This window comes from Fundulus heteroclitus, chromosome 19 (assembly GCF_011125445.2).
Source record: "Fundulus heteroclitus isolate FHET01 chromosome 19, MU-UCD_Fhet_4.1, whole genome shotgun sequence".
In the NCBI taxonomy this organism is placed as follows: Eukaryota; Metazoa; Chordata; class Actinopteri; order Cyprinodontiformes; family Fundulidae; genus Fundulus; species Fundulus heteroclitus.
Window position 1 is genome coordinate 33,646,587 of NC_046379.1, and position 72,089 is coordinate 33,718,675.

General features: G+C 41.1%; 1 protein-coding gene and 1 long non-coding RNA gene across 2 annotated transcripts; both read left to right on the top strand.

Moving 5' to 3' along the window:
- Positions 1 to 2,292: 2,292 nt before the first annotated feature.
- On the top strand, positions 2,293 to 14,820 carry egln3 (egl-9 family hypoxia-inducible factor 3). Its single transcript, XM_012857141.3, has 5 exons — positions 2,293 to 2,854; positions 12,613 to 12,732; positions 12,947 to 13,083; positions 13,296 to 13,369; positions 14,285 to 14,820. The coding sequence occupies exons 1-5, from the start codon at positions 2,495 to 2,497 to the stop codon at positions 14,317 to 14,319; spliced, it is 726 nt and encodes a 241-aa protein (XP_012712595.1). The 5' UTR covers positions 2,293 to 2,494; the 3' UTR covers positions 14,320 to 14,820.
- Positions 14,821 to 32,242: 17,422 nt separating this feature from the next.
- LOC110367447 lies at positions 32,243 to 32,761 on the top strand. Its single transcript, XR_002427469.2, has 2 exons — positions 32,243 to 32,355; positions 32,425 to 32,761. It is a non-coding gene; the product is annotated as an uncharacterized LOC110367447 (long non-coding RNA).
- The last annotated feature ends 39,328 nt before the right edge of the window (positions 32,762 to 72,089 follow it).

Genomic DNA, 72,089 nt, shown 5'->3' on the forward strand with positions numbered 1-72,089 from the left:
TGACTCAGTTTTGCAGAACTATGTATTTACGTGGTGCGCTATAATTTGGTTACAACACATGATTCAACACATCCACCCATAAGTAGTTAGACGAGAGTGGACTAAAACTACATGAATAATTTATTTTTAGACCAGTTACCTGCTCATGTCTCTCCATGTGTTCTCTCTCCCTCTATTTTGTCTCTCTCCAACTGCTGCACTTCCGTCTCTCTCTCTCTTTCTCTCTCTCTCTCTCTCTCTGTCTCAGCACACTGGCCCTCTGTTATGTTATCATATTCTTCATACAAACAGCTCAGTTCATTTTGAAATGTTTCACACAAAACACTTGGAAAGCATTGTGTAAAAACACTTGGTAAAGATCCAAGTAGCAGGGCCGAGTGTCAGGATGCTATCCATGTACTTCAGCTCAGCATTCAACACCCACTTCCAGACATGCTGGCTCTGAAGCTCCACAACCTGGGATCATCTGCACCGCTCTGTTCCTGTATAACTGACTCCCTCACCAACAGGCCCCAGGTGGCGAGGATAGGAAAACTCAAAAATCGGACCCACTGATCCTCAACACCGGAATGCCACAGGATTGTGTCCTCAGCCCTGTTCTCTTCACCCACGACTGCTCTGCCATCCATCCCACAAACATGGAGGTGAAGTTTGCGGACAACACCACTGTTGTAGTTCCCTGGTCTTCACTTATGTTCTCTAACAATCCTCTGAGAGATTTACAGAACAGCTGGATTTCTACTGAGATGAAGTTACAAAGTGGACACTTTAATTAGGGATTGCATTTCATTTGTAATTGTTTAAATGCATGTTTCCTTCCACTTCATTTCACAACTGTTCTTTACGTTGTGCTGGTCTTTAACAACAAAATCCCAATGAAATATGACAAAGTGTGCAGGTGCAATAAGCTAGCAAAATGTATGAAACGTTTGTAAGCAAATATAGTTGGTAAGTGACTGGTGGAGCTGTGTTTCTTCCACGGTCCCTGCTTACCATCTTTAAAATGAAAGAACTTGAGGCAACTTCTGGGTGTTGGATGGTTCTGATGTTTTGATCTGGCTGGTTATTAACGCACCAGTTAGAAGTTAATAAAGTGCCCATGTTTAATACCACTACTACTAAATCTGCTGCCTTGCATTATTCAGTTGTGGCAACAGCTAGTTCCCCTGCGCGTGGAGAGAAACACGTCCACTGTTTATTTCCTCCCGGGTGTGTGGGAGCGCGAGGGCTACATGTCCTCCACGTTGTGCTCAATGGCGCCGGGTACGCTCAGCGCGCGAGCACGTAGAACACAGCTGGTCTTTAACCCTGAGCCGCATTTTGTCTAGGAAACGTGCTCAGTGTCGACATGCTGAGAACCCACAATCTCCACCATGCCGTGATTCTGACTTTTCATTAAAACCACCTAATCCAAAAACATTTCAATAAGAAACCCCGTGGTGACGTCACATGGTGTCATTGAAGGCAGGGACCCCCATCCCCTCCCTTCCTGCCTCCGTTCCTCAACTGCTCTGTTGGGCTCAGGGCGAACATCACATTCAGCACGTCTCACACTGCTCTCATCAGCCCCGCTGGAAAGCAGGGAGAGCAACACCGTAAAATGTGGAGCTGATTTTCAAAATAAAGCCCGAGTCTTGCCGTTGAGATTTGTTTAGTTTGAGTTCGAGGATCAAGAATTTTTACTGTAATTTTGTGATACCGGCTTAGAATGCACATAGGACATAAGACGCACACACACCAAGACACAATGTTTTTTGATCGCACCAACAACAACACTTCCTGACAAGCTTAACGTGCTAACATAGCATTTGCATTCCATAAAATCCATGTTTAAGTCAAAAGACAAGTAACAGTTCTTACAGACACGTTTTAGTTGTCATTAAATTAGCCCAATAAACAGTCTTCACGGCTGAAGCCGGCCAAATGTGCGATTACTGGCAGATTCTGAAATCTAATAAGCTTTTTTTTTAAATCCGTCTGATTTAAAAGCAGAAATACTATTGATCAGTTTGTCAGTTTGTGGACATTCTCTTTTCTTTTATGCAGCATTTGTAAAGGTGCTTGTGTAGTATTCTAATATGCTGATGGAATTAACTAAATTACTATTCTAATAATTATTATATTGTTCTCTATTGATTGTTAGGTAATCAGTTTTGAACCAGTATTTTGTAAACTGTAGATTTAGCAGCATGCGAAAATTGAAGTTGTGATTACTACGATCATATTCTTTTAAGTAATCTTTTATTATGAAGTCGTACCGGAAGCAGCATGCTGGCAGAATCATTCCCTGTGTGGGTTTCGAGCTGAATAAAAGTCGCGGCAATGGTAAGAATCGTCTGAACTCCTCACAGAGAACGTTCTGCGCCAGTTTGTTGTTTCTCTTAGTTTGATCGAAGTCTCCGACAACTGCCGTCTGCACACACATTCCTCTCGCTGTTCTCATAGTTGTTGGAACTTTTTCAACACAGCTTTCAGTCCAGTGAAGCCTGTCAAAATGCCATTTATTGAGCACACATCATACAGGGACTTGGAGCGGCTGGCTCTGGAGCGGCTCGTCCCGGCCCTACTCTCCCACGGCTTCTGCTACGTGGACGGACTCCTCGGGGAGCTGGCCGGAAGTGCCGTGCTGGACCAGGTGACGGAGATGCACCGGTCCGGACAGCTGCAGGACGGCCGGCTGGCCGGCTCTATCCCGGGTGTCAGCCAGAGGAGCATCCGCGGGGATAAGATCGCCTGGGTGAGCGGCGTGGAGCGCGGCTGCGAAGCGATCAGCTTCCTGCTCAATCTGATCGACCGGCTCATCTCCGTGTGCGCCAGCCGCCTGGGAGACATGGCGATCCGGGAGAGGTCTAAGGTAAGGATGAAATGTTCTACAGTGCTGTTATAGAAATGTAGGCAGAGACACGATTGTGTGAAAATACGTATTATTCTTTAATGATCTGAAAGGAGGGAAAGTAAAAAACAAAGAAAGAAGAGTGACAACTGCTGATTACCGTGAGAGGACGTGCTTTTCCATAAGGACTTCAAATAGCAATAATCCCATCAATGTCCTTCTTTAGCAGGAAGCAGGCGAGCTTTAAAGAAGGAAGCTTTAACATTGACATTTGGAATTTGCTTGTCTACAAGTTTATGTTTGTGTTTTGCTCTACTTAGAAGATCCCTCAGTATCTCAGTCAGAAACACAGCACCCCACAGAGAGTCAGACTCAGCAGTTGTAACTACCAGCATAGGGAGCATTGATCGATGGTGTTTAGCATTACTGCTTTGAATGTTAGCCCATGTCAGCAATGATGGTGCTAACATCAGTCTACCACCCAGAAACTACACCCATCCTGTTCTCCACTGCCTCAGCAACGCTAGCTTTAGGCATCGCTGAGTCAGCGCCTTGACCCAGCAGCTCTAACTGATAAGGTCTGCCCTGCTGGGTTCCACAGCATCCCTCATCCTCTGGTGACAAGGTTTAAAAATCCTTCACCTCAAAAGACTGATCTGTGGCAGAACCACCAGATGTCGCCCTGGTCCCTCTACGTTTCAACATGTTGCTGTCCCTCGTCCTGACCACAGCCCTGAGCCCCGCTTCAGAATCAGAATCATGTTTATTGCCAAGTGGATTTGCACTTATAAGGAATTTGACTTGGTGTTGTTTGTGCAGACAAAATAGGTATATATACAGAATCCATAGCTATACACAGTGGACTGCGCGTTAATGTAACGCTTAACCCTGGGCTCACATTGAATGTAGTCCAGTTACGGTTGTGGCGCCGCAAGTAAAGCCGGGCGTACACTGTACGAGTTTTTCAGTCGTGGTACTTATATACATCTCAAACTGTGCGACGGAACCGCGGGGTTTAAAAAGTTCACCGCTCACGATCTGTGCGGCGCGACGCTCGGACGAGACCGGACTGCTCACACTGTACGTCGTGTCCTCTCTGGGACCGCTCGCTGTGGGGACAGAGGCAGGCGAGCGACGGTAGGTGACAGGGACCCAGAGCAGGGGGTCGAGCCCAGCTCTGGCGAGGCCCGCAGGGGGCACCGGGCGTCGGGGGAACGGAGGGGAGAGAGAGGAGAGACGAGACGCATCGGCGGCCGCGCGGCACGGCAGGTCGCCTGGCCCGGACCAGCAAGCGGAGGAGTGCCGAAACAGGCGGCCAGCGCGTTGCGCGGACCGGACGGCTCGCCCTCCCCAACACCGGCCGGAGGTTGCTTCAGGGACGCCCGCTTCCCTCCCTCCACTGGCGGGGACGGAGAGGAGGGGAGGGCGCCCCCTCGTAGCTCTGCTTGAACAGCAGGATGCGCTCACGAAAACCTCACGACAGCCGACTGAATTTCAAACATGTTTGATTTTCACCGATCGTCCGATTCCTGATCGGGAGGTAGTCGTGAGAAGCTAGTCCCCCCTCCTCCCCCCCCTACGACCAAGCTGAAATTCGGCCCAATTCAAAAAATGCTCGCACGACTGAAGAATCGGCCCGAAAAGGGGAAAAACTCGTACAGTGTACGCCTGGCTTAACACAGATCATTAAAAATCAGTGTATCAACTCACATCAGTTGCATGCAGTTGCGAGGCTGTGCGGTGCTGCGAAAAAATTTCACAAGAAGCAAAATTGACAGGATGCTGCATCAGCATCCTGTCATCACCGGATCAAGCTCCTGAATTTCGCGAGCTAAACAGGGAACGTCAGCGCTGGACAGCGCCGGTGAATTTCAGAGTGGAATCACTGCATCAATAGGCCTGTCACGATAACAAATTTTGCTGGACAATAAATCTTCCTATAAATGGTCACGATAAATCATAATGTCATTTGGAAAACTTTTTCCATCGTCATTTGGCTCAAATCCTAAAAACTCCCACTCTGCAGTGGTCGTGTTCGGCTTTGGCACCAATTCCATTTTCTTTTAGAACTAGTGTTTCTCTGGCTCTCCCTCACGAGGTTCTCATGCTGAACTTTGAGCATGTGTCTACCTGACTCAAGATTTAACTCCTCCTACACTGAGGAAACGAGAAGGGAGGGGTGAGTAGACGTCGATGAACTGAAACCTTTTGTTATCCAGTCTCATTCTCGAGTCACGTTTCCATTGACCAAAAAATAGCGCAAATTGTAATTGTGAAAATAAATTTGTTTAATGGAAACACGGCAATTTCGAAAATACTCCTATTTTTCGATATTAAGGTTTTTGCACTAGGATGAGGTGGTTTTTCAGCCATATCGAAATTGGTATATTTCGCAAAACTGCAATGGAAACAGTTTTTTCACATCAGACAAGTCACATGATAAACAACCGCATGTTATTACTGGTGAAATAGAAGAAGAAGACGATGTTTTACATTTAATTCGTGACAGGAGTATTACCAACATGCTAGATTCAAAACAGCTAAGAAATGCGAGCATTTTCACAAGGGGTTTCACAAGCCGTGGCGTATCTTACGTTCAAAATAGAAAACTCTCAAACAGAAACACCCAGCGGAGAAGAGAAAGCTCGGCAAAAGTGGCATCGGTGGAAAGATAAAATTTGTCTAAAATACTTCTCCCTCATGGACAACATACTCGTGTGAATAAATGTATGATTTTAATTGCATTTCTTATTTAATGGAAAGACCACAATTGCGAAAATGTGTTTTATCGAAATTAGCAGAATATCGACAATCTTTTGCACACATTTGTAATGGAAAAGAAACTATAGAGAGGAGAGAGAAACACAAGGGAAAAAAGCAAGCATGCATACACAAATTATCAAGCTTATTTTAATTAATCATGTGATTAAAATTTATTGTGTGATTAATTGATTTATTGCTTATCGTGACAGCACTACACACCAATTTAGGTAGCTTGACTTGTGTAAACAAAATGGAGATACAGAAACATGAGGAAACAGAGGGGCTTTCTGAGGATGAAATAGGATATTTAAGCACATGCATAACGAGTTTTGCAGAAAAAAAATTAAAACCATGGCTGTTTTTTAAGAATTTATAGCAATAGAAAGGACCACTTTAACTTCTGTTGTTGCCAGTATTGTTTCCGCATCCGGAGCCTAAGCTGGCCTAGGAGCAGTGTGGAGTTGGAGTTTGTGGAAAACCTGAATAGGATCAGGACTGCAACCCGCACTGCATTCAATGTGAGCCCTGGGTTATTCCCACCGCTCATCCCAACACTTATCTGTGTCTCTTGGAACCGGTCACTCTGGTGGCAGTTTTCAAAAAGTGTCTGGGGGCGGAGTTATGCCATTGCAGTGGAGCAAGTTATAATTTAACAAAACACTTAATGTATGTCTTAGAAATCCATCCCTCCATCCATCCATCCATCCATTTTATTACTCGCTTTATCTCTCATGGGGTCGCGAGGGGTGCTTGTGCCTATGTCCAGGAGTTCAGTGGGCAAGAGGCGGGGTACACCCTGGAGAGGTCGTCAGCAGTCTTAAATATTACAAAGCTTTTTGCAGTTGCATTTATATGCAAGTCTGCAAGGTGTTACTAGAGTCCGACTGCAGAGGCTTGTCAAAGAAGGAACGAAATGTCCACGGATTGGTATGAATTGACCTATTGACTGTGTAAAGCTTCCCATGGCTAACGGCTCTTTTGCGTACCTGGAAGAGTCATTACGACAAACCACAATCAGCAGCACCTGTCAATAGATGTCTAGTGTCTGCATAGAGGGGCAGCCTGGGCTGCATCATGAGAAAGTGAACAAAAAAAAAACATAAAAGAGGAACAAGCCTGGGGCTTCAGCAGCGGGAGGTTCCCCTGTCCTGCTGGAGCTCTGCTATACCAGGAGCGGGAAAGACAAAAAAAATTCTAAGTGTTGAGCTACATTGAATTTGCCTAAGCTATTTTTTATCACTTTCCTTATAAAGCTGCTGTACCTACAATAGCGTCACAAAACAGTGCTCCACATTTCTCTTAGGGTGCCCGCTTGTGGCACAGCACACTAGTACATACACATGTAGACATGCACATCAGAGCTGATTGGAGGCTTCAGGAACGACTTCAGCTTGTTTGGATTTTAGGTTAGGTTTGTCTCAGGGAACTGATGCCTTCCGTCAGTAGAAATGTTGAAACCCTTGCATCCTGCAGTGTGTGTACCACTGGAATGTGGCGATAAAGCTCATCAAAGCACTGTCAGTGCTGCCGACTGCATCTTGTGTGAGGGCTTCTGTGGGATCAAGGACAGCTCTACTGTAAACCACTCGTCTGCGGGCTGTGGCAGGTGGTCTACAATAGGTGGTGATTGACGTTTCAGTAAATTATAGAATGTTACTATACAAAATATGTGTTTTTAGATTTTTCTGACTAATGGACAGCTGTTTCTTTTGGAAAAACGTTCCTCTTTAGTCAGAGTGTAGAAAGAGCAGGGTTGGGTTTGTCAGAAGGAACACAGTTCAATTCAATAAAATTTTTCATTTCAATTTTATTTATATGGCGCCAATTCATGAAACATGTCATCTCGAGGCACTTTACAAAGTCAAAATCAGTCAGATTATACAGATTGGTCAAAGATTTCCTATATAAGGGAACTAGTTGATTGCTTCATAGTCCCGACAAGCAGCTTTCACTCCTGAAGAAGCGTAGAGCTACAGGGAGAGTCGTCTGCATTGTCCATGGCTTTGCTGCAATCCCTCATACTGAGCAAGCATGAAGCGACAGTGGAAAGAAAAACCACCCATTAGCGGGAAGGAAAAACCTCCAGCAGAACCGGGCTCAGTATGAACGGTCATCTGCCTCGACCGACTGGGGGCTACAGAAGACAGCAGAGACACAACAAGACAGACAAAAAAGCACAGAAGCAAACATTGATCCAGGAATCTGTTCTACATTAGATGATAATAGCAGGTGATCTGTCTTCCCTAGATGATGTCACAGTTAAAAGTATACTATGCAACCGGGGTTGATTTTCCAGCGAGGCTCCCCCCAGAGGGCGAAAGTAAAAGTGCACTGTCGTAAATATGCTCAGCTGTTCTCCTGGTTTCTCTGTCAAGCCAGGCGCGGTTGTTTTGAGCTTAGCAGACAGGCGAACGCAACGAAAAGTCGAAAAAACGGCAGTACAAACAATGACTAACACAGGGAAAGTATGAACATGCACAGAGAGAGAGAGAAACCATTCCAATGTTACTTACAATCGCATCAGCAGAAACGCGAGGTCTGCGTCAGCCTTGCAGCCTTCTTTTTCTTTTAGCTCTCGCCATTCGGAAAAAGCTTGCCCGATGTTCACCCATGTACGACTCCTCTCTCTGTCCAGAGCCCTTTTCCTCTTTTTTGCCTGCTCCAACATGGGCTTTCGCTGTTTTCTCGCTGGTTCCGCCATGATAACTGCACAAATATCGCCACTGCGCTAGCAACGAGCATGCCTTTCACTGGGGGCGTGTAGCAGTTCTCGCCGTAAAGCAAGACCGACTCTCGCGATGCACAGACTTCTGAGCCTGTGGGTGCGGGCCGAGGGCTCCTGCAATTGCAAGTACGGTATTTCCCCTACAGACCACCAGGGCGGCCGAGAAAACCTTTGTTCGACCTGAAATGACTCATTTAATCATCCAAAACGGTATGGAACACATTAATTAACTGTTAAATGTTGCATAGTATTAACTGTTAAATGTTGCATAGTATGCCTTTTAACAGAACGTCAGACCAGGTGTGCCTACTATGAAGAAAAAAGAGAGAGAGCAAAAAGTCAAAAGCCGAAATGACGACAGTCATTTCAATGTAATGCAATGCAAAACTGGAGAGCAGTAGACTGGAGAACAGTAGAAATCAGTAGAGTGAATAAAATAGGCCCTGATGTCCTCCAGTAGCCTAAGCAGCACAACTATAGAGGTTGCTCAGGGTAACATGAGCCACTCTAACTATAAGCTTTGTCAAAAAGGAAAGTTTTAAGATTAGTCTTAAAAGTAGACAGGGTGTCTGCCTCACGGACCAAAACTGGGAGTTGGTTCCACAGGAGAGGAGCCTGATAGCTAAAGGATCTGTCTCCCATTCTACTTTTAGAGAATGCAGTCTGAGACCGAAGTGCTCTGTTAGGAATATACAGGGTAATCAGAGCTCTGATATATGATGGAGCTTGATTATTAAGGGCTTTATATGTTAGAAGAAGAATTTTAAATTCTATTCTTGATTTAACAGGAAGCCAATAAAGGGAAGCTAAAATTGGTGAAATATGATCCCTCTTGTTGATTTTCATCAGAACTCTTGCTGCAGCATTTTGGATCAGCTGAAGACTTTGAACTGCATTTTGTGGACTTCCTGATAGTAAAGAATTACAATAGTCCAGCCTTGAAGTAACAAATGCATGGACTAGTTTTTTAGCATCACCCCTGGACAGAATGTTTCTAATTTTGGCGATATTCCTGAGGTGAAAAGAGAAAACTCTGGAAACCTGTTGAATATGGGAAATGACATGTCTTGGGAACAACACCACAATTTTTAACTTTATTACCAGAGGCCAATTTAATGCCATCCAGATTAAGTGATTGATTAAGAAATTTATTTTTTGAAGACTCTGTTCTAAAGATTACAACTTCTGTCTTGTCAGAATTTAAATGCAGGAAATTTAAAGTCATCCAGCTTTTGATGTCAATAAGACATGACTGCAGTCGAAGTAACTGATTGGATTCATCAGGATTTATGGATAAATATAGCTGAGTGTCATCAGCATAACAGTGGAAATTAATCCCATGCTGTCTGATAATTAAGTAAGAAAGTAAACTTTATTTAAATAGAACCTTTCACAGGATAAAAAACCACAAAGTGCTTCACACTAAAAACAACAATAAAACAACACAAAATGAAAATATAAAAAACAAAAAAGATAAAACAGCATAAATGCAGCATCATAGCGTAAAACTAGTTAAAACCCAGCCGGAACAAGTGGGTGAAAAAATGTTCTCTGCTGACTTCAGAGACCCAAGCAGAAAAAGGACACCATGGTGAGCAACTTTGATGCAGCTCTCTTTTCCAGACCTGCTCACACACAGGTTTGTGTGTGAGTGTGCCAGCTACATTCGGTCAAAATGTTTCACGTTGACACGAGCAGAACATGAAACCTACAACTCTACATTTTTATCCTATAAACAGAACATCTAAGAAAGAGCAAATTTTTTATTTTTAGGATAATGGATCCTTTTTATGATTATTGTCTTCCTTATTGTAAAATTTAGGTTATTTTTTAGGTCCATTCAGGGTTATCTTGATTCTATACCATGGCCCAGCACCCTGTTAGCCTTTTCAAAGGTTTCTATTCTGCCAACAGTCTGTTTCTTAAGCTGGGATAATGTAGAAGCAGTGGAAACATTTGGGCTGCTCTGCAGACGGACTGCAACTTCCAGCGCCACATGTGGTCCTGTCATTGAACCATCAAAAGGCTGGACATCAGCCAAAATGCTGCTCAGAGCTTCCCAGGCTTTCTTTGCAAAACACAAAACATTAGTCATTTGGTTTTGAATCTCTTTGTTCAGCAGGGCTCCACTTCCTCTCCTCCCCGCTCCTCTGTGTTTGTAGAATTAATTTCACTCCATTTGTGTGGGGATGATGATAAAGGTTTTATAGTGTGGTGCACATAGTGTGGTGCACATGTGCATACGTGCTTCAGTGCGAGTGAGTAAACAAGCTTGCATGATCTTCCAGCTTCCGCTCAGCACAGGCAGGCCATGGAGTCAGATCCGTTCACCAGCTCTTTATCAGTGCTGGGGGTTTGTTGTCACCAGCAGCCCAGAGGAGCTGGCGTAAAGACAAACAGAGAACATTTCTGGAACCCCTGGGCCGGTGCCTTGGTAATTTAGGATATTTGGAATTGGTTGACCCTAGAGCTGCAAAATATAACGTCCCAATCGTCATTGCGATATCAGTGTGGACAGTACTGCTTTTGCAGACTGTTTGGATACAATATATAGCAAGATAGTCTATTTCAGTTGCTGTGCATGGTAATCCTGCATGTCAGTCATGTTTTGGCCTGTTGGATAGACTGGTGTTCTCACTGGGTCTATATTTTGGTGGTTGAGATAGGAAGGCTTGGAAGCAAAATGTGGCAACATTGCTATGGAGACAGGAAGAGGAAAGAAATGGAGATTTAATTTCAATCCATCAATTTTCTATACTCATGCAGGTGGGGCGGGGTACACCTCGGACAGGTTGCCAGTCTATCACAGGCTAACACAGAGACCAACACCATGTGCGTGCACGCCTAAGGATAATCCATGAACCTAACACTCATATTTTTGGACTGTGGGAGAAAGCTGTAGTACCTGGAGAGAACCCAAACATGCACAGGGAGAACATTCAAACCTGGGGTTTGAATCTAGGTCCTTCTTGCTGCATGGCAGCAGGGCTGCCAGCTACACCACTGTGCAGCACCTCTGATGTTTTAGCTTTTTGTGGCTTAAACGGCATTGACAAGCAGTGACGTCTATGATGGTTCATTTAGTTGCTGAAGTCAAACAAAATGTATCATCCGAGTCAGATGTTTGGGTTAATTTCAGAGACTTTTCTGTGTCTGAAGGTTTGAATATGCCTTGCCACCAGGGATTACAGTTTACGAAGTGCACTGGAATGGCAACAATCCTGGCAGAACACTAGGTTTTCAGGCAGACTGAGATTCCTCCGATAAGGCCACCATCTTCCATGCTTCCGCTTCCCATTTCTAGCCCAAATATGTCCATTGCTTGGAGCTGGGAGGCCCTCAAAGTCACCAGTGAGAGCATTGAAACAACCCCTGCCGTTGCGTGGTAGTTGTAGGCTGCCGAGGATCAGCCATGAACCTTCTGTTGCTTTCTGTTCAGGCGTAAAGATCGCAGAAGACCAAGACGAGCACACGGGGTAAACAATTTCATCCCATCATAAGCAAGCGTGAAACCTATTATTTTCAGCTTTGGTCCAACCAGAAGCATTTTCAGACTAAAGGCTAAATTGATATGAAATTGTCAGATTGTTGTAATAAATGTGAAAGACGTCTGAATCATGACTTCATTCTTACAAAAGATGCCAGCTATAGTGTCCATCGCTGCTCTGAGGTAGTTTATTTCTAAGCGGGTCTGTGAGGAAGATTAATGCATATGTGACCTGGGAGGAATGTAGCTCCAGGGTATGAGCCAGCGTTAACTCTCACATAACCAAGCTTCAATAGCTATCCTCATCACAGCACTGCTTTAGCTTAGATTTACTGTTTAAAGTCTAACCCTTAGGTTTGTCTTTTCTTAAGGACCAGTTCTAATATAAAAACACACCCACACACAGACCCAGGCGAGCAAATTTGAGCAAGCATGTGCACTATTTGTGTACGTGCAGCTGAAGTTGTAGGCACTCAGCTCCATGACACACCCCTGATGTCCACCAGAAATATTAGCAAATAGCTTGACACGCAGGTGGCTGCACAGGAAGCTTCTGTCATCTGCTACAGATATTCACCTGCTTTAGGTTCTTGCTGAAATAGTGAATTATCCTGAAAATATGTTGATATTGTTTTTGTGACCAAAAATCTAATTTGATGATGCATATGATTAGTTGCACATCTCTTATGGCCCAACCTTCTTTAATAAATGTTCTTAAACTCTAAATGCCCTTAGATAACTCTTGTCTTCCACTGTTTCAATACTTCCTATTTATATGAATTGCACCATTGTGCTTGTCTTTAGGCCATGGTAGCATGCTACCCAGGAAATGGGGCAGGTTATGTGAAGCATGTGGACAACCCAAACCATGACGGACGTCGTCTTACCTGCATCTACTACCTCAACAAGAACTGGAACCCCAAGGTACGGCTCTGTTTGACCCTTCACTACTTCCTTTTCCAGTGTCTCGGTTGTCTCTGACATTAAACAAAGACACTTAAACACAGCGTGTGTAATTCAAGGTGAAATAAAAACATCTAACATTGTCTTGATTTCAGTTTGTTGATCTGATGGACATCATCATTCAGTGACTGTGTTCACACAGCCATTTTAGTATAGCATGTGATTGTGTTGATAGGAGCATGGCGGTGTCCTAAGGATCTTTCCAGAAGGAAGACCCTACATGGCTGACATCAAGCCATTGTTCGACCGGCTGCTGGTCTTCTGGTCTGACCGCAGGAATCCACACGAGGTGCAGCCCTCCTACGCCACCAGGTAGCCCATTAGGGGAAAGAAAAAAAAAAGCTGTGTTTGACACAGCAATACCACACGATTACCTTGTAAAATCTCACATTGGTGGTTGTCACAGTAATCTGATGCAAAACTATCATCTTGATCTTTTCTACTAAGAAGTATTGGTTTTGCAGGTTTGTATTCCGAACCAAAGTCCTAAATGCCAACATTGAAGGTAGTGTTATATGTTTCAGGTACGCCATCACAGTTTGGTATTTTGACTCTGAGGAGCGAGCCCAGGCCAAGAAGCGCTTCAAAGACCTAACAGGTAACAAAATCAATGGTCAGCTACTCTGGTTGTAGTTGGAACCAAAAAAAACATAGTTTTATCTGTAAATATCCCCATTCGTCTGGAGATTCCTAAGTACAAGGATGAAGGGGAGTTTTTTAGACTGATTTACACAATAGTAAAGGTAACCAGAATATAAAGATCCATCCATCCATCTATCTATCCTCTTATGCTTATCCGGTGTTGGTCGCGGGTGTAGTAGCTTCAGTAGGGAGGCCCAGACTTCCCTTTCCCCAGCCACTTGGACCGCCGGGGGGCATCCCAAGGTGTTCCCAGGCCATCCGAGAAACATAGTCCCTCCAGTGTGTCTTGGGTCTCCCTTTGGGTCTGCCTGCTTGCCAATAAATTAGACATGTTATATGTGAATGAAACAAAATAGCCTAATTCAGCCAAATTTTTTCCATTCGTTGGCTGCAGATGGGGGCCACACAAAATTGTTCTGAGAGCAGTAAACAACCACCAGGCCCCACTTTGGACACCCCTGTCTTAAGGCAAAAAAATATATAGCTCATGAGTTGAAACATTAAAACATATATAGAAAACCAAGCACCACTACACTAAAAAATTATTTCATTTTTGCATCCAGAGGAGTAGGTTTATAGAAAGCATAGTAAGATATGACTGTTATATGGTTCCTCAGGAAAATATTGCTCAGCTCTGGCTTTTTTGTTGTTGTTTTTTATTTGGGAACTCTAATTTTACCATGGATGATTTATTCCAACAGACCTATTCTTTTCCGCAATTTACCTGAATGTATAACCACTAGAGTTATATGTTCAAGTTTAAATAGCAGTGGATTTGTGGACAATAGAAACAATATTGTTCTATATTTCTATATCTATATTAATTTTGGCTTATTCTGTGCGTGATTTTAAACTTTTCCTTTAATTTCAGCTTCCACAGGGCAGCAGGGTAACAGCTCTAGCTGATGAGGAAACACTGCCATCTAGTGTCTGTGTTTGGAGCAGCAGACTTTCACTGAGACAGCGGGAACAACACAGTGGAGGAAACATAGGAAGTCGAATTGTTTCCTGGGCTCAGGAGGCACATAGAGGCCCTGTAGTCTCCTGTTGTCCTAAATGGCAGAGCTGCCTGGAATGCAGCTGAACACCACAGGAGCTGTTCTGGACTTGTTCTGTGTTTTGAAATGCTCTGCAACCTCCTACTGAGTGCCCAGCTGAGACCCAAGCCCTCAGCTCACAGCTTCTGACTGAAAGAGTTGGCAGAAAGCCTCAGGAGTTTCAATGGACATGAATCGTTTGGACTTTATGTGACAAATGATGCATAACTTGTTTTTCCACCAGTCTTAAGAAGGTGGCACTGGCACACATACATGTTGCCTGTTTACAAATGGAGAAGACAACCATTACTTCCTTGTATGTAATGTTTGAGTATACGCTAACCAATAAAATAAAATGTTTTAAAATATCTCCTGCTGACTTTGCCTTTGAACTTTTTGAGATGAAAGAAGTTTCTTTTTTATTACAGATTGTATTATTATATTACAAATTTTACAACAACACAAATGGCATACCAGTGGCAAATTTAAGCAAGGGAAAAGTTGATTTGAGTAGTTTTTTTGAATATACATCTATAACATTTACTGTATATGTAGATTGTTTTCATAAATGCAATTTCACTGCAGGAAACTAAAATATACATTTGTTTACAAACTGTTGTGAGATAAAGATAGATGTGTAGATCAGTAAAATAGAGAAAATAAAAGTTCTGAAATATATTTGCTTCTTTGTGTACACTTGTTGTAATATGAACACTGCAAGTCATAAACTTCCAAAAAACACAGTTAATTAGAGATCACACATAGTCTACCAAGGTACAAATTTTACATTCTTCATTCAACTCATCTGTTTGTTTTTATAATGCCAATTTATGGTAAAAGTAAATCTAAAAGCAACATGATACAGTCATGAAATGCAAACGCAAATAGTTAATATAGTCTTTATCCCTGACTGTGCAGTCCCAACTTAAAGAGTTAAGGTAGTCCTCCGCCACCGCTGTGAAGGTTGCAGCACCTCAGTGCTACTCTAATCAGTGCTGTACATATGTGTACAGTATGTGCATGTTTTTTTTCTCGTTTTGAGTACATAACTTTGAGCAGTTTGACACATAACCATCAAGATGGATGAACAGAGGTTGCAGGTTGCTAACTACAACACCGTGAGGGATACTTCGGTAAAGTTACAAAGATATTCACAGATCTGACTTTTCTGGATCAATAACTCATTCTTCTACCAAACCGACACCTCTCTGCAAACACAGCAAGGCAAACAGTGAGCCACAATCGTAGTTTCCTCAAAACGAGCCCCCCACCGCGCTGGGAGAATTGGATTGGACTCTATGTAGAGCTTGCTGGTCCGCAAATGCTTAAAGACCGTCTGCAAATGGCAACACCAGAAGAATATTGGTAGAGGAATATTAAACAGCGTTACCAAGGAGAGGTTGATTATAATTAAATTATTTTATGTGTATCTGATCTCACGTCTTTCATACTATATTTCTTGGATTGGAAAATGATACTGAAATTTTCGTGGAATTTCACAAAGCCGAAGTGGGAAAAATATTCATTAAAGTCCCTTTTGCTAGGTGTAGGATGGAGAAGAAATCCATTAAAAATAACAGTTTGCTCTATAAATCAAATAGCTTTGGATAAGGAGCTCTTATTTAAATCAAGTTTTATCATTTAGATAAGTAATTCCTACATTCCAAATTTTTTATCATCATAATAAGTACACTATAAAACGTTGTTGTGTCAAACTAATAGCACACATAGATAACTCCATCTGGAGCATACTACAATTCTTACTTTGGGAAAATGTGCTTAAGTCTATTTTTTGAGAATTTTTTAAATCGTTATAATGGGTTTAAAATGAGCAAACCACAGTATACACATTGAAGTAGGGGTGGGCGATATGAAAAAAAACCTAATATCACGATTTTTTTGGGCTATATCATGATACACGATATATATAGTTGTGAAAATTTTTATTGATGTATGTAACTGATCATATCTTCTCTGGGTGCACCTGCATAACATTCCCGTGTGAAAGAAGCTCTCATGCTACAGATCCACTATTGTGTTTCCACATCCAAGGACACAGAGAGGAGTTAAATTAGATAAGAACTGGATCGTACCAGTGGGTGCACCCCGCCTTTCTTCGTTAACCCAGAATGTATAAAAGTTAGTGTTTTCTTTGATTCGTTTCCTGACTGTGTTAGGGGACAGAGACATTCAAACGCTCATGACTTTGAATTAAATAACTTAAAGACAAACGATGCATCATTTGTTTTCATGAGTGGTGTGCTTACTTATTTGATAATTATTAATATCCATTACAATATCACGAAATGTTCAAATAACCTTGAATAACAAATGTTTTTAGCCACATAGTGCCTAAAGTTGCATTGGTATATCTCATATTACACTGTCAATTTTCTTTGTTTGAAAAATTGATTGCAAAATAAAAATTAATTTAAAATGTTTTATTTTTATTTTATTTTAACCACAGCTGCACATAGAAGCTTTTCACAAATTACAATATTGTCACATTAAAGCTCTTTCATGGTCAACACTGGACCTTAAAAACAGAACATCTCAATGGCCAAAAGGAACATCAAGGAAAAATCTGACACAAAATAAACCTGAATTAAAAGGTGCTCTTTTGTGCTTAAGACATAAAAAATTGTAAATGTGACAATCCCAAAAACAGAAGCTTGTATAGTGACTATAAAATCAACTGACTAGTCGCAGCTACATATTCAGAGCATCTCAAAAATATTTCCGTTGCTCTTTAGGTACTAGGAAATTTTAAACAAACGTTTTTTTCTGTCATATGGGATTTAGCAAAAGAAGACACCAATTTCAACAGTTTTACGGCTGGTTTAATTAAAGTTCCCTTCGGTGTGTGTGTGTGTGTGTGTGTGTGTGTGTGTGTGTGTGTGTGTGTGTGTGTGTGTGTGTGTCTGTGGGGGGCGGGGTCGACACGCAGAGTTTACAAGAGTTGCACTTGATGACGTTTTAGGTGGTGGAACAAATTTGTGCTACTGCTACCTTTTGTGGCAATGGTGTTACGGCATGTTTTGCGAATTATCGCATTTTGCTCAACCTCCTTCTTGTGAAATCCAAACCACGGCTTGAAACATCCGCTGTCGCAATAGCGCTCCCTGTCTCGTCAACGCAGGTAAGCGTGCTCGTTGTTGTGTTTGCGCGCCAGAGCGCTTACTTGTATGGCAAGCGGAAGGGGCCAAATATCGTCCGTACAATAACGCGCAGTTCCAACCCGTATTTTACGCGAGCGCGTGTTTTTTACGTCACCGCGCATTTCCAGCCAGAACGCGCGGTGAAAAGCGCGCTCGCGTACAATACGTGTGGTGGCGTTAACGTTTGGTGGCGTTTTTTGCATATTATATTATTAGAAAGTTGTCTTTTATGTGCTCAGCCACTAGATTTAAAGGTGTTTTTGCATATTATATTATCAGGAGGTTGTCTTTTAAAGGTGTTTTACCCAATAAGAACACTGCAGCACCAGACACAACCAGGAGGTCCCTGATCGTTGGGGAAAGGCAGAAAGAAGATGCACCTTCCTTTCTGATCCTGTCTAAATCCTGCTTAGTTCAATAATAAAGTCTGATATTACACAAAACTCACTCTGCTTGTTCTCCCTACTTATGCCCTTGTTCTCCCTACTTATACCATCTGTGATGCTACATACATTTTGTTCAAGTTCACACTGCATTCCTTCGGTCTGCGCTTGCGGTGAGTCACGTTTCGTGCTAGAGTGAGGTGGTTGATGGGCACGGGTTCAATCCTCAAACCCCGAGCTGATTGTGCTCCCCAAGCTTGTGGCATACTGGTGCAGCTCAATCGGTCAGGGATTGAGGAAAAACTTTGCAGTTTGAAATACTGCAAGGTCTTGAGGAGGCCTATAATATGTGAACAATGACCCCCAAGTCTGAAAAAAAGAAAATCAATAATAAACGGCAGTACTGATACAACTTTACACCTTCAAGACTGTGAAGCCTGTCTGCTACACAGTCTTACGTTAGCTAAACAGATCAATGTCCAACGTGTACTGTATCTGACATACACTAAATATTTTATTTTAGCAGAAAAGGCTTTGGACGAAACTGTTCCTCGTGTTAGCCACTCTAGCACCAAGTACAGCGTATCAGGCTAGCCACACAAACATTTGCCAACAAACCACAGGAATTATCCACTGATTTCAAAAGTAACAGACAAAACGATGAATGCACAACTTACCCAGCCTTGCAAGAACAAGAGGCATCAGTTATCTTGTCCACATCTATTTTAATGCTGAGGGTGTGAGGGTCTGCCGTTTTCCTCATCGACCGATAGCATTTTGCTGTGACATGCACAACTTTGGAGGCATCGCGTGGCTCAAATACCTTTAACTCATCCAAAAATGATGACATGAACTTGTTAGTTCCTCTGTCCATTGTTGTAGATGATATTTTTTAAAAATCAGGCAGAAATGACGCACTAATCGAGTCGGGAATACTCCGCAAAGAATCAGTCCAAGTGGAAGACGCCATGTTTACATAGAAACTTCCATAGAATTAAAGAGCCGCGAGGCTTTGTTTGTGAGACTTCAGATTTTTTAGGTCAGTTGTGGGCGGAGCTTGGTAAGGTCCATTGTACGGGGGATGTTTTTTTTTCTAAAACCCAGTTAAACGTTTTCTCTAATGTAGGAATTAATTGGTGTTGCATAATTTTGTACCATTCTGTAGCGAATTCATCTGTCCCTGGGGACTTTCCCTTTTTGGTTCTCTTGACTGCTGATTGAATTTCCTTCTTTGTAATTTTGGTTATTAATTTCTTATTTTGTTCATAGTGATCGTTGGAAGATTGATCTTTTCCAGAAAGGCATCGATCTGGTGGTCACTGCTTGTCTATGGTTGGGTGTATAGTGTTTTATAGTATTTTTGAAAGCAGTTTTTGATCTCATCCGGATTAGTTTCTATTTCTTTTGTTACATTATTTCTTATTTTGTTTATAGTTCTGTTGGCTTGTTGTTTTCTTAACCAATATGATAGAAGTTTAAGGGATTTTCCAATTGCCTCATAGTATTGCTGTTTTATAAAGGTAAGCTTTTTTTGGATTTCCTGAGTATTTATTTCTTCCATTTCTTTTTTAGTTTTATAATGTTATGTTTGGTTTTGTCATCTTTGGGAGACTTTGCATGTTCTCTCTGTAATCTTTTCACTTCCTCTTCTAATTCCTCAATTTTTTTCTCTGATTCTCTTCTCATTTGAGGGTTATGGATATAATTTCACCCCTAATCACTGCTTTTAATGCACCCAGATTATAGGAGGAGTCACTTCCTCATTATCTTTATTTTCTAAATATAAGTTAATTTCATGTTTTAGTTTATCTTTAATTTCCGGTTTGTTCAAAATGTTTGAGTTCAGTCTCCACAAAGTGGACCTTCTCTTATTATTCAGATGGATTGAGATATAGATGGGCCTATGATCTGAGAGACAATTATGTCCCATTTCACAGCTGTCAACCCTAAAAAGATCTCCCTTGAAAATAAAGAAGTAATCTATGCGGGAGTAGACGTTGTGAGTAGTGTGAATAATCTGGACTATTTGGGTTTCTTTCTCTCCAAACGTCCACGAGTCCCACCTCACTCATTCAGGTATTTAATCTTTTGCTAATATTTTTTTGTGTCTGGTTTCCCGTTTGATGAATCAATTTTTGGATTTAGTGTGACATTAAAATCTCTGCCACATATCAAAATGCCCTGGCTTTTTGTTGTCATTATATCGACTATTTGTTTATAAAAAAGACCAGTCACTTCCAGGAGGAATATACACGTTGAGGAGAGTTATCACGGTTCCTTCTATTTTTCCAAATCTGCCTTCATTGTCGTTATATTCTGAAATGTGCTCATAATTTACAGCTTTGGATATGGGGGTCGCCACCCTCATATCCAAACTCTTCTCAGGAAGGTGGAAAATCTTCCACCTTCCTGATCCATGTGAAGAGAAGTAAACATGTTTAAATTCTCGTTTATTTAGTTTAACGTGTTCTGAGTCATTGAGGTGCATCTCTTGCAAAAAAGCAACTTGTATTTTATCTTTCTTTAATTTTAATAAGATTCTTTCCCTCTTAACTGGATTGAGTACTCCATTTATATTAAATGATGCTATTTTCAAAGATCCATTTTGCATCTATGTGATTCCCCCCTCCATCTCACTCAGAACTCTGGTGCATTTCCCCCTCCCCGCGAGAACCAGCAGGGAACAAATGATTAACATAATATGCTGGTGAAGATTCTCAGTCATCCAGGTCATGGTCATAAGAAAAAGTAAAAAACAAAGCAACTGGACTTGTTATCCGTAGTAGAAGACGTTTCGCTTCCTCTCCAGGAAGCTTTCTCAATTCAAAAAGTCTGGAGTAATGTGGAGTAACAAGCTTTATACCATTGCCAAACAAAGGCCTTGTAATGGCTTAGATAACATGCAAATTCAACTGAAACAGGTCCACCCCTTAGTAATGGGCGGTCGTTAAAGCCATTAAGCCAGCAGATTGGACCAGCAAACTGGTCCACTCCTCTGTAACGAGGAGTCGTTAGGGTTGTTATTGGCTTGGCTTAAAGGAACAATGTTTTGATCACCCGAATGAGGGTGAGAGTTAAGGTGATGATTGGTCGGAATTAATCCTATAGTGTGTATTGTAAGTTTTTGAGAGTTGGAACCTAAGGCCTCCTCCTCTGTTCAAGGTTAGTTTTTCTCTCTTAACGTAGATGGCTTCCGTCACATCCCTTTCAAACCATCTGTCTTCTTTGTCCAAAATGTTCACATTTTGGTCAAAAGAGTGTCCTTTGTCCTTTAGGTGTAGGTGGACAGCAGAGTCTTGTCCTGAGGAGGTAGCTCTCCTGTGTTGAGCCATGCGTCTGTGGAGAGGTTGTTTGGTTTCTCCAATATAAAGATCAGAACAATCCTCACTACACTGAACTGCATACACCACTCCGCTCATCTTAGGTTTGGGGGTTTTGTCCTTGGGATGCACCAGCCTCTGTCTGAGGGTCCTGTTTGGTTTGAAATGTACTGGGATTTTGTGTTTGGAGAAAATCCTCTTGAGACTCCAGCAACATATGGGATGACGATGTTTTTGCGTTTATTCTTCTCACATTATGTTCTGCAGCGGGTCTTTTGGATTTTCTTGCTGATTTGACAAAAGCCCAGTTAGGGTATCCACAGGTTTGGAGGGCATCTTTGATGTGTTTCTGTTCCTTCTGCTTCCCTTCTGTTTTAGTTGGGCCCGGTGTTGTAAGGTTCTGATGACAGAAAGTTTGTGCTCCAGTGGGTGGTGTGAGTCAAAAAGAAGATATTGGTCTGTGTGTGTGGGTTTCCTATACACTTCAATGTTGAGGTTTCCATCTCCTTTCATGTTCACCAAACAGTCGAGAAAAGGTAGCTTGTTGTCATTAGCATCCTCTCGAGTAAACTTGATGTTGTTGTCCACTGAGTTGATGTGTCTTGTGAAAGCTTCCACCTCTTTTAATTGGATTTTGACTAAGGTGTCATCCACATATCTAAACCAGTGGCTTGGTGGTGTTCCTCTGAAGGTTCCCAAAGCTCTCTTTTCCATTTCTTCCATGTAAAGATTGGCTACAATTGGTGACACTGGAGATCCCATTGCAGAACCATGCTTCTGATCGCTGAACTTGAAATATGTTGTAGAAAGACAAAGGTCCAGTAGGGTACAGATCTGGTCCGGAGTGAAATTTGTTCTGTTTTTTAGGTCACTATCTTGTTGAAGACGTTTCCTGACTGTTTCTACTGCCTCTGATGTAGGTATGCAAGTGAAAAGTGAAGTGACATCGAAAGACACCAGATTCCCCTGGTGCCATCTTTAAATGTTTGACTTTGTTTGCAAAGTCCTTGGAGTTTTCTATGTGATGTGGTGTGTTCCCCACCAGGGGGGCTAAAATACTAGCAAGCTGTTTAGCAATGTTATATGTTACTGTTGTGCAATTATACACTGTTAAAGTTATTTAATGTTTCATAAATAACTCTCTGTCTGTTAAGTATTGTCTGGTGATGATCAGCTCTTAAAGGTATACTATGCAACCGGGGTTGATTTTCCAGCGAGGCTCCCCCAAGAGGGCGAAAGTAAAAGTGCACTGTCGTAAAGATGCTCAGCTGTTCTGGTTCCTCCGTCAAGCCAGGCGCGGTTGTTTTGAGCTTAGCAGACAGGCGAACGCAACGAAAAGTGGAAAAAACGGCAGTACAAACAATGACTAACACAGTGAAGGTATGAACATCAAGCTTCTTGCAGCGCTATCTTGGCGAGGCGGCGGCGGCCGCCTCGCCAAGCCGCGACCGCCGCCGCCTCGCCAGTTTTATTATTATTATTTTTTTTTTTTTTTATGTTGGCGAGACGCTACCGCCACCGCCAAGCCGCAGCCGCCGCCGCCGCGGTAGCGTCTCGCCAACATAAAAAAAGATTATAATAATAATAATAATAATAATAATAAAACTCGATATGCTTGCATGTTTATTTGACGTTAAACTTTGCACCGCTTACCGGCTGAGCTATTATTATTTTTTTGGAATGTCGGCGAGGCGGTAGCGTGAGGGAAACCCTACAATGTTACTTACAATCGCATCAGCAGAAACGCGAGGTCCGCGTCAGCCTTGCAGCCTTCTATGTTCACCCGTGTACGACTCCTCTCTCTGTCCAGAGCCCTTTTCCTCTTTCTTGCCTGCTCCAACATGGGCTTTCGCTGTTTTCTCGCTGGTTCCGCCATGATAACTGCACAAATATCGCCACTGCGCTTCCAACGAGCACACCTTTCACTGCGGGCGTGTAGCAGTTCTCGCAGTAAAGCAAGACCGACTCTCGCGATGCACACGAGACTATTGAGCCTGTGACTGCGGGCCGACTGCTCCTGCAATTGCAAGTGCGGTATTTCCCCCACAGACCACCAGGGCGGCCGAGAAAACCTTAGTTCAACCTGAAATGACTCATTTAATCATCCAAAACGGTATGGAACATTTTAATTAACTGAAAAATGTTGCATAGTATGCCTTTAAGCTGATATCAAGACAACGGTTGAAAGGGATGAATTCGAGCACTAGCGATCTTTTAACAGCAAAACCTGCACACACATAGAATAAAGGAGTGACAGCTTCTTTTCAAGTTCAAGAATTTAATAACAGAAATAAAATGAACATCCAGAGAACATCACTATGTAATGCTGTTTACCTGAATTAACACGGTATTTCAATTAATAAATCCTCTCTACTAGGCTAGTGAAACTTAACTAAACTACTAATCAAAATGAAGATAAAAAGAAGCTAAGCTAAGGAACTATTTACATGCAAAACAAACAAAAGACAAACAAAAGTGGTTGATCATAATCAGAATACTTCAGTGAATCCTGGTTCACTGCAGATCTGATTAACAAAAGCATGGAATGGAGTTAAAAAACATCTGCCATGTATTTCAATCCATTCACAATGCAAAGCCCAAGTCAAACACAACATTATTTGTTAAAATAATATTCTGAGGACCGTTTTGTCCTGTAAAATCATTTAATTCAGAATCGCTTGCCTTTGTTTATGCGATTTTACCTCCGGCCGCTAGGGGTCGCTACAGCGATCGTCGCTAACCTGGTTAAAATCTATAGTTATCAAAATTGTCTTGAAAACCGGCATTAATATACCATATTGATGCGGGAATAAGGCTCATAACACCATCGGAGGATGGCGGCGCAGAAGAGTTACGCTTTATGCTTTAAAACAAACTCCTTCTGAACTGTCCGAAACCGGATGTTAGCAAGGCTAAAAGCATGTTGGCTAGCAAACGCTCTGCGCTAACATTGTACCAAATGCTAACAATGCTATATTGTTAGCCTTTTGTTCTAAAGCACCATGTGTACAAACGGCTTACAAAACTTTTCCTAATAAACCTTTTCTTCACCCTCAGACCGCTGCCCAAACCTCTGTCCTTTGTTTCGTGTCAGTTCGGTCCAGTTTTGGCCATTCACAGCGTTGAAGGAGGGAAGTTGTTAGCTAACGGGCTGGCGCTTGGCTCTTGGCAGGCTAGCGTTAGCCTTGCAGCAGCATGTGGCTAACGGCGTGGTCTGGATAGCTTGGAGGCCACGTTCTTTGACCGGGATGCAGTCCGATGAGCAGGGGTTTTCCTCAGAATTCCACAGCTTTCCACCCTGTCTGAGTTCGCTCCCCTGTATAGGCTGAGAAGAAATACACAGAGCTGTTTCGCAGGCAGGACCTTTGCTCCTGCATCTGATGGTGGAGTTAAGACAGCAACTTAGCTCTGTATTTGTGTGTGTTGTTCATCCGGATTCAGTCAGGTCCTCTGCTGAAGCAGGCAGTCGAATCTAGCAGACCCTGGATCAACGTGGCTGGTACAGGAAATCTTTCAGATGTTCCAGCAGATAAGGCCATATGGCCCCATGGTTCAGGCCTCCTCCCTTGTCCTGGAGAGGTGATCTGTGCAGCTGCTGAAGAGGTCTGGAAAAGTGGGGTGAAGAGATATCTTTGTCTGTGCTGTCTTATCTGTTAGGAGGGCTCACAGCTGACCTCCTGCTGGGAAAAAGGGCCGCCCAAGCCTTGAGAGTCTTGTGTTATGGGCAGAGTGGAATTCCTTTGTGACCCTTGGGACTTCCGGATCGGACCATCATCACAATGGCCACATAGCAAGAGCGCTCCTGGTTGAACCGGAGTAATTAGAGAAATTCCCCCCATAAAACCCAAGTAACCATATCAATATAATAACTTAAAAAGGGGGCAAGACCGTACCACTGTTCAGAATTCAATCTGAGATCAATTATTTTGATGATCCTGGCGGTAATATCACAAAAGTTACTGAATTAATGCTGCTGACAATGGGTCTGAGTGGTGTTCCTTCCTTGTGAATTTTTGGAAGTCCATATAAACATGGAATGTCTTCCACTGGATATAATCTATAATAAGATGGGCAGTTAATTACCTTGTCTTTTTCTAGTTGTTGTAGGTAGTCAGTGATTTTCTTTTTGTAGGAGTTGGTAGGATCCCTTTTCAAAGACTCATACGTGTTGGTGTCACTCAAAAGAGTGTGAATTTTGTCCTGGTAATCTGAAGTGTTGAGGACCACGGTGCATCTTCCTTTGTCTGCTGGTAATATGGTGATGCTTTGGTTAACATAATACACATAAAACTGAACACAATATGTCCGTGTAACTTCCTAGGTAGGGGTCTATTAACCTAACCCTGCTGATTCCCCACAAGGGGTTCGAAGGGAAAACTCCCCCTCCTCAGACCAGAGGGAGGGGCCCTTACCTGCCACAGTCGTGTGTTGGAAAAAAGGGAAAACGGGTCCCGATCAAACCAAATTATTCTATAATTAGTTTCTCCTACTAGATACGGATTTGGTTGAAGAAGTTTCACAATTCCTCCCGCCATCTTTGGTCTGGGGAAGATCAGCTAGGTTCCGGAGGGGGCCGCAGGTGTTCTTCTGAATGCTCGCAGCTGCACCTAGTAGCCGGGACCCCGGCCGGCTTTGAGTGTTCCTTTCGCCACTCTTCGGTCCACTCTCGTCCAGGACAGTTGCTGCACCTTCACCGGAGGTTTGATGGTTGACACGGTGAAGCCTCGTCTCTGCAGGTTCTCTGATGCCTCCTCTACCTATCGTAGGTTTTGGTTCCTTCCTTGTATCTAACGCGCAGCTTCGCGGGGAAGAGGGTCTGGAAGTGAATGTTATTTTCCTTCAATATTTTGCGGATCTCTGTATATTCTCTTCGTCTTTTAAGTATGAGAGGTGGATAGTCGTGGTCCAGGTTTATGTGATTTTCTTGCCATGCAAACCCCTTCATCTGCCAGGCTTTGTGGAGTATCATCTCTTTAGTTCTGAAGCTTAAATATTTGATTATGATGGAGCGCGGTGGCGCATCGGCTGGTGGCTGAGGTCCCACTGACTGATGAGCTCGTTCAATGTGCAGTTCAGGAGTGTCCTCATTTAACTCAAGACCTTGACGGAGTAGGGTTTCGACAAATGAGATCATGGTCTATTCCTTCTTGGATCCCTCTGCTACCCCATACATCCTTATGTTCTCACCTCTGGATCGACTCTCCAGATCCGTCACTTTGTCTTCCAGCTTAGCGTGTAGCTTTAGCATAGCCGTGATGACCTCCTCCGTGTTCAGGATCCCTTCTTCTGCCTTCTCCATACAACCCTCCACCTCCTTCTTGTGTTCATCTTGACAATTTATTATTTTATCATCTCGAATTGTTCTTTATTTTCTTAGCAAAAACCCTTTTAGTTCTCGCAGGATCAGCTCAGTGTCGGTCATTTTTTAGAGGCTGCTCCTCGTGGCTTGTTAGCTTCAACCCGTTAGCTGCTAGTTGTTGCTGCCTCTGTTCTCTCTACTCCACCTGACTTTAGTCGCTGTTTATTTCTCAAATTAGTGGTACGGTCTTGCCCCCTTTTTAAGTTATTATATTGATATGGTTACTTGGGTTTTATGGGGGGAATTTCTCTAATTACTCCGGTTCAACCAGGAGCGCTCTTGCTATGTGGCCATTGTGATGATGGTCCGATCCGGAAGTCCCAAAAAGTAATATTTTATTACCTGATCCTTTAAGAATGTCTCCTGCCTTGTGTTGTCTGAGTTTTTTAATACACCTTTAGGATGGTTCAATGCGGAAGTTCTTTGGAATGTTTGGACAATAAGTGTCCTCTTAGCCATCTATATGGAAGGCAAACAAACACATGCATTATGTTTGATCCCACAAAGTAAAACTATTGTTTTTAAACAACAATATTAAAAGTGGAGTCCCTAATCATTTCCATGAACTTCCAAGGTTTGTATTGTTCTTCTTTTTAAAAAATTGTGTAATTTTCAATTAGCAGTCCTTTCGGTTTTATGCACATTCAAGCTGAAACTGATTCACAAAACTACTTCCTGTCGCCTCCCTAGAGTACGCCCACTTCCTGAATATCAATCAATGAAGACCTGGTGGGGCTTTTAGGTGAGCAAACACTTCCTTGTACCTTCAGGCAATTCGTTTTTTCCGGAAAACCAAAACGAAAAACGGAAACTACTTCCGTTTTTCCATTTAAAATGAAAAACGTAAAAATGCAAAACAAAGCCGCTTTTCCTTTCCTGTCACCACAATTTAGAAACGAAAAAACTGAAAAACTTAATGAAAAAAAACGGCCCGTTTTTCGATTTTGCCAATTCCTTTTTCCATTTTCTTCTTCAGATTGAAAGACGAAGACGGTTTAAAGGCATACTATGCAACATTTTTCAGTTAATTAATGTGTTCCATACCGTTTTGGATGATTAAATGAGTCATTTCAGGTCGAACAAAGGTTTTCTCGGCCGCCCTGGGGGTGTGTGGGGGAAATACCGCACTTGCAATGGTGTACCGCGCACGTGACGTCACCGTCTCAAGAGCAACGCCCCTTTTGCCGCTTAGGTAGGACATACAGGTAGAGAACGCCCGTAGCAACCAGCTATTACACGCACAACAGAACCAGCGATATAACCGACTTTGCAGCCGTTAAACTTTCCCAAGACGATGTCCCAGGCGCACGGATTACTGGTCGCACTGTCGAAGAACACACCAACCTTCAGCTCAAACGATGGCTTGAGTGTCGAGGGCTTAAAAAAACCGGAAAACGGGCCGAGTTCATCGAACGGTAAGCTTTGTTTTCTTTTTTCCTGCGCGGCGGTCATGGCGTCATCGGCCGTTTTTTTGTTTGTAATCACTGTCCAGGGATCGGTATATGTTTAATGTTTGTCTTATTTGAAATGTTTTTGAGTAAGCTATCAAGTTAGCGCCTGCTACCATGATAGCCTATATGCTATCATGGTAGCAGGCGCTTAATTATTAACATGTCGGCCACCAAAATACTCTTACCTGTTCACTACTTGATGTCGCTGGAATTGGGTCAGGATGTTCTTCGGTTGGGCCCTTTCCTCCAACAAAATGCTTGCTACATATGTAGGTGAATTTGGTAACTTTTTCCGGGTTGAACTGTTGTGTAGGCTGACCGCACCAGTGTACCCAGCGCACACATTTCTCCTTGGCAGTCTTGAAGAAAACATCCTTCATATGCGGCCGATCAGCGTACCTCGAGTCGCTGTTGCACGTTCCATAGCAACAATGTTTAAAAACCATGGTTTTAGATTTGGAAAAAGCAGTCGTTTACCGAGTAAAACCAAGGGTAACGCACGTCTCTTTTACAGCGAAACAGCGGCGGACTATGCAAGCTTGCCCTACTGCGTATCACGTGATGTGACGTCATTGTGACGTTACGTTTCTAAAAATAGCTCGCTCGCGGTACGCCATTGCAAGAGCTCACTGCCCGCACACACAGAAGTCTCGCTTTACGGCGAGAACTGTGTTTTTGCCCTGCCATTCACTATATGCACGCGCGAAAGCAACAACAAAGAACCGCGTGTTAACGTCAAATAAACATGCAAGCATATCGAGTTTTATTCTTCTTCTTCTTATTATTATTATTTTTTTTATGTTGGCGAGACGCTACCGCCGCGGCGAGGCGGCGGCGGCTGCGGAGGCTGCGGCTTGGCGAGGCGGCGGCCGTGGCTTGGCGAGGCGGCCGCCGCGCAGATAGCGCTGCGGGAAGCTTGATGTTCATACCTTCACTGTGTTAGTCATTGTTTGTACTGCCGTATTTTCCACTTTTCGTTGCGTTCACCTGTCTGCTAAGCTCAAAACAACCGCGCCTGGCTTGATGGAGAAACCAGAACAGCTGAGCATCTTTACGACAGTGCACTTTTACTTTCGCCCTCTGGGGGGAGCCTCGCTGGAAAATCAACCCCGGTTGCATAGTATACCTGTAACGGCTGGCCCGGAAGTGCAGGAAAATATTTCAAAATAAAAGCCTAGATGTACGCGTAACATAATGCAAGCCTGAAAAAAAAAATAATGAAGCGGAGAGATGTCTTTTGAATAAAAAGTTGCAACATGATAGTTTATCGTAAAGACGTGAGCTTTCTTACGTTATTGTGTGATATATTGTTTGGGGGGGGGGGGGTAATGTCTGGGCAGGATGAAGGTTGAGATGAAAACCTGTTGCTGTTAAATGTGACAACAAAGATTATGAAATGTAAAAATCTAAAATAGCATGAGTATGGGGAAAACTCAGCAGAAGGATTATGCGTAATGACGTACCCACTGCATGCTTTAAGTGCTGCGGCACTTTGATGAAGCAGCGGCGCCCGTTTCTGAGTGACGTCACGTTCAGAAACGAAAATGATTAATATGACAAGCTGCCACATCAACTCCCCCCCCCCACACACACACACACACACACACACCTCCCACCCGTCAAATCAAGACTGTTAAGATCAGATAATGTCCTTTCTCATTCACCCCAGCTTGTATCTTCTCCATAGTGAAGGTACACACCTGCAACTTACAGATGAACTTATTTTTAATCAGCTGAATGTTTAAAATGACATCCCTGTCAGCAGTATAACGTCACCTTGTGGGGATTTGGTATAAGCAGTTGTAAGTAAATAGTGTAACTCTTCAATAAAATATTAACCACTTGGTCTCATATAAATACGTGAAATAACCACAAATCTGCAACATTTCAAGCCAAAATGAATATAAAAAATTCTTAGTATCTTAAGGGAAATTTAAATATGTAAAAAAAAGCTGCTGGCAGGAAGGATCTTCAGGAGCTATCATCTTAAAGAACATGAAGAAGTCCCTTTCTCTGTTGATTCTTCAATGTGTTTTGGAGAGGAGGAAGTTATCCATCATCTTCGGCAGCTTATGCAGCATTCTTTTCTGGACAATCAGTTCAGCGGTTCCGGTAGAGGATCCTCAGCACAGGCCCAGCTTTCTGGATCGTTTTTTTCAGCAAATGAGCAAAGTATTGCACTTTCTAAAACAGACTTAGAAAAGATGGGCAATGCATCTTATTTAGCTGTTGGTTAGATTGGATCTCAGTTTACTTATGAATAAGAATATCCACGTATAGGATATTCAATAAGGGTGATTGTAACACTTGTTTAGTAAAAATGTAATAAATTTCCATCGAGGAGAGAGGAAGCACTGAGGAACTCCTGTGGAAGCCGCTTAGATGCTACAAACTAGATGCTTTTCTAGTCCAGAGAGGGAACGGTTTCACTTTTTATTTAGCATCTTTTGTATGACAAATAGGAAATATATGAGGCACTCTATCCTCGTGGCAGTAGAGGAGACCGGGGGTAGTTGTCACACGGGTAAGTTGTCAATTATCTTCTCCATCAGAGGGTGCAACCAAAAAGTGGAATACTAGTTTTCTTCCTTTGCATGGTCAGGTCACACGGACTGAGTGAGAAGAGGACAAGACATTGTAAGTTGAAATGAGCACCAATTGACCATTTTCCACTACCAAAAGTAAAAAAATTAAAAATATTAACTATATTTTTTTAAATTACCTTCATTCAGATACAAATTCTAGCAGTTATACATATGGACTTGTTAAAGAAGATATTAAGGCATCCGGTCATACGTCAGTCATTGTTCAGGGAGAGTCGTCTGCATTGTCCATGGCTTTGCAGCAATCCCTCATACTGAGCAAGCATGAAGCGACAGTGGAGAGGAAAACTCCCCATTAACGGGAAGGAAAAACCTCCTGCAGAACCAGAACCAGGCTCAGTGTGAAGAGTCATCTGCCTCCCCCAACTGGGGGTTAGAGAAGACAGAGCAGAGACACAACAAGACAGACAAAAAAGCACAGAAGCACACATTGATCCAGTAATCTGTCTTCCCTGGATGATGTCACAGCTAACAGAACGCCAGACTAGGTGTACCTTCAATGAAGAAAAAAGAGAAAGAGCAAAAAGTTAAAAGCTGTAATCACAACAGTCATGCAAAACTGGAGAACAGTAGACTGGAGGAAATCAGTAGAGTGAGAAAAATAGGCCCTGATGTCCTCCAGTAGCCTAAGCCTATAGCAGCATAACTATAGAGGTAGCTCAGGGTAACATGGGCCACTCTAACTATAAGCTTAATCAAAAAGGAAAGTTTTAAGATTAGTCTTAAAAGTAGCATTAGCAAAAAAAGCTAGCATTAGCAAACATGGTCATTTGGGCCAACTTGTCACAGTCATTTTGGGGCAAGTTGTCACATGTAACAACTTTTCAAAAATAATTTAAATCAATACATCCTAATAAATATTTTACATTATTTTTACAGAAAAAACAGCAACTTAAAAGAGAGGACAAAGTGAGAAGATTGTCAGGAGTTATAAAAGCAAAACAGAGCATGGCCGTGCAGCACCTGACGTGATGCTGAGGGCAGTCAGGCAGGTGACCCTAGGTCACAAGTCAAACAGGAGTACAGCGAAGGACTTTAATGTCAATTACCGGTCATTTGGGGTGATACTGTAAAAACATTCACACCAGCGAAAATTCAGGGTCAGACAGCTATCAATCAATGTTTCATAATATTTCATTTTATTTCATGTTATTTCATATGATGCATGTGCTCCTGGCAATTCAATCTACATAAACTATGCCAAAACTGCAATTCAGATGAGGAGTCTGACTCGTGAGATTTTCGTTTGTTTGTATTTTAAGTGTCAGTTTCGTAATGCATGTTGCATATTATTATTTCATAAATAGTAAAAGTTAGTTATCGTCATTTATTCAATTAACATTAAAATTCATTTTGCCCTTTTTTTATTGGTCATATAGTGCGACAACTTACCCTTTGGAGGGGCAACTTGTCACATGGTGACAATCTCCATTAGATCGCTTATAACTCTGCACAGAAATAAGATATGATAAATACCAGTGTCAGGTTGCTGCGGCGGCTCTCTCCCTCTCACAGGCGGCTGACGACTGTGTGGTGCTGAGCGCAGGTGTTCTACATCAGCGCGACTGCGTAGACGGCTTTAAAAGGAAGCGGCTGACTGCACCTCTTCGCCAGAGTATTAGCCATACGTGGTAGGAACTCACGGCCAGCGTTTTTCTAACGTCAATCCTCTTGACTGAAGAGTCTGTTTTGTGTCTCAGCTGGACAGCGCTTTGCAGATCCCTCGTGAACTATCCAGTTCTGAAACCGAGCTGACATCCCCCTGTCCAGATCCCAGCAGGGCCGAGCGTGTCTCTCCCAGATCCGCCCTCCTGCCGAAAAGTAAACCGAAAATGTCGCCGCCTCCTGCATCTAACCGGCGCGCCGACCAGCAGCTAGCCATCAGCACCGATCCGCAGTCCGATCACCGGAACCCTGCCAGCCCCCCATCCTCCCTCTCTCTGTTCCAGAGCTTCAGTGTGTCCCTGCGTGTTCGGCGGCTCCAAAGGAACTCCCGCGATCGTTTCCTGTTTAATTAAATAAACTTTGTAAACCGTCCTCCTGCCTACTCTGTGTATTCTGCATGTGGGTCAAAAGACTAGGAACCATGACAACCAGAATACAAAATATATACCTTTGCTAAGACTTTGCTCTTTCATCTGGTACATATGTGTCTTATATATGGTGTTTTGATTCCAATATTTATGTATGAGTATAAAAAGTGTGACAACCAGGGGTCCGTTTTTCGTACGTTGCTTAAAACATCCAAGATGATTTCCTCCGGCTAATCCTGATCCGGCTAATTGGGTTCTTTGAACACACCTGTTGTTTATGATTAGTATGGTTGGATTGGGTTATCTGAGACAACTGCGCGTTCATGCGTTTGTTTAAAAGGGGAAATGTGTCGATAGTAGAAACAATGATCAGCAACGCTGCTATAGACCCTTTTCACATGACGTCACTCAACTTCCGTTTTGAAGCGGAGCAGGGTATCTTTACTTCCGGCTACATGCTTTTACATAGAAAATTCGGGAGGTGAAGACGTGTTTCACTGATAATCAGCGCGATTTCATAAGGTAAGCCTGAGACCACAATGTGTCGCATTGACTATCTTTATTTTCCTTAGTATTGGTAGCGATCATCGCTGTTATATAGATGCTTTGATCGGGACAGTAACATGTAGATCAAAGCTAACATACAGCAGCTTGTTAGCTTACCTTACCAAACTTTTACCTATCAGTAATCAGCGTGATTTCATTAAGTAAGACTGAGAGCACAATATTAAACGTGTCTTATTGACTATCTTTATTTTCCTTAGTATTTGTAGCGATCATTGCTGTTATACAGATGCTTTGATCGGGACAGTAACATGAAGATCAAAGCTAACATGCAGCAGCTTGTTAGCTTACTTTACCTGTCATTAATCTGATGTAGATGTTATAAAATTATTACTGTAGCTTTGCTATTATAGAAATAAATCTTGTTCACTGAGTGAAAAAAAGAGGCATTTATCTGCTACATTGTTCCCCTTACTTGATTATGGTGACGTGTTATATATATTTGCAGTCACTGAATTAAAAAGATCTTATTCCATTTGAATCTTTTTGTTCATTCCCAAAAAAAATTACCGTGGGTCTATTGGACAGTACTTCTGTTTCTGAATTTTCTGTGTATTATAATGAATTTTCTTCATAATATTATTTGCACTTATATTAATGCACTTTTTTTTTGTTTTTTGTGCAAAATACTGTATATTTTAAGTAGAAGCCTGAAATTGTTTTTATTATACTATATTAGTAATGACATGTGCTGCTGACCTCTTAGTCAGATCAATCTTTAAAAAAAGAGATCTTAGTCTCAATGGGAGTTTATCTTGTTAAATAAAGGTTTTAAAAAGTATTATAATTAATCTATTTTTTCTCCCCTTGTGTCCATCTCTCAGCAGCATCATATCCACCAAGCATGGCACAATCACAGAGAAACCGCTACTGCAGTGTCCCACAGTGTTCGAACAACAAAAAAAACTTTCCATATCTCAGTTTTCACGACTTCCCGGCTGATGCTGAGACTGGAGCCCGTTGGGTGACGGCAATAAGAAGAGACGAGGGGCCAAATTTTAAAATCCTTCGCGGCAGCACTTACGCCTGCAGTCAGCACTTCTCTTCCGAGGACACCTATGTTTCTGCAAGTGGTCTTTAACAAATTAAACTCCATCTTTCTTTCTTAAAGATAATTGAGTTATAAGTTTATTTAGCTATTCCCAAGATAATTTCAGTGGCTCACCACGTAAATTTTTATTAGAGCTGTCAAAAACAATTTGTTAATGAAAGGAAATGAATCTGAAAAATGAATTTCTGCACATACAAATGGTTTTTAAAAATACTCACCTGTACACTGTGATCGCACACTGTCTCTTTCTCCTGCATTGTTTACATTTCAATTGTTTACTGTTAAATCACTGCTGTAATTTACTGTAATTCTCAAGCTGTATGCAAACGGAATTTCGTTCTGTACGCACTCTGTGCATACATAATGACAAATAAAGTTGTCTAAGTCTAATTGTCAAGATTTGTCTATGGATGAACCCAGAACCACACACACGGGACTTAAAATGAAAGTCTTTATTGAAGGTTTGATGGGATGGAGGGTGATGTAACCAGCGAGGTAGAACTGCACGGGAACAGGGTGATGGTGTTGGCAGGAGCTGATGGCCCAGAGAGAGACTTCTTGGAACCAGGAACCCACCAGAGCTCGGCAGCAGGCTCTTCTGTAAGGCAGAGGGGAACTGGAGCAAGGCAGCAGGATAAACAGGACAGGTAAAAGGTAAAATGGACAGAGCTGCTATGAAGTATTTATGTAATAAATAACTAAAATATATGAAGTGTGATGTCTGAAGTTTTTTAAAATCCATGTTTTTTTGGTCAGTTCCTGAAAAATAACAGTATAGGACACAAGGGGTTTGCCCCGACAGCAGCATAATCCATAAATACTATAATGAACTGATTATTAGTGTGCATGCAGTGTGCATTCAACATTATTGACAGCGTCTTTCTCAGTCTATGATGTCCTAAACTATCACAGTTTTAACAGGAATGGGCAGAATTATTTTATTAATTGAGGCTCCAAATCTACTGACGAGACTGAGAAACACACTGAACCCACAGAGGAATTATGAGGGATACTGCAAAAGTCTGCAACCTCAGTAAAATACTACACAAAAAAAAAAAAACGGGAGGGAATGAGGCTCCTCATTTTTATTCATAGAGCTGTGACCAAGTGGCCAACAGCATTGACACTGTTCCAAAACAAAGTATGAAAAGGCTCAACATTATACATCAACTATATCCCTGCTGTGACTCATTGGCTAAAAGCTGTGAAACAGAATAGCTGATACAGCAATAAAGCTAGCGTAGCAATATAATGGAGAAATAGAAAACTAATAAATGACAAAAGTCCTGTTGGTAGCATAGCTACCATTATCCTAGCATCTATGCTAACAACAGAGCTAAGAAGACAAAGCTCTTACCTTCATAATCAAAAAGGTATTGTTCCACAAAGAACTTGTCATCTTTGTCGAGTCTGGAGGCTGGTGTGGCCGAAAGCTTTTGTGCCAGTCTGTGCACGTCTCCCAAACGAAATTTGGGTAGATTGGTGAGGGACTGTGTGAAATCCCTATGTAAAAACACTGCTCGCGGAGAAAGCGGAAGTAAAGATACCCTGCTTCACCGCAGAACGGAAGTTGCATGACGTCACTGTGAAAAGGGTCTATAGCAGGGGTCGGGAACGTATGGCTCGCGAGCCAGTTATGGCTCTTTTGATAATTTCATCAGGCTCGCAGATAAAACTAAATATCACCGCTATTGTTTTCATCCGGGTTTTTCGCGCATGCGCGCCGGACTGGAACGCAGAAGGCGGGCGCAAAGGAAACGACAAGTTCTCGACGTATTTTTCTTCTTTAGATAACGTATCACAAGATCGTTTTAAGAGTAAGTTGATGGTTGATATCGCGACATAGGCACCAGAAACCCCCGCAACCCCATGAGGGATTAAGCGGGTCGGAAAATGGATGGATGTTCACGGACACAGACCGCTCATCAGCAGAGAGGAAGACCCGCACGATAGGTTAAAAAAAATTTTTCACAAAGGATTATTTCGGTGTTTTTGTCTTATTAAAATGGGTGAAGGTGTCAGCAACGTTGCAGCGGAAACACAGAAGTACAAGCGCGCGTAAACCAGGGCGTAATGCAGCCGCCGGGAGAAGCAGAGCCGCAGACTGCAGCAGCCTGCTGCAGTCTGCGGCTCTGCTTCTCCCGGCCCCGTCTAGCGATCGCCAACTCCCCTCCGTCGCTATTTCAGTAGAACAATGACCAGTGCAAAATTAAGTTGAATTTACCGGAGATGAAGTGTAGACTGCACATTCTGTCGGGGTGTGATGGCTCCCCCAGTCGACTGGGATCGTGTGCCTGGGTCCTTCTTCATTGAAAATATCCATTTATTTTGTCTTTGTTCGTCCTTCGGTAAACGAAAGAAACGTACATCCAACGAATTGGAATGCCTCTGTGTGCAACCGGGAGCACAACAAGTCGTAGGCACTGTTTACATTTCGAAAATAAACTAACTAAAAGCACGCTCTAATTCACCCGTTTTGTAATGATAGAATGCGAGAACAGTCCTGTGTTTGCCTACAAGCGGGACCCGGAAGTAGCGCGGACGTCGTGACGCGTGACGTCACACGGCTCTTACTGAAATAAATTTCCAAATTTTTTGCTTTCATGGCTCTCTGAGTCAAAAAGGTTCCCGACCCCTGGTCTATAGGCTGTTCAGCATGGCCAAAGAACGCCCACAGTTTTTCTCCCAAGCAGAACACGAGCTTTTAATGGAAGGTTATGCCGAATTTGAGTCATTAATTAAAACGACATATTCTACAAAATGGTAGCCTTTAATCATTATACTGTAATACTGTATTTTAAAAAGCAACTTCTTCCTCTTTTTTAAAAGCCACTGTTGAATGATGTGTTTGTCTGTTTATAACAGCCACCAAAAAGAAGGCTGGGGGAAAAAAACGGGTTATTTTTACTTTTGTTGCATCATGAGGCATGTTTCACCCTTTTTTTTTTTTTTTTTTAACAAAATGACACACAGTGCCATCCCTTTCCTATATAAACGGATGGCAATAAAACACACAATAATGTAACGGAAAACAAAGCCGTTTTTCCTTTCTTGTCAACACAATTTAGAAACGAAAAAACAGAAAAACTTTGATATTTTTTTTGTTATTTTATATCGGAGCCTCCACGGGACCCACTAGAACATGGGGACAAGTACAAGTGAAGTACAAGAATATTCTACAAAATGGTAGCCTTTAATTATTATACTTTATTTTAAAAAGGCCCTTGTTATGTCAAGAGATCCAAATTTCGGTGTCATTCCTTAGACTCTGGAAGTAAAGAACACGTGCAAACTGGGATTTTTAACAAAAAATTATTTATCTATAAAAAAATGAAGTTCTTCCTTTTCCAAGTCATACACAGTTTAAACGGTCAAACTGTATTGCTCCGTGTCTAGATCCTTGTCTAGATAATCCATCCATATTTTTTTCTAATAGGGCTTGGGCGTCATGACGTATTACTTTGTGTGGCCGCCATATTGAATGCCCCGCCACCGCTACTCAGACTACTGCCTATGACTACCGCGTACTGTACTCCCTCTCTCACCCGTGTTTTAATTTGATTAATTTTACCTTAACTTGATTTCAACCATGGTAAACCGTTGCTGTGTTGTGGGCTGTAGCAGCGCAACACATGATCGCCATGGAAAAAACATAGAAAATGGGTTAACTTTCCACCGCTTTCCTACCTGGAGGCGAAACCACGGAGAACAAGTGTCAGAGATAACAGAGTCGTCGGCTCGCTTGGATCGCGGCTTTAAGACTACCGATCATAACTTTCCACAGTATCCCGATGTCAATGAGAGTATGTTCCCTGCATTTTCATTCTGGTAAGTTAAAGATGCACGGTTTTATTTTATAGCCTACATTGTTTCTTTCCTTCAGCCGCAACACCACATACAAGCACATAAATACTAAAACGGCAGCGGGAAAAGGCTCAAATATGTGAGAAACCCGGAGGGCTTAGGGAGGGTTGGCAGTTAACGTTACTAACTACACCTTTGAAACACATAGCAGCTAGTTAAAAGTACATTACATGCATGAGTGAGTGGTTGTTAGCACTTACGGTTAGCAGGTGCCAGAGCCCGTCTGAGCACAGTTTACCTTTGTATGAATTACTGTGTTCCCACTGTTTACTGGCTTTATGATCAGCAGCTCCTGAACCCATTCATTCATAAACTGCACATGAGACTCCAAGGATTTGTAGCTTTTGGAAGTGTTCTGAAGTATAGGCGCTCACACCACAAACTAGGTAGCCGAAGACGTCTGATATGCAAAACAGTGGCAACAAGTCGTTGTCGGCGCTCCATAATAATGCTGATTTTGTCAACATACCGGTCCCCGGCTTCTCTATTTAATGTGTCCCGGTAAATTTCAGATCCTTTTCGGGATTTTAACATCTTTTTTCTATCTATTCTTTCTCAACTCTACTTCTACGTCTCTTCGTTCAACAACGTTATGTCAGAGGTATTTTAACGTTGCGTTGCCATCAACATGGCCGCCACGTCCCACAATGCAACGCGGATCCCAAGCCCTATACAATATACGGCTCGAGAGGAAGCAAGCTTTTCAAAGTAAAACTAAACTTCACAATAAAATGGCCTGAACAAATCTTCTTATTTAATATGATAAAAATAAAAAGCAAACCATCATACAAATAACTTAAATATTTTCTATTTATGGCTCTAACACAACTTTTTCCTCTTTAAAAGCCACTGTTAAATGATGTGCTTGTCTGTTTATAACAGCCACCAAGCGAAATCTCTCTACAATTACACTGTCGCGCTGCGCTGAAGGATCCTGTCTATTGCGCAATACGCGATTCATTCGAAAAACTCTGCAAATTATTATTGCACCTTCCGCAAAAGGTTGCTGTTGTAAAAATGGACATGGCTACGACAGACTTCCCTATTTCGTCCGCTTATAAAGCTGCGATCTAATCCTGTTTACATGAAATAAGCCTGCTCGCGAGCAGGCTCAAGCTTGCGCACATGTTGCTATGACAGCAAGTGCAGGATGACTGTCGAAGAACCAAACGATCCAAGTTCATGCCAAATCGTCAACAATCAAATCCAGCTAACTGAGTTAGCGACGTACGAAGAACGGACCCCAGGGCTGGTTGTCACACTTTTTACACTCATCCATTAATATTGGAATCAAAACACCATATATAAAAAACATATGTACCAGATGAAAGAGCAAAGTCTCAGGTATATATTTTGTATTCTGGTATTTTTCATATCTTATTTCAGTGCAGAGTTATAAGCGATCTAATGGAGATTGTCACCATATGACAAGTTGCCCCTCCAAAGGGTGAGTTGTCACACAATATGGGGTAAGATGTCACACAGGGTTTTGCGACCAATAAAAAAAGGGCAAAATGAATTTTGTTGTTATTTTTTAATGTTAAGTTAATAAATGACAATAACTCACTTTTACTATTTATGAAATAATAATATGCAACATGCATTACGAAACTGACACTTAAACTTTGAATACAAACAAAAGAAAAGTTGCAATTTTGTCATATCTTATGTAGATTGAATTGCCAGGAGCACATGCATCATATGAAATAACATGAAATAAAATGAAATATTATGAAACTTTGATTCATAGCCACCTGACCCTGAATTTCCGCTGGTGTGAATGATTTACGGTATCACCCCAAAGTACGGTAATTGACATTAAAGTCCTTCGCTGTACTCCTGTTCGACTTGTGACCTAGGGTCACCTGCCTGACTGCCCTCAGCATCACGTCAGGTGCTGCACGGCCATGCTCTGTTATGCTTTTATAACTCTTGACAATCTTCTCATTTTGTCCTCTCTTTTAAATTGCTCTTTTTTTTGTAAAAATAATGTAAAATTTTTATTAGGTTGTATTGACTTAAATTATTTTTGAAAAGTTGTTATATGTGACAACTTGCCTCAAAATGACCATGTTTGCTGATGCTAGCTGTTTTTGCTAATGCTACTAATCTTAAAACTTTCCTTTTTGACAAAGCTTCTAGTCAGAGTGGCTCATGTTACCCTCAGGGTAACATGGGTAACATGAGTAACATGAGATCAGACAATGTCTTTTCTCATTCACTGAATGAGAAAAGACATTATCTGATCTTGATTAGACGGAGGGGGGGGGGGGTGATGTGGCAGCTTGTCATATTAATTATTTTCACTTCTGAACGTGACGTCACTCAGAAACGGGCGCCGCTGCACTTAAAGCATGCAGTGGGTACGTCATTACACATAATCCCTATACTCATGCTGTTTTAGATTTTTACATTTCATAATCTTCGTTGTCCCATTTAACAACAACAGGTTTTCATCATCCTGCCCAGACATTACCCCCCCAACAATATAACACACAATAACGTAATAAAGCTCATGTCTTTACGATAAACTATCATGTTGCAATGTAAAAAGGCCCTCTTTTTATTCAAACGACATCTCTACGCTTCATTATTTTTTCTTCAGGCTTGCATTATGTTACGCGTACATCTAGGCTTTTATTTTGAAATATTTTCCTGCACTTCTGGGCCAGCCGTGAAATCGTCTTTGTCTTTCAATCTGAAGAAGAAAATAGAAAAAGGAATTGGAGAAATTGAAAAACGGGCCGTTTTTTTCATTATGTTTTTCTGCTTTTTCGTTTCTAAATTGTGTTGACAAGACAGGAAAAGCGGCTTTGTTTTTCATTTTTCCGTTTTTGATTTTAAATGGAAAAACGGAAGTAGTTTCCGGTTTTCCATTTTGGTTTTCCGGAAAAAAAAAAATTGCCTGAAGGTACACGGACCCCTGTAAACTACTCCCCACAGAGAAAAGGTCAGACCACTTCTGACCAGACACTCACTTCTTACAGACTTCCACTGCGTCTTCACCTTCCTCCTTCCTGAGACAAAGGAGGAGGGAGGCTGGCCTGAACCATGAGGCCTCACGGGCCCAAAAGCCCACAAGCTGCACAGAATGTTCTGTGAAACTCATCTGCCTGCTTCAATGGAGTGACAAGAGGGAAAGAGGGGAAATTCTCGTCCTCTGCGGAGCGGAGGACATGAATCCAGAGATTTATCACCCAGATCGAAGCTAAATTGCACTCTGACTTCTGTGCAAACCAGCCGCAAAGTTACAGAATGCCGAAACAGCTTTGTTTATTTTTGTCAGCTGCTGCAGGAAAGCGGACTCGAGACGACGTGGATTGGTCACCTTCCCTCGCCAGACAAGCTGAGAGATCAGAGATGCTGCAGGGCCTCTAAGCTTCCCTGACCACGCTGTCGGCTAGCTCATAGCCGAGGAGCTACTAGCCCACTTCTGCTAAGAACCAACGTTTTCACTGGACCGCTGCTTTTCCGTGGCTGGCCACAAATGAACCAAACTCTCACAAGCCATCGACAGGTTCAGCACAGAAACCAGAGGGAAAGGTGGCACGGTTATTTGGAAATGTTTGTGTAATGCGTTTACATGGTGTTTGGAACAAAGAGCTAACGGAGGTAGCTCATTGCTAGCATTCATTGCCAATGTGATTCAAGTATTTTTTAAGGTTATAACAAGTGTTATCTCCAAAGGGATTTCATACATTGATGGGATATTAATGTTTATGTTATACGGCCACTCAGTATGACTAAAATAAAAGCTGAAGCTTTTAAAGTTAGTGCCGAAAAGTCCACTAGCCAAAATGCTATTTAGTTTCCGGGTACATTTGGTTCCGGTTATTCAACAAAAGCCGTTTTAAAGCATAAGGTTTGTTCATTTCGCTCCACTGTCGTTCGATAGTGCTCTGAGTCTTATTACCGCATTAATATGGAATATTAATTTCAATTTAAAGATGTTTTTGTTAACTTTAGGAGTAACCGATTTTAATGACCGATCGCTGCAGCGACCCCTAGCTCCCGGAGGTAGAATTGCATTAATACAATCGGCCGTCCCTAGAGTAAATGATGTTACTGAGCAAATCATTCTTTAAAATGTTTCCTCAAAATAATGTTTTGTGTAATTCAGGCTAATTTAAGCTCATTCCATGTTCTTTAATGTGAACTTTGGTTCTTTAACTCAAACAAAATGTTACTTAATCAAATAACGTTTTGTTTACTCAGGATTTGCATTGTGAATGGGTTGAAAACGTGCCAAATGTTGTTCTAAATTAGTTAAGCTAACTTAACTCCATTCCATGCCCTTTAAATCAGATCTGCAGTGAGCCAGGATTCACTGAATTATTTTGATTATGATCAACCACTTTTGTTTTGTCTTTTGTTCTGTTTTTGCATGTAAATAGTTCCATAGCTTAGCTTCTTTTATCTGTATTTTGCTTAGTAGTTTAATTAAGTTTCACTAGCCTAGTAGAGACAATGTTAATCGAAATGTAGTGTTAATTCAGAAAAACAGCATTATATAGTGATGTTCTCTGGATGTTCATTTTATTTTTTGTTATTAGATTCTTGAACTTGAAAAGAAGTTGTCACTCCTTTATTCTATGTGTGTGCAGAGTTTGCTGTTAAATGATCTCCAGTGCTCGAATTCATCCCTTTCAATCATTGTCCTGATATCAGTTTAAGAGCTGGTATCACCAGACAATACTTAACAGACAGAGAGTTATTTAATAAATATTAATTACATTTAAACAGTGTATAATTGCACAACATTATTTGGCGTCCCTTCTGTGGGCGATCGTAAACACAGCTTAAACTGCACACATATGAGAATATCACCTGTGACATTTTTAGACTTTTAGAAAAATAAAAGTTAACAAAAACATTTCTCAGCTAGTGATAATAAACTGTACTACAAAAAGCTTAAATTGAAATACTTGATTCAATCAAGTCATTTGGTGTAACCAACAGTTTGATAGTTGATTTAACTGTAAAGTTAATCTTACTAACTGAACCAAATTTTGTTGCACATCTGTTTCCAGATGCTGTGACTTACCCTCGTGTTTGCTTAAACCACAAGTTCTAAATGAAGAGTCCAAAGTTATTTGCTTTCAAAATTAACTTCCAGTTCAGAGATCGCCCACTTGCGTTAGAGCAGCCAAAATTACTGATTCAGGTCCCAGAAGGACTAAATTAGGTCTCCCCACAAGGTTTAAGCAGTGTTTCCACGCACCATAGTTTTGGGACAGCTCTCTTCTGTTTTAGCGCACAAATTGTCTGAATCATGTTCAATTTGAATTTCACTGGGTTTAAGCAGTCTGCTGCTGTTTCTAATGACCAGGCTCATAGAATGTCCCTTTGCAGCATATTTGGCTTCCAATTTCTGCATTTCTGAGGTGTGAGAAGTGAACTTATAACCTTCACATTTTTGGACAGCTCACTTGGATTAGAGCAGCAAAAATGACTGATTCAGGTCTCAGAAGGACTAAATTACGTCTCCCCACAAAATTTAAGCAGTGTTTTGTTGAGGAAAATATCTTAGTTGTTATATTAATCTGGTATTTGTACGGAAGTAACAAGGAACTTCTGGCCTTTAAAGCTGTGTCTCCTTTCAGGGCAAAGTAAACACGCAGCTTGCAGGATGTGTTGAGAGCGGGTTTATGGCTGTGAGGTCATTTAGCTTGACCCCTGATAAGACAGTTTAAGTAATAAATTAGCCGTACTGCATGGAAACCTCCAGGGTAGATCACGCTTGGGGCCACAGGGTCTGGTATTAATATCTACAATTTGGTCAGCCGTGACCCGGATTTGACAGTAAGTAGAGGAACGTTTTGAATTTGGGCACAAAGGAGTAACTGTTTACAGCACCACACAGGTCGACCCAAAAAAGGTAAGGAGATTTTTGATTCTCGATTGGCAGAAAATTAGATATAAGCTAAAATCAAGTGGTGCTGTGGATGACAAGCTCCCCTCTTAAAATATCAGAGGTTAAACAGATCAACTAGTATGAGAGGTTTGAATGGAATTTATGTTGAAACCAAGAAAGGATTAAATGAGATAAAATACAAAGATAAAAAACAGTTCTAAGGATTGGCCACCTTAACTCGAGGCTGACGAGCGCTGGTGATTATTAAGGCCAGGATGGAAGACTATTCATGAGAAGTGGGACTCTCAAAAGAAGTCTAGCAATAGAAAATGGTCCAGATACGTTAACATCTTTAAAAGTTGAGACTAAGACAGCTAAGACTCTTAACTGATGAAGCTGTAAGAGAAGAGAAGAGATTAAAAAAGGGATCCCAGAGAGATCATTTTGACTATCTGTTAAGCCGGGCGTACACTGTACGAGTTTTTCAGTCGTGGTACTTATATACATCTCAAACTGTGCCATGGAACCGCGGGGTTTAAAAAGTTCACCGCTCACGATCTGTGCGGCGCGACGCTCGGACGAGACCGGACTGCTCACACTGTACGTCGTGTCCCCTCTGGGACCGCTGGCTGTGGTGGCAGAGGCAGGCGAGCGACGGTAGGTGACAGGGACCCAGAGCAGGGGTTCGAGCCCAGGTCTGGCGAGGCCCGCAGGAGGCACCGGGCGTCGGGGGAACGGAGGGGAGAGAGAGGAGAGACGTGACGCATCGGCGGCCGCGCGGCACGGCAGGTCGCCTGGCCCGAACCCCCCCCCCCCCCAGCAAGCGGAGGAGTGCCGAAACAGGCGGCCTGCGCATTGCGCGGACCGCGGAGGAGTGCCGAAACAGGCGGCCAGCGCGTTGCGCGGACCGCGGAGGAGTGCCGAAACAGGCGGCCAGCGCGTTGCGCGGACCGCGGAGGAATGCCGAAACAGGCTGCCAGCGCGTTGCGCGGACCGGACGGCTCGCCCTCCCCAACACCGGCCGGAGGTTGCTCCAGGGACGCCCGCTTCCCTCCCTCCGCTGGCGGGAACGGAGAGGAGGGGAGGGCGCCCCCTCGTAGCTCTGCTTGAACAGCAGGATGCGCTCACGAAAACCTCACGACAGCCGACTGAATTTCAAACAAAAGAATGTTTTTAATCCGAGCTGGACCATGAAACACACTCCTTTTTTGGACACCTTCCATGATAGTGGTTTTCAGCTAACTCTTAAACAGCTGTCCCTCGGCCCCTGGTCGGCCCCTACTTTGCAGGGCATGTTCACTAGATCAGGAGGTTTGTTTAATACAATTAAAAGAAGATTCTGCCAATACGGAAGGGACATAAAGGTCTCTCTGTGATGCACAAGCTGTCTGTCTTTATATGTTGTGTTTATCATGTTTTGTCCAACATTTTGTTGCGTTTAAAATGGGATCCTTGTGTGACAGAGTGAAGCAGAACCTGTAGGAGCCTATGGCTCCTGTGTGTGTGTGTGTGTGTGTGTGGGGGGGGGAGAATCTGCCTGCAGCATGTGGGCTTTAACGGTGGAAAAGTACTTTGGAGTTGATTTCATTTGAGTTGAGGAAGTAGTAAAAAGTGTTCATTATGGAGCAAGAATCTGGATAGGATATGGGTAAAAGTGAAGGGGACTCTGGAAATCATTGGGAGAACAGGTCGATATATTAATGACTTTTGTTGAAGCGCAGGAAAAGTTTAAACGGAGAAAAGTGATCTGAAGTGTGAACAGAAGCTGGTGGAGACAGTTTCATTGGAGAAAAAATGGTTGGATGACGGTGAGTTTTTGAGCAAATTTTTATTATAAACCGTAGGCTAAAATTCAGAAAGAGATTAGAAGTTGGGAAAAGTTGTTGGACATTTGGGAGAGAATTAAACATTTGTTTGTGACAACTGAAAAAGAAAAAAGGATCATGCCTTTTATACAAGCGTAATTTTAATTAGTATCATTTATTGCAAAATAGCATATTAAAATGCCTAAATGAGCTTTTACACTTTCAGAAAAAAATATAATTTGCGATTAAATGTTGATACAAATTTTTTCATTGTTTGATAGCCCTAGTTAGATGTAATACACCAGACTCAAATCTGGGTGATCAAAAGAAAGTAGGAAACAGCCCACTAACAGTTTCTGCTGATTGTAGGTCTAGGAATCACCAGTCAGCGGAACTAAAAGTTAACAGTTAAAGGTTATAATTTAAAATGGAGCTTAATCGTGTTTGGCAAAAGGACAATGCTGCTGATTTGATAGGTTTTGTTAACACTGCATCTAGTTATGCATCAGTTTTAAAGTTATCCTCAGATGGAGTTGCTGATGTTGAGGAATTTATGACAAATGTAAATGGCTCGCATCGTTTTACTACAGAAATTGATAATGCAGAGCGGCAGACATTGGTAGGAACAGAAAGTATTAGGGGAATATTAAAGGGCAGATCCCAAAGTATTCATCATATGCAAACACATTCTCAAAGTCCCATTAAAGTGCAGATGCCCTTGTTACAAAATAATTTAGGAGTAGCGAAATATGTTTTTTTTTTTTATTCATTTGGTAATGTGCAACTCCTGGTGAATAAACTTCCCAGCATTGCTGCTGGGGGTATATTGTAGTTGGCTGAATTAGATCATTTGACCAAAGGCACAAAACTGGCCCTGGATGATTTTAGAGCCATCTTAGAACATTGTGTGCCCTCTCTTGCTGCAGATGATATTGAAAATGATGCTCAAATGTTCCACATGCCAGATGAAATTTCATTGTCTTTAGTAATTTCTTACTTGGAAGATGCAGTTACACAGCATTTTCCCTTATCCACCCAAGAAGTGGTTCCTAAGTTTGACTGGGACCAACAACAAGCAGTGAGTTATTTAGAGAAATAGTGTTAAAAGGTGTATCCTCTTCAGTATCACAGCTGATGAAACTAAATCCTGATATGCCTGATTGTGAATATGCTTGCTGGAAAAAACATTTGGTACATAATTTTTAATGTGGCTCAAAATGGGGAGAGAAAGAGAAAACAAGAAAAAGAGCAATTGCGGGAAGCAAAACAGAAAGTAAGTAAAATAAACAGTGAACATGTGATTGTATCAGCAGCTGGATTTTCAACACTGAAGGTATCAACTCAATTTTAATTCACTTCAAGATGGAGGTTTGCCTCCTCCTGTTTTCTATCCTCCATTTAATTACAGGTCTGTTGGTCCTGGATGTGGAAGCAGATGGCAGTGTGGTGGTCAGTGTCGATTCGCGTTTGGAGCATGGCACTGAGTATTTAGAGCTGATATGATGGATCTGTTAGAGCACCCATTGACATTTGCTACAACCGTGGTTGTCCTGGACGTTGGGCATGTGATTGTGAGCTGTTTTACCCCACCGGCAGGTCAGCCTGGCATGGAGTCACCAAATCCTAACATGACCTCACCTCCAAAAGGTCAGTACCCCAGCAATGGGATAACTCTTCCTATGGACAATGTTTACACACCCCTGAGGATGACCAAGTAGCATGAGCACTGCAGATCCCGAGCTGTCAAGGGAAATGACTGCATTAACTTTCAGCACATACCGGAGCCACATATTCCATCAGATTCTAAGTTGTGGACTGAGACTTTGTCACTGAGATGCTTCTCAGAGAAATAACAGCGTCTGCCGTTGCAACACGTTGGGGAAGGGTTGCTGACATGTGTTGGGGACTGTGAACAGAGTCCGTTGCACCTGGTGTTCTTTCAGTGTTCCAGCCATGGAAGCCTTGAATGCAAAGCCTAAGTTCCTATCTGTCTTCACCTGATCTGCCACATGCCAATCTGATCTATGACAGGAACCACACAGACTGGTAACAAGAATCTTTAAGGTAAAATACAGACAGTCACTTCTAGGAATATGTATGTGGCACCCGAGCGTGTGGAGGTTGCTACTGCTGAGCAATTATAATGGTATGTGATGTGGATGAAATGTTTTCTTGTGTTTTTCTTTCTCTCCATGTTTTGATTATAAGGCAAATGGATCAGGGGAATGGTTAAACATTTACTTCAGGCAACTGGTTGAGCAACTACCAGTGTACGGGTTTGCTGTTTTATAAAATACACTAATATATATTAAGTTGTCTGTGATGTAACTGATAAGTTTCTTTTTAAACATGAGTTTTGATTCTATTATGGCCGGGAATGTGGAGATCGTCATTAAGCAGCAGAAAGTGTACTTTGCCATCACAACTATGAGCAGAAAATCCACTGGGGTGGGATTACTTTCACATGCTCCAGTTACATTTAAGGTCACTGTTGAATAGTCTCACTGGGTTAACTAGTGCAGCCATAAATCTAGAGTAGGGGGGGTTAATATCAGCGCGCCCTCCTTGCAGTGCCAGTTTTACGACTCTGTGCCCTAGCTTGGAATGCACAGATGAGCTTAGAGCTAAAGATTCTGTTTTTAAACAAAATATCCACAATTTCTGTGTAAGTGGCCATTTCCAGTTGGAGCTTTCACATTAGTGGTACACATGTATAGATTTGACAAATCTGTTATGCCTTCTCTCCTTAGCTGAAGAATGCTGAGATATTTTTTATATGAAAGTTGCCAGCTTCGATATACTAGACAGCCACCAGAATTTGCTATATTACCAGGTATTTTTTAATCAGGTTATAAAAGATGTTTTACAGACATGTCCTCCACCCAGAAACACCAACCAAATTCAGTACATACTGCAGTTAGAGAAGCCAACCTGCTGTTGGCTTCTCTAACTGCTGAGATCTGCCTTCAGGCCACGGAGTTAGTTTTGAGACATCTTCATCAACATGGTTTTGAGGTCAGTACAGATAACTTGCAAATTGCCAGAAAATATGTCTTTCCTGGGCTGTGTTATTTCCGTGAGTACACCCAGTATTTACTCTGGTCACAACTATAGCATCTTCACAAAGCCGATCTGTTGCGTGTGACAGAGACTGACAGGCTGCAGTCGTCACTACATTCTGGTTATATTGATCTCACGCTACCTTTGAGGGACCTCGTGAAGATATAAGGTATAATAAAATTGAATAATATTTTGATTTAGATTCAGGAAACGGTGGTGTGTTTTTCCTACTTAAACACAGATCAGCGTTTGCAGTTGAATAGACGCTCCCTGACAACTTTTTACTATTCTCTGTTGATGTTTCTGTAACAAAACTAGCAGTAAACAGAGTTTTGTTTCAGGAATAGGGGGAGAGAGAAGGGAATGTACATATCGGTAAATGTTAGATAAAATAGAAAAACAGAGGTCATCATAATGCACATAAGGGTGATTCCATTAGTGTGAGCAGCTGGTGTAGCGTTAGAGTAGGAAGGGTGCTGGAAATGACCTGATGGAAGATTGTGATACCTCCAGGATTAAAACAGGAACTTTTTTCTGAAGCACATCTGAAGGACATCTAGGGTCAAGTAGAGGTTACAGAATTTAATGGAGTGGTGACATACAGTTACATCCGACATGGCAAAAGGTTTTGTGTAAAGTGGTGCGATGCGTGGTTACTTTAATCCAAAGAAGATTCAGACGTTGTTACAGGAAAAATTTACTTTGATTTCAAACCAGAATCAACACATTTTTGATTCCACAGACAAGGTCATCCCCATCAGAGGTTTAAAGTATTTGTGTGTGTGTGGATTCTTTTACAGGATGACCAGAGGCTTGCGAAAAGAGAGGACAGAGAAACTGTGATAAAATGTCTCATTAACTATTACATTTCTAGGCATAGGTTTCCTGACAGGATGAAGATGGACAATGGAGCCCACTTTAAGAGTCAGGACCTGCATTGAGTGGTGTCCAGTTTAAGACTCAAATAGAGGTTTGGTATGATGCTTCATTTTCAGTCACAGGGGAATCTAGAAAGGATTAATTAGAACCTGGAAAAACAATTGGCTAAAATCTGTGCACAGACTAAATTAACATGGGTAAAGTTTTAATTTTTTTTTTCTTGCTGGAATGTCAAATCGGGGTGTTCAGTAAATTCCACTACAGGATACATTTTCTATAACTGGAAGGAGTTTTTCAAGGTGCAACGTCAACCACCAGGATCTACAGGTAACTCATATAAAGATTGTCTTGTAGTTACAAACTGTCTTGGAGACATAAATCCCAAGGAATGTGAAGGAGGTGCGCCACCCCCAGACATTGACTGAATGTGCCCTAAGGTCATCAAAAGAATGAGGTTGGAGCCAGATTTGGGGGGCCCGACCAGATGCAGAGCCGTGTGTGCCAGCCACAGAGAGGGTTCAAGGGAACATCACCTGCCTAGAGGGGCTTCCAACTACCGCCCAGCTGTACCAGGCCGTTAACAGGGCAGCGTGAAGCGCAGATGCCACTCTGGAGAGGCAGCAGGATTTTTATTTCGTTTTTATTTAAAAATAAAATTCTTTTATTTGGTTCAAGCATATTTTTAGGATTCAAATAGCTTTTCAGTTTATAAGTTGGGATATCTTACTTTTAAGGAAAAAATTCAAACTCAATTTGGTGAAAAAAAAGGGTGTCTAGTATTTCATTTGGGTTGTAGGTTTCTGTTCTGTTACGGGTTTCTTAATCATCAAGAGAGGGGAGAGTGGTTTAGAAAATTCCATCTCATCATTTACACTTTCTTTGAGGGGTTCAAGAAATTAAATTAGTTCTAGCTCAGTTATTGATTTTATCTATTTAGATCAGAACAGAGGGAATTGTTTTGGAAAATAAAATTAACTGTTATATTAATCAGGCATTTGTATGGAAGTAATAAGGAACTATTGGCCTCTAAAACTGTGTCTCCCTTTGAGGCAAAGTAAACACGCAGCTTGCAGGATGCGTTGAGAACGGGTTTATGGCTGTGGAGGTCATTTGGCTTGACCCCTGATAGGACAGGTTTTAGTATTAAATCAAGCTTTACCAAGAAGAACAGCCTCTTTGTTTTAGAAGCAGATCCGCCATGTCTGGGGTCTGGCGTCCACCCCCCCCCTAAAACTAAGCAGGAGGGGCAGTCAGTCTTTTAAAAGATGTCTTCAGAGTAGTGTAAAGCAGACAGAATTGTTTGCAGCACCATAAGGTAATATGGCGAAATGGTAATGTAAGTTTCTGTCTACTTTGGAATTCCAAATGAACTACATATGCATATTTTAAATGTTTGCCTCTGATCATTGTTTCTCCTTTACTGCCAAATCTTAAACGGGGGTAAGGCGGGCCTTCAGAGATAAGCAGGAGCAGGCCCCTATTAATACCAACAGTACTATACAGAAAACCCCTATTATTATCTTCAACTGTCAGTTTTGAATAATACTGTATATCCTTCAGTGATGGTATCAAGGTGTTACTTGATTGTATCTGTAATACTTTATCGGCTGGTTGTGCTGTTCTTTTTGCATCTCTGTTTGTAGGTGAAGAAGCAGACTGAGGATGTTGTATCATTCTCTCCCTTTTCTCTCCTCTTTGTCTTTCATCTCTTCTCCTTTTTTTCTCTTCTATCTTCTTCTTTCAGTGTCCATTTAACATGAAATATTACCTGCATAAATTATAATAAAGCTTCTTAAAAAAATTATGGGACATGGGTCATTATAAACACCAGAGGATTGTGGAAACCTAGTGTGACTCAAATATGGACATGAATCACACATTTTGACTGCTCTAATGCCAGAGAGGTGTCCCAAAAGAAGAGGACTTTGGGACCACATGCTCCTGGTGTTGCTTGCGTCATGGAAAAGCTCCTGGATTTTCTGGCTGTGTTTCCGCTTCACTAGCCTGATGGCACAGTTCAAGTTGGCTGTCGCTGTCCTCAGTGCCTCCTTGTCACCAGACTTGAAGGCTGAGTTCCTTGCTTTTAGCGCTTGACGGACCTCCACAGTAATCCAGGGTCGTTGGTTGGCTCGGGTGATAGTCCGATAGAGAACACTCATGGCCTCTTTTGTGTTTGCGCTGGGAGGCATGTAAACCGCTGTGATGATGACAACAGTAAACTCTCTAGGCAGATAAAAAGGTCTGCAGCTAATAATCATGAGCTCAATGTCCGGAGAGCAAAAACTTGTGACTATTCTAGCATTTTTACACCAGGTGTTATTGATGTAAACGCAGAGTCCGCCTCCTTGGGTCTTACCGCTGAGTTGTTTATTTCTGTCGGCGCGGAAAGTAGCTAGCCCCTCCAGGCTAACGGTGTTGTCCGGGATTGATGAGGTAAGCCATGTCTCCGTCAGGATGAGAGTGCAGCAGTCTCTAAACTCCTGTAAATGGTCTATTTTGTTGTCCAGTGAGTGGACGTTGGAAAGCAAGATGGATGGGAGCAGCAATCTAAAGGGGTTAGCAGTGGCCACTGGTGAAAAAAAATCTTGGTGGGGCTGGCCAATAGATTTCCCTGCCTAACCCAGTACATGCATTTAAATTAAAAGTCGGAAAATTACTACGATTCCACAATAAGCATTTAATTAATAAAAAAACTTTGTTCAAAAAGGATTATTTTGGTGGTTTTGTCTTATTAATCCTTTTCACAGACTCATGCCAGAGGGTTTGCATACATTGTACATGTACATATATTATTACGAAACGAATGTTTACGTCTTGACTTAAATATATATCCTATTTTTTTATTTATATAAAGATTTAAGTAGAACAATGACTAGTGCAAAATTAAGTTGTATTTACCGGAGATGAAGTGTAGACTGCAAATTCTGTCATGGTATGATGGCTCCCATAGTCGATTGGGATTGTCTGCCTGCATCCTTTTCATTGAAATTATCCATTTCTTTCTTCTTTCTTCGTCCTTCGGTAAACGAAAGAAATGTACAGTCGACGATTTGGAATGCCTCTGTGTGCAACCGGGAGCACAAGTCGTAGGCATTGTTTAGATTCCAAAAATAAACTAAAAGTACGCTCTAATTCACCCATTTTGTCACGCTGGTAAGCGAAAACAGTACTGTTTTTGCCGACCACCATGACCCTGATGTAACGCGGATGTAGCTCGTGACGTCACTCCAGGAGCCCCAAACCCATTCATTTTGGCGATGCTGATTGGCCAAATATTTATAAATCTGCCCTAGCAACATTATACAATTGGTTATTTCGCTACACTTGTAGGGCTCCTTGAGTCACAGCCCCATAAGTGTAGAAGAAGAGAAATGATATGTTCTGTTGGTGGAAATGCACTGTTAAATGAGTCAATTGATAGAGTCAATTAGTAGAAATGTTTTAATAATTTTTATTACATGTAGCCACGTACTATTAAGTAAAAACTGACATTAATAATACCTTTAAAATCTCTCTATATATTTTGACTTTTCCGCTCCACATCTAGGGAGGGCAGCGCCCAAGCGCCCCCTATGGGCCAGCCGCCACTGGGAGTTAGCCTTTAGCTTAGCTGCTAAACCTCCATGACAACCGCGCTTCTTCTACCGGCTGCATCGCTTCCGCTTCGCTCTCCACCGGCGTGAGCTGCTCATCGAGTCCGCCGCCTCACAGGCCCCCCGGGACTACTACCCATAGTACTCTGAAGCCACGTAAACAATCGAGCGTAGTAGTGGTTACAAGTCCAAAAACACTACATGACCGTAACTCCAGCAGGCGCTGGCGGTCATGCACTGATCGGCTGGGTAGATGAGTGGTTTCCAGCGAGTTTGGCGGCATTTTTTATGAAAATATCCACAAGTTGTACGGAGCTGTACGCCGCTGCCCGGAAGCGCAGCCAGAATAATCTAAATAATCTAAAACTAGTGTACTAAATTCAATAGATGGGTTGAAAATATCCAGTATAAAATACAGAAATTTCCAGGGCATGAAGTATACAGTTAAAATGACTTTTTTGTCAATGATACTGTTGATAATTATGTGGCTTGTGCTGCAGCTAGGCCAATTTTAACAACAGAACCAGCACCTTTATTTTTATTTTGAGGATCCTAGAGGTTATATTTGCATTTTAGAACTGACGAAAGGCCGCTCTGCGATGTGCATGTACTATAATCTGGGTGCGATTTGCTGGGGGGGGGGGATTTACCGCCCCTCTGTTTGTGATGTCCCCCTCTCTGGTCATTCATGTTTTATCCCTGGGGGGGATACATTCCCTCCCCCCCACCCCCCTGTGGTCTGAATAAGTAATATTATGGATTTTTAAAAATTTATATTAATATATGTGTTGTGTCCTTCACGTTTGTAAATTAGATTTTTTGTTTGTTTTTAAAGAGTATTACGTTTTCTGCTCAAAGCGGTTAAAGTAAACCAATACCCACTCCCGAGTCCCGACAGTAGATGGCGTAAGTTTAAAAACAATAGTCTAACCTACTGGATCTAGGTAGCTACCTAAAAGAGCACCTGCTTGCTAACCATTAGTAATAAAACTTTTATTAGGCGCCCGCCTATGCATTGAAAATGCATGGCGGAGGCCTTATACTATGCACCTAATAAGGGTTTCTTTATTAGGCGCCCACCTATGCATTGAAAATGCATGGCGGAGGCCTTATGCTATGCACCTAATAAGGGTTTCTTTAATATTATTATTACGCGCCCGCCTATGCATTGAAAATGCATGGGGGAGGCCTTATACTATGCACCTAATAAGGGTTTCTTTAAAATTATTATTAGGCGCCCGCCTATGCATTGAAAATGCATGGCGGAGGCCTTATGGTATGCACCTAAAAGGGTTTCTTTAATATTATTATTAGGCGCCCGCCTATGCATTGAAAATGCATGGCGGAGGCCTTATGCTATGCACCTAATAAGGGTTTCTTTATTAGGCGCCCGCCTATGCATTGAAAATGCATGGCGGAGGCCTTATGTTATGCACCTAATAAGGGTTTCTTTATTAGGCGCCCGCCTATGCATTGAAAATGCATGGCGGAGGCCTTATGTTATGCACCTAATAAGGGTTTCTTTATTATTATTATTATTATTATTATTATTATTATTATTATTATTAGGCGCCTGCCATAGCATTTGCAATGAGGAGGCAGTGCTGTGCGAAGCACAGCACTGCCTCCCAATGCAAATGCATGGGCAGGGCCTATTACTATTCACCTCTAAAGGCGTCTCTTTATTAATATTAATATTCTTTATTTTTCTTCCTTCACGATTAATGCGGCCCGAAACATAGCGTGCACCCCCACAATATAGGCATCAAAACCTGTGGCTCGATCTCGAGATGTGTGCTACTACTTTTATTGGGATTTCGAGTTACCATGGCAACAAAATAAGCGAAAAACCACCCCCAAACAACCCCATAGGAATGAATGGAGTCCGGGAGAAAGAAAGCCTCAAAAAAGCCTCAAAATTACCATTTTCAAAGCTGTACTGGTTCGTCATGCTTTCACCTACGAACACCGTTTAACTTCCAGTTTGTAGATATATCTGTGAACTACTCAGAAGTGAAAACGGGATGTGGATATCTCTTATCGTCTCTTCACAGTTACTCCTCAAAGCTCATGTCCAAAAATCAGCAAAATCATCGTTTATAATGAAAGTCAATGACGGAATTCTCCAACCGCTAGAGTGGCCCACTCTAGCTTTTTTTAAAATTTCAAAACTCCGAACAACTTGACCTTACTCGCTCAATTTTCACTCTATGTAGACAAATTATACATCAAAACGTAGGTATTTTTGTCAGGATTCGGGAAATGTAACCCTCATTGGTGTGGCATTTATAGATTTTTCGCAAATCACCTCAGAGCGACACAAACCCGAAACCTCCCCCATTCATTTCCTATGGAGCGGTTTTGAAAAATGACGTCTGAAAATCCAAAACATCACATGTTTTCGCATCGTCGCTACTCCTAAACCGTTTTATGTACAGACATGAGACTTTCACACATGAATGTCCCAACCCTTCTGGCACTCAAGAAAAATGAATTTTGTGGATAACTGTTACGGTTTTTCCACAGGAATAATTTGTTCGGGAGTAGCGAATGTGCAAAATCCTGAAATCGCTTTGGAGCTGCATTTTCCCACATCATCCACTTTTTTACATCGTCGCTGTGCCTACACCGATTTTTGTAAAAATATGAAAATGAGCTACATGGTCATCAAAAGCCTGCTGATACTCACAGTGAAAGAATTATTTTGATATCTCTTATACTTTTTTAGCCAGAGCGATTTGTTCGGGATCATTTTCAGAGGATTTCTGAAATTTCATAAAAATGTCCTTTAGATCATAATTTTTTACGCCTTTATTAAACTTTTTCCAGCAAAAACCGATAGCAAGTCTTCTTCCCCTATCCTTTACGAAATAAACACAGAAAAAATTACGTCTCTACCATATACGGTTCCGGAGAAATCGTGCGTTGTTCGAGGCAAAGTTCTCCATTATAATCCAATAGGCAGACTTGGACACCAAGTGTCTGCACTTTTTTAGACTGGCCCGCTGCAGCTGTGTCAGTGAGTTTCCATGACGACGGAACTCTGAGGGCCAGTGGGAGACGTTCCATTGAGATAGAATAGCAACTTTCGACGCCAGCTGCAGCGGCTGTGATTAATGTAGAAATCTGAAATTCGCACAGTCACTTCCTCTTAACATTTTAAAATTTTCATGTGACTTTCAGCCATGTGTCAGTTTACTGTCCCATTTTGGATTTTACATGCTTTCCTATTGGGTCTTTGCTTCCAACAGGACCTGGCATGATGCCTAGACACGACCCACTTGGCCAATACAGCACCACCCACCTGTGGGAAATGGCACTACACACCATTTTGGTCAAATGTTGAGTTCTGGGCCCAGATGTGGTGAGGCTGAGTTGCTAAAGGAGGCCAATCTGACCAATGAACTTTGGTCACGTTTGGTGACATTAAGTATTGGCACCCCTATTTGAGGCACTTCCCAGTACAGGATTTGCACCAAACTGACAGAGTACAATCACCCGGTGATACTGAACACAACCATGTTAGCGGCTAACTGTTAGCATGTTGCTAACCGGAAGTAGCTCTAGGAAGCCTGTACAAACTTCTGCTTGACAGATTTGGTTAATTTTAGGACTTTCTCCCTTTTTAGGCACTTCTCAGTACAGGATTTCAACCAAACTAACAGAGTAACATCACCCGCTGATACTGAACACAACCATGCTAGCGGCTAACCGTTAGCATGTTGCTAACCAGAAGTAGCTTTAGGAAGGTCCTACTAACTTCTGCTTAGCCAGGGTTCTTCTGCCTTTACAGACAGAGAGAGAGGGCTGCAGCTGTCAGTGAGTCTCCATGACAACGCTGCTAGCAAGAGGCTCCTAGGAGGTCCATTGAGTTAACATGGCACATTTCGACGGCCGCTGCGGGGGCTGTGAAGACCGTAAGAAGCTGAAATTCGCAGTGTTTCTTCCTGTTGCTATTTCTGTCGGTACGGTACGCACCAAGTGGCAGGCGCCTTGCTAAATTTCTTCAGAAATTTTTCTAGTTATTATTATTATTATTATTATGCGCCCGCCTATGCATTGAAAATGCATGGCGGAGGCCTTATGTTATGCACCTAATAAGGATTTCTTTATTAGGCGCCCGCCTATGCATTGAAAATGCATGGCGGAGGCCTTATGTTATGCACCCAATAAGGATTTCTTTATTAGGCGCCCGCCTATGCATTGAAAATGCATGGCGGAGGCCTTATGTTATGCACCTAATAAGAATTTCTTTATTAGGCGCCTGCCATAGCATTTGCAATGAGGAGGCAGTGCTGTGCGACCTCCCAATGCAAATGCATGGGCAGGGCCTATTACTATTCACCTCTAAACGGCTTCTTTATTAATATTCTTAATTATTTGTGCGTTAATGCGGCCCGAACCGTAGCTTGCACCCCCACAATATAGGTATCAAAACGTGCGGTTCGGTCGGCAATAGTGTGCTACTACTTTTATTGGGGTTTCGAGTTACCATGGCGACAAAATTAACGAAAACCCACCCCAAAAAAACCCATAGGAATGAATGGAGTCGGGAAGAAAAAAAGCCTCAAAATGACCATTTTCAACGCTGTACTGTGTCGTCATGCTTTCACCTACGAACACCGTTTAACTTCCAGTTTGTAGATATATCTGTGACCTACTCAGAAGTGAAAACGGGATGCGGATATCTTTTATCGTCTCTTCACAGTTACTCCTCAAAGCTCATGTCCAAAAATCAGCGAAATCATCGTTTACAATGAAAGTCAATGACGGAATTCTCCAACCGCTAGAGTGGCCCACTCTAGCTTTTTTAAAGATTTCAAAACTCCGAACAACTTGACCTTACTCGCTCAATTTTCACTCTACGTAGACAAATTATACATCAAAACGTAGGTATTTTTGTCAGGATTCGGGAAATGTAACCCTCATTGGTGTGGCATTTATAGATTTTTTGCAAATCACCTCAGAGCGACACAAACCTGAAACCTCCCTCATTCATTTCCTATGGAGCGGTTTTGATAAATGACGTCTAAAAATCCAAAACATCACATGTTTTCGCATCGTCGCTACTCCTAAACCGTTTTATGTACAGACATGAGACTTTCACACATGAATGTCCCAACCCTTCTGGCACTCACAAAAAAGAAATTTTGTAGATAACTGTTACGGTTTTTCCGCAGGAACAATTTGTTCGGGAGTAGCGAATGTGCAAAATCCTAAAAACGCTTTGGAGCTGCATTTTCCCACATCAACCACTTTTTTACATCGTCGCTGTGTCTACACCGATTTTTGTACAAACATAAAAATGAGCTTCATGGTCCTCAAAAGCCTGCTGATACTCATGGTGAAAGAATTATTTTGATATCTCTTATACTTTTTGAGCTACAGCGATTTGTTCGGAAGCGTTTTAAGAGGAATTCTGAAAATCCATAAAAATCCCATTTAGATCATAATTTTTTACGCCTTTATTAAAGTTTTTCCAGCAAAAAACGATAGCTTTTCTTCTTCCCCTATCCGTTACGAACTAAACGCAGAAAAAATTACGTCTCTACCATTTATAGATCAGGAGATATGAAGCGTTGTTCGGGGCAAAGTTCTCCATTATAATCCAATGGGACTTATTGTGAGCAAAGTCTCTGCACTTCGGTAGACTCGCCCGCTGCAGCTGTGTCAGTGAGTTTCCATGACGACGGAACTTTGAGGGCCAGAGGGAGATGCTCCATTGAGATAGAATGGCAACTTTCATCGCTCACTGCAGTGGCTGTGATTAATGTAGAAATCTGAAATTCGCACAGTCACTTCCTCTTAACATTTTACAATTTTCATGTGACTTTCAGCCATGTGTCAGTTTACTGTCCCATTTTGGATTTTACATGCTTTCCTATTGGGCCTTTGCTTCCAACAGGACCTGGCATGATAACCAGACACGACCCAATTGGCCAATACAGCACCACCCACATGTGGGAAATGGCACTACTGACAATTTTGGTCAAATGTTGAGTTCTGGGCCCAGATGTGGTGAGGCTGAGTTGCTAAAGGAGGCCAATCTGACCCATGAACTTTGGTCACGTTTGGTGACATTAAGTATTGGCACCCCTATTTGAGGCCCTTCCCAGTACAGGATTTGGACCAAACTAACAGAGTACACTCACCCAGTGATACCAAACACAACCATGTTAGCGGCTAACAGTTAGCATGTTGCTAACCGGAAGTAGCTCTAGGAAGGTCTCACCAACTTGTGCTTCACATAGTCTGTTCTTCCTTTTGAGAGAAAGCTCCACAGGAAGTTTGGGCTACGTCGCATAAAGCATCTCCGAGCTATGAGGTGTCAAACATCCAATGCTTTTCAATGGGGGACCAAACCCCTTATGCTCCCAATAATGCATGCCCATATATGGTGCTCCAGTATAGCTCAGATGGAAAGTGCAGGCTTTGCATGCAAGAGGTCGTGGGATCGATTCCCGGCTTGGGAAACTAAGAGTTTTGTATTATAATCCCCACAGTGTGTATTTTAAAACATGTGTGCTGATCCCATGAAGTATTTTTTTCTACCACCCGCCATTTTGAGTTACCATGGCAACGTTACAAACAACGTTTTTTCTCCCTATTTGAGGCTCATCCCAGTACAGGATTTGGACCAAACTAACAGAGTACACTCACCCAGTGATACCGAACACAACCATGTTAGCGGCTAACGTTTAGCATGTTGCTAACCGGAAGTAGCTCTAGGAAGCCTGTACAAACTTCCGCTTGACAGATTTGGTGAATTTCAGCATTTTCTCCCTTTTTAGGCACTTCTCAGTACAGGATTTCAACCAAACTAACAGAGTAACATCACCCGGTGATACTGAACACAGCCATGCTAGCGGCTAACCGTTAACATGTTGCTAACCGGAAATAGCTTTAGGAAGGTCCTATGAACATCTGCTTAGCCAGAGTTCTTCTGCCTTTACAGACAGAGAGGGCTGCAGCTGTCAGTGAGTCTCCATGACAATGCTGCTAGCAAGAGGCTCCTAGGAGGTCCATTGACTTAACATGGCACCTTTCAACGGCCGCTGCGAGGGCTGTGAAGGCCATAGGAACCTGAAATTCGCAGTGTTACTTCCTGTTGCTATTTCTGATGGTACAGTACGCACCAAGTGGCAGGCGCCTTGCTAAATTTCTTCAGAAATTTTCTAGTTAGGCGCCCGCCTATGCATTGAAAATGCATGGCGGAGGCCTTATGCTATGCACCTAATAAGGGTTTCTTTATTATTATTAGGCGCCCGCCTATGCATTGAAAATGCATGGCGGAGGCCTTATGCTATGCACCTAATAAGGGTTTCTTTATTAGGCGCCCGCCTATGCATTGAAAACGCATGGCGGAGGCCTTATGCTATGCACCTAATAAGGGTTTCTTTATTATTATAGTAGTTAAATTATACCATTAATACAGCCCGAACCGTAGGGTCTACCCGCACATACTATATATCGAAACGTTGGTCTCGACGCCGCGATCAGGGCTTTTTGTACTTGACGCCGTTTCGGCTTACGGTTGGAACAAAATTCACCAAAAACCACTTCTTCAACACAGTTGACCTCTCAAAAATGCGCGGCTGAGCACGGCAATGGTGTTTTGGTTGAGTGGGTTAGGTGTCGGGCTGCAAAGCAGAAGATCGTAGGTTCAACTCCAAGCTGTGCCAATTTCAGAGAATTACATTTTCACCCAATATTTAATTTCCCTTTGGCTTTAAAAAAACGATTTTTTCATTTAAATCAATAGCCAGATTAATTTATCCAGCATATATCTTAAATATACCAAATACAATATTTAATTTCCCTTTGGCTTTAAAAAACGATTTTTTTAAATTTAAATCAATAGCCAGATTAATTTATCCAGCATATATCTTAAATATACCAAATACTACAATAAAACATAATCAAATTCATCACAATCTCTTCTGGAATAATAAAAAACATGTGATCAGAAAGAACAACATAGTAATATCAGTAGAAAAAGGAGGAACAAACGTTATTGATTTTAAAGTGATTAATGCCGTGATTAAATTAAAATGGCTGCAGACTTTTATTAAAAATTAAAAGAGTTTATGGTTTATTTTCCCTTCACCCCCTTAGAAAAAAATTGGAGGAAGGAATTTCTCTTAAGATGTAACTTTGATCCGGCAAAATTACCGATTAAATTGTCAGACTACCACAGAAGCATTCCAAAAATATGTTAAAAGTTTTCATGTCTTGATTAAGTTACTGGAAAATAACCGTAAATTAACAAAATACATTTGATTTGTAACAATTGGGGACAGCGGGCATAATGTAGTTATGATGACGTCATCGGGAAGCGCCCGAGCCGATCTGACCAGCCAAGTTGGAGCCGTTTTACACAGCTGCCATCATCAACAATTTTTTCCGACGGGAAGAAGATGGGAGAGTAGGCGGAAGTGTACGGTTGGAAGAGTTGGATTTGGAGCTGCGCGGGAAAAACAAAACATAAAAATATATCGGATTTGGAAAAGGTGGATTTGGCATAAACTGGTATGTGAATGGTTCTGGTGGAAATGGAGGTAGAAATAGAGGAAGGTATGGATTTAGAAGGGTGGATGCCAGTGGGAAGAGGAAGAGGGAGAGGACGTGGAAGAAATAAAACAGATGAAGGAAAGGGAATTCAAGGCAGTAAACGAGAACTGGAAGGAAGTAGTTCGGATGAAGAAAGGATAGTTAGGAGGAAACTTGTGAGGGAGGAATTTAAAATAATATTAAAACTTAAAAATGAACAGGAACAGGATAACATCAGCCCCATTGTGGTGTCAAGAGAAATAAAAAAGAAAATTGGAGATGTCGAAATGGTAAAGATTTTGCGAGATGGAAACCTATTGGTTGTCTGTAAAAACGAAGAACAAATGAATAAGGCTTTAAATGTGGATAATATTTGTAAAAAAACTGTGTTGGAGAAAAAAGTGTTGGGAGAAAATAAAAAGATTAGAGGAGTGATTTATGGGATCCCTCTAGATGAAGATCTTGAGAAACTTAAGAGAAGTATTGGGGGTGCAAAAGTGAACAACTTGAAAAGATTGTCCAGAACAATAAATGGAGAAAGAGTAGGAAGTTTATCGATTCTCATTGAATTCGAAGAAAAAGAATTGCCACAAAACATTAAAATAGGTTATCTCAGTTTTCAGGTCAGACCATATATCCCTCCACCAATTCGTTGTTTCAAATGTCAAAGGTACGGACACATAGCAGCAGTTTGTAAAGGAAAGCAGAGATGTCCAAAATGTGGGGAAGATCACAAGTTTGAAGAATGTAAAGAAGTACAAGAAAAATGTTGTAACTGTGGAGGGCAACATAGAGTTACATATGGAGGGTGTGAAGAAAGAAAGAAGGCGAAAGAAATCATACAGATGAAAATGACAAAAAACATAAGCTATGCAGAAGCAGTTAAAAATGTGAAGGAACAGAAAACAAGGAAAAGTGAACAAACACCGAGTCAAATTCCATTGCAAGCCAAAATACATTCAGAGGAAAATATCACAATATCAGTAGAAAAACTAATATTATTTGTAGCTTATGTAATCAATTGCACTGACCAAGCCAAGCATAAAACTGAGAAGATTAAAATAATAGTGAGAGGAGCTGAAAAGTTTTTGGGGTTTAAAGAAGGATCATGGGAAAATATAAACAAAAAGTTGGAGGGAGATGGGAGACCAGGACCATCAGGTGAAAGTAGTTTATGTTAATATTACAGTGGAACGCAAGAAGTTTAATTGCTAACGGACAGGAACTTAAAGGTTATATTGACTGTCTTGAAGATCAACCAGAAGTTATTTGTGTTCAGGAAACATGGTTAAAAACAACATTAGATTTTGTGATTAAAGGATATAATAGTATAAGAAGAGATCGACAGGAGGGAGGGGGAGGAGGATGTGGAATATTTATAAAGCAAGGGTTACAATATCAGATATTAGGGAAAGGCAAAGAACTTGAATTTATAGTAATTGAGATATGGGAACAAGAAGGTAAATTTAAAATAATAAATTTTTATAATCCATGTAAAACATTATCAATTGAAATAATGGAGGAGTTAACTGAATATTTGGAAGGGAAAGTAATTTGGTGTGGGGATTTTAATGCAAATAGTACATTATGGGGTAAATGTAATGATAAAAATGGACAAGTTATAGAAGAATTAATGGAAATGAAAAATCTTGTATGTATTAATGATGGGAGGGGAACAAGAATCAATGTAAGAACAGGGATGGAATCAGTTTTAGATTTAACAATAGTATCAAATGTTTTAGCTGGTAATTGTGAGTGGTTCATTGATAAGAATTCAACAATAGGTAGTGATCATTATCCCATAACAATTAGAGTAGGATTAAATTTAAATAATAAGAATATAAAGGTCAATAAAAAACTCAATTTCAATAAGGCAGACTGGATTAAATTTAGGTACTTGAGTCAAAATAACTTGGAAAAAGTAGATATGAGAATGGATATAAATGATATAAATCTAAACATTTGTAAGATAATCATGGAAGCAGCAGGTCATTCTATAAAGAAAACAGGGTGTAAAAATTATAAGAAAATGGTACCGTGGTGGACAAATGAATGTAAAGAAGCAATAAAGTTAAGAAATAAAGCATTTAAGGTACTTAAAAGTAATCCAATTTATAAGAATTTAACTGATTATAAAAGAAAACAAGCAATAGTAAGGAGAACTATTAAGAATGCAAAAAGAGAGTATTGGAGAAGTTTTTGTAGTACAATAGGGAGAGACACAAAAATAGAAAAAATATGGAAAATAATTAAAAGAATGAATGGCATAAAAAGAGAGTTTGAATATCCTATATTAAAAATAGATAATATAAATATAATAAAAGATGTAGATAAAGTTGAAATATTGGCAAGAACATTTAGTAAAATTCACAGTTCAAATAATATTAGTGAAGAGGGAAGAAAAGGAAGAGAAAATACAAAACTTAAATATAAAGATTTATTAGAAAGTATTGAAGAAACGAATAACTTATTGAATGTCGAGTTTACAAAAGTTGAATTGAATGATGCACTTAGAAAGACAAAAAATACAGCACCAGGTAAAGATGAAATTTGGTATAGAATGATAAGTCAACTTAGTGAAAAATCAAAAGATATAATATTGCAATTATATAATAAAATTTGGGAGGAGGGAAAATTACCGATTAACTGGAAGGAATCAATTATAGTACCAATAGCTAAACCAGGAAAAGATAATTCAAACCCACAAAATTACAGACCAATAGCGTTAACATCAAATCTATGTAAAATAATGGAAAAAATGATTAATAATAGACTAGTATATTATTTAAATAATAAAGGATATATGTCAAAATATCAAAGTGGTTTTCGAAAAGGGAGAAGTACTAATGATTCAACACTATGTCTTGAACATGAAATTATAAGAGCACAAGTAAATAAAGAAAGTGTAGTGGCAGTGTTTTTTGATATAGAAAAAGCATACGATATGATGTGGGTTGAGGGATTATTAATTAAATTATACATGTTGGGTATTAAAGGGAAAATATTTAAATGGATTAAAGACTTTTTAACAAATAGGAAAATACAAGTCAGAATTGGTGAAGTTATATCAGAAAAATATATAGTAGAAAATGGAACCCCGCAGGGGAGTATTATAAGTCCGTTATTGTTCTCAATTATGATAAATGATGTATTTAAAGATATTGGAAAAGGAATGGGGTGTTCACTTTTTGCAGATGATGGAGCTGTTTGGAAAAGAGGGAAAAATTTAGATTTCATTGTAAAGAAATTACAAGAGGTTATTATTGAAATAGAGAAATGGGCGTTGCAATGGGGATTTAAGTTTTCAGTTGAAAAAACAAAAGTAATAATATTTAATCAGAAAAAAATAAACAGGGAAATAAAATTAAAATTATATAAACAAGAATTAGAGCAAGTAAAGTGTGTAAAATTTTTAGGATTATGGTTTGATGAAAAACTAAAATGGAATATACATATTCAAAAGATTATTGATAAATGTAAGAAAATCTTAAATATTATGAGATGCTTGGCTGGCAGTGACTGGGGAGCAGATAGGCAATCACTAAAACAGATTTATACAGGTATGATTAGATCTAACATAGACTTTGGATGTATAGTTTACGGTTCAGCAGCTAAAACACATCTGGCTAAATTAGACATTATTCAACATCAGGCATTAAGATTATGTACTGGAGCATTTAAAACCACACCAACAGCAGCAATAGAAGTAGAAATGGGAGAAATGCCATTAGATTTAAGAAGAACAAAACTAGAAATAAATTATTGGCTGAATTTAAAAGGTAATAACTTAGAACATCCAACTTGTGAAATTTTAAATCCATGTTGGGAAAAAGAAAAGAAAGAAATGAGGAGTTTTGGATGGACAATTGAAAATAAAATAAAAGAATTTAAAATGAATAATTTAGAAATTACTCAAACAACACCAATATCAATTATACCACCATGGATTTTACCAGAAGCGACAGTAGATATGACAATAATGGAAAAGAAACAAGATAAATCTAACATTGTAGATAGTTATTCAGTACAGTTACATTTAAACAATTATTATCATTATATTCAAATTTATACAGATGCATCAAAAATAAATGAAAAAATAGGAATAGCATTTGTAGTACCAGAATTCAATATAAGAATGGGAAAACGAATTACAGACGGATTATCAGTATACACAGGAGAAATGTTGGCAATATTATTAGCTTTACAATGGGTAGAAGACATAAAACCATTAAAAACAGTCATTTGTTCAGATTCAAGTTCTGCATTATTAAGTTTAAAATATAATAAATCAGATAGTAGGATGGACATTTTATTAGAAATATTTCATACATTATTCAGAATACAAAACATGGGTTTAATAGTTATATTTGTGTGGGTTCCAGCGCATATTGGGGTTGAAGGAAATGAGAGGGCAGATAAATTAGCAAAGAGGGCAATACAAAATCCTATAAATTTTATCATTAAAACAAGTAAATCTGAGGGAAAGAGTATGATTAAAGAAAAACTTATGGAAAAATGGCAAAAAAGATGGGATGAAGAAAAAACAGGTAGATGGTTTTATAAAATTCAAAAAACAGTAAGAGGAAAAAGAAATGGAAGACGAAATAGAAAAGAGGAGAGGGTGATAACAAGATTAAGATTTGGGCATACGGGACTTAATTATACACTTTATAAAATTCAAAAGCATAATACCGGTAAATGTGATTATTGTGGAAAATATGAAACAGTAGAACATGTTATATTAGAATGTAATAAATATGAAAGAGAGAGAACTTATATGAAGAAAGAGTTGAAATGTATTAAGGAAAAGATTAATTTGTTAGATATTTTGAGGAAGCATTTGGGGAGTAAACATATACAAATAGTTATTCAATATTTAAAGAAAACTAAATTATATCATAGAATTTGATTATAGAAGGAGTAAATTATATAAATGAGTAGAATATTAAGGTACATATAGATAGATAGATAGATAGATAGATAGATAGATATATATATATATATATATATATATATATATATATATATATATATGTGTGTGTATATATGTGTATATATGTATATATAGGTATATATAGATAAAATAGACCATTAAGAACCACACTCCATACCAGTAAGTGGCGGTAATGCTACTTAAAGTTTGTTGCCAACCGCCATAAAACTCCACAAGAAGAAGAAGAAGAACAATTTTTTTCCAATTTCCAGAGGACTTCACCATTGACATTCGCAAGAGCTATTGCTGAAGCAGCAATGCCCACGTACATGGCCATTGGATGTTCCAACACAACTGGTAAAATTGGAAAAAAACATTGATTATTTTCCGATTCATGAGCTAACCAGGCTCGTAGCTGGATTGCCATCTTGAAGACAGCGGTTTTGCCATGTAACTTCTGGCCAGAGAGAAAACACGTCATATGCAGTGACCATTTCAAAGAAGAATGTTTTGAACATGACATGAGAGCAAGGATTTTCGGTAAGTTATTTTTAAATTTTAAATTTTTTACATTAGAATTTGCGGGGATGGTTACAGACCAGAGGGGCGGAGGGATACCACATGTGATGTTATATCCGTCCGCCCCAGCATGTGCTGAAAGCTTTTATATTTTAATGTTTATACAATAATTACCACCTGCCCTATTTTCCAAAATAAGCACTCGGTACTCCGTTACTTTAAGAATTTCCCTCGATAAGGAAAGTGAAGTCCCTGCTTTTCTGCATTTAGTCAGATGCGGCTTCTTGCGTATGTACCCTGCTCCTTGCCTCTGTGTGTGTGTGTGTGTGTGTGTGTGTGTGTGTGTGCGCGCGCACCTGTGTGTGTAAGCTACTTGTGTTTGTACCCTACCCCGGGAAGATGACCGAGAAGACGGCGTTTGATTCTTGGAGGTACGCACATTATTTTAAGTTAAACAGCGAAAAGGACAAGAACATGGGTCCGGCAACACCGATGCGCTTGGTCTTGGGGGAAGGAAAGCCTGGCGCTCGCGCTCGGCTCTGTTTGCTCGCGCGCGCAACGTTGTCTCCTTCCAGGCTAAACGCCAGGTGTGCGCTTGATCGTTTGTTAATCCGTTTGCTTGCTTCTGTCTCACTGATCTCTATTATACACTGGAGTGCGGATTTTGCCGAAAAACTGACGTCCCTGGCCGCCATCTTGCTACTCCCTACTCTCACAGAATCCCATAGGATTTGGCCGCCATCTTGCTACTCCCTACTCTCACAGAATCCCATAGGATTTGGTTGCAACTACAAGCAGTTCTCTGGTTACCTGACTCCGCCAGATAGATTTGCTCCGCATATCCATCTGGAAACCTTCCGTTGAAGTAACTTTGGGAAGGGGCGAAAATACTGGTTAGCTGATTGGCCTATGTTGGTGATAGACGGGCCAAATGAACCAATCAGATTCGTCGTCGCTCTGTTACGAGATACGACGAAAACACAACCACAAGCCAAGCTACTCTTGCTGCTGCAGGTAAAGGCTCGTTAGCTCAGCAAAGAAATACTCTGTAATTCCGATAAAACTTGCTCGATAGCCACGCTAACGCTAGTTTCATCGGCTGAAACCGCCATGTTCTTTAGACTGAACTGACGCGCTTCCCGTTGCGTCACACCTCAACCCGCCTCAAAGCCAACGCTGATTGGACGTTCGTTTGGTGAACGGCTCCAAATTTTCTTTAACGGAGAGTATCCAGACTGATCTGCGAGTGAAACCTTGAAAGCTCGCGAGATCAGGATGGTCTCACGAGGCTAGTTCTCTGGCTGTGTGAAAACGTTTCACATGTAATTTTACCGTCAGTGGATGTACTAACACTATCAACTTCTAGGAAATGATGTGCTGAAATATTTTATGTTATTCATATCATATTATATATGTGTGTGTGTATATATATATATATATATATATATATATATATATATACAGTGGTCTGCAAAAGTTTGGGCAACCTTGTTAATTTCAATGATTTTCCTTCATAAATCATTGGTTCTTAGGATAAAAAAAATCAGTTAAATATATCATATAGGAGACAAACACAGTGATATTTGAGAAGTGAAACAAAGTTTATTCCATTTACAGGAAGTGTGTAATAATTGTTTAAACAAAATTAGGCATGTGCATAAATTTGGGCACCACAATCAAAAAAAATAACTCAATATTTAGTAGATCCCCCTTTTTGCAGAAATAACAGCTTCTAAACGCTTCCTATAGCTTCCTATGAGAGTCTGGATTCTGGTTGGAGGTATTTTGGACCATTCCTCTTTACAAAACACATCTAATACATTCAGGTTTGATGGTTTCCGAGCATGGACAGCTCTCTTTAAGTCACACCACAGATTTTCAATAATATTCAGGTTTGGGGACTGAGATGGCCATTCCAGAACGTTGTACTTGTTCCTCTGCATGAATGCCTTAGTAGATTTTGAGCAGTGTTTAGGGTCATTGTCCTGTTGAAAGATCCAGCCCCGGCGCAGCTTCAGCCTTGTCACTGATTCCTGGACATTGGTCTCCAGAATCTGCTGATATTTGGTGGAATCCATGCGTCCCTCAACTGTAACAAGATTCCCAGTCCCTGCACTGGCCACACAGGCCCACAGCAGGATGGAACCGCCACCAAATTTTACTGTAGGCAGCAGGTGTTTTTCTAGGAATGCTGTGTTGTTTTTCCTCCATGCATGACGCCCCTTGTTATGTCCAAATAACTCAATTTTAGTCTCATCAGTCCACAGCACCTTATTCCAAAAGGAAGCCGGCTTGTCCAAATGTGCTTTAGCATACCTCAAGCGGCTTTGTTTGTGATGTGGGCGAAGAAAAGGCTTCCTCCGCATCACTCTTGCGTACAGCAGCTCCTTGTGTAAAGTGCGCGCAATAGTTGTACGATGCACAATGACTCCATCTGCAGCAAGATCATGTTGTATGTCTTTGGTGCTGGCCTGTGGGTTGACTTTGACTGTTCTAACCATTCTTCGCTTCTGTTTATCCGTGATTTTCCTTGGTCTGCCTCTTCGAGCCTTAACTTGAACTGTGCCTGTGGTCTTCCATTTCCTGACTATGTTCCTAACTGTCGAAACAGACAACTGATATCTCTTAGACAGCTTTCGGTATCCTTCCCCTAATTCATGATGGTGAACAATCTTTGTTTTCAGTTCATGTGACAGTTTTTTTGAGACTCCCATGTCGCTACTCTTCAGAGAAGATTCACAGAGGAGGGAAACTTACAATTGCCCCCCCTTAAATACTCTCTCATAAGTGGGTTCACCTGTGTATGTAGGTCAAGGGTCACTGAGCTTCCCAATCCAATTTTGAGTTCCAATAATTGGTTCTAAAGATTTTGAAATCAGTAAAATGGCAACAGTGCCCAAATTTATGCACATGCCTAATTTTGTTCAAACAATTATTGCACACTTCCTGTAAATGGTATAAACTTTGTTTCACTTCTCAAATATCACTGTGTTTGTCTCCTATATGATATATTTAACAGATTTTTTTTATCCTAAGAACCAATGATTTATGAAGGAAAATCATTGAAATTAACAAGGTTGCCCAAACTTTTGCAGACCACTGTATGTGTGTACATTTTTTAATAACACCAATTTTCCATGCTGCTTGGATGCAGACCTTCTCCTGTCGGCTGGTTTTTTTGGTGAGGCTTAGTTGCTAAAGGAGGCCGATCTGACACATGGCCTTTGGTGAGCTTTGGTGATATTAAGTATTGGCACTAGGGTTGGGTGTTGTTAGGAACCTCATGATTTGATTCGATTTCGATTATTGCTGTTGCGATTCGATTCAATTCGATTCGATATTGATTTAAAGTTGTGAAGACACAAATGATTTTATATAATGTTGACATTTTTAAAATATTTATTTTCATACAAACTTCTGTAACATCACATTTCTGAGCAAAGAAACAAACTTGTTTCTGCAATGTGCTTAAAGTAGAAAACTGTTCTTAATAAACAATAAAAAATAAAGTGCATGTAAAATAAAATTAGGCATAGCTTATCTCTTGAAAGTCTAATATAAATAAAAATGCATTTCAATAACATCTGTGCATATGTGTGCAGATTTAAACACAAATCATAGGGTTGTATTCAACCGAATTACACTGAATAAGTTTAGTGCTTGTAAACATTTTTAGCTTTTCACTATGTAGTGATTAACCTTAATTTTTGAACATATCTTAGCGGCTAACGCTTAGCATGTTGTTAACCGGAAGTAGCTCTAGGAAGGTCTCACCAACTTTTGCTTCACAGAGTTTGTACTTCCTTTAGTAGTTTGTAATGCCTTTAACATTTTTATTCACATATTTCATTTTTTCATGCTACATTGAAGTATTTAATCATGTTTTAATAACACCAATTTTCCATGCTGCTTGGATGCAGACCTTCTCCTGTCGGCTGGTTTTGACGAAGACAAATCCTTTTCACACTCAGAAGATTTGATTTAAAATCCCCAAGCGATAAAAGCCTACGACCAAGGAACTCGGAAGCTTTGCCTTTGACGGTACGCGCACCACCAGGCGGGCGCCTTCTTCAACTTCTTCAGAAGTTGAACGTTTCTAGTTATTATTATGGTTTATTAATATTCCGTCACCGTTAATACAGCCCGAACCGTAGGGTCTACCCCACATACTATATATCGAAACGTTCGTCTCGACGCCGCGATCAGGGCTTTTTGTACTTGACACCTTTTCGACTTACGGTTGGAACAAAATTAGCAGAAAAACACTGAAAAATTGTCATTTTCAACCCTCTACTGTGTCGTCATGCTTTCACCTACGAACATCGTTTAGCTTCCAGTTTGTAGATATATCTTTGAACTATTCAGAAGTGAAAATGGAATGTGCATATCTTTTATCGTTTTCTCATCACGCCATTTTTATTTACCATGGTGACAAAATTCTCCAAAAAACACCAAACTACTCGCTCAATTTTCGCTCTACGTGCACAAATTATACATCAACACGTAGGTATTTCTGTCTGGATTCAGGAAATGTAACCCTCATTGATGTAGGTCTTTTAGATTTCTTTCAAATCACCTCAGACCGGCAACAACCCCAACGTGAAACTTATGCGAAAAAGACCAAACAACTTCAGCCTACTCGCTCAATTTTCACTCTACG

What these genes read in the sequence shown, in the direction of transcription:
- egln3 (XM_012857141.3), top strand. Translation starts at nt 2,495, where the DNA reads ATGCCATTTATTGAGCACACATCATACAGGGACTTGGAGCGGCTGGCT. An exon ending in ACAAGAACTGGAACCCCAAG is followed by an intron (nt 12,733 to 12,946) that starts GTACGGCTCTGT and finishes TTGTGTTGATAG; the next exon opens with GAGCATGGCGGTGTCCTAAG. An exon ending in CAGCCCTCCTACGCCACCAG is followed by an intron (nt 13,084 to 13,295) that starts GTAGCCCATTAG and finishes TATATGTTTCAG; the next exon opens with GTACGCCATCACAGTTTGGT.